Genomic DNA, 72,089 nt, shown 5'->3' with positions numbered 1-72,089 from the left:
TCCACTTTGTTCCCTAATCCTACCAAACCTTTTCCTGCCTCACAACCTTTGTTATACAGCAAGTGGGCTCTTCATGGCATTGTTAGCTCAACTAGTGTCTCCTCAGAGCACCTGACCTGTGACCACTGAGTACCCACAACCGCCACTAGGTATCCCTATCACCTCACTCTCTTCATTTCCTTAAAACATGTTCGATGGTAGGCAGTCACGCTGTGGATCTGCTTATTGAGTTTTCCACCTAAACTGCAGAGTAGTTCTACCCATTTTTCTATGAGTGTAATAATCATTTCTATAGCAGGCCATCAGTAAATTTCTAGAATTAACAAATGAATATGTGATTGAATAAGATTTGATAAAGGAATTGAATTGAGTGTGTAGTAGGGCATTAGAATGGGTGGGAGAGTGGGGATTCCCAGAAGGCAGCAAGCAGTCTGGCAGGGTCAGTTAGAAGTAGCTCAAGAGGCCGGCACTGTGGCTCACTAGGCTAATCCTCCACCTGTGGTGCCGGCACACAGGGTTCTAGTCCCGGTCGGGGCGCCGGATTCTGTCCCGGTTGCCCCTGTTCCAGGCCAGCTCTCTGCTGTGGCCCAGGAGTGCAGTGGAGGATGGCCCAGGTGCTTGGGCCCTGCACCCCATGGGAGACCAGGAGAAGTACCTGGCTCCTGGCTTTGGATCAGTGCGTTGCGCCAGCTGCAGCGCGCCAGCCGTAGCGCGCCGGCCACGGTGGCCATTGGAGGGTGAACCAATGGTAAAGGAAGACCTTTCTCTCTGTCTCTCTCTCTCACTGTCCACTCTGCCTGTCCAAAAAAAAAAAAAAAAAAAAAAAAAAAAAAAGTAGCTCAAGAAAGATCTTCTAGCCTTTCATACCCAAGACATTAATTAATATGAGAGACTTTCAAGAATTAAAATACAGAGCTAAATTCAGCAAGAACGTAAGCTGCGAACTGTGTACTTTGGGGTCTTAACTCTTCTAATATAACTAAAGCAAGATCCTAAAAAGCCCTTGGCCACACTTATACATTTTTAATTTTATTTTATTTGCAAGATGTGTCTAGGAAAGGACTTCATACATGAAAGCTAATTTTAGACAGATCATTCTGATAGCAGTGTCAAGGATGAATTCCTAGGTTTCAACTTGAGTAACCAGATAGGCAATCAATGCCATTCACTAAGATAGGATATAAAAAAGAGCTGTTCAATTGTGAGTGAAAAGATAAGAGTCCCGCTTTTAGATATGTGTCTCAAATTCATCCAGGAGGATAATTGTAGGTTTCCAATAGGCAAAGGAACATAAAAGTCTTACATTCTGAGCTGGAGGGAGAGGTGAGAGGTTGTGAAAGTATTAAATCTATTTACAGATACTCCACCTTTCCTCTTGCAGGATTGTACTCCCCTGCTCCCTTGCTGAAAGGTAAGGTCATGGCAGGAAAATGCTATAAACAGCAACGTGTGTCGCCTCTGCAAAGATGCTCTAAGAGATAGTGTGTAATTCACCAGTTCCTTTGGTGACCACAAAGAAACCTGACGCCCCAGCTAATCTGTGAAAAATGAGCCTTCACTGGGGTACACCTTTGAGATACTGGGGGTTTGCTCAATACTGAAGAAAAGCCAGGTGCCTCTTTGCTAATAAAGAAATCGTCAGTTGTCTGCTTATGCATGCTAATTAAAACAATAAAAGCAGGTGAGATCTCGGGGTGGTGTGTAAGAAGAGTACACAGAACAGAGGTCCCTGGAGCACCCTCATTGAAGCACACACGAAGTCTTCAAGGTTACCAGGTGGGCAGAGTTCAAGGGAACGTAAACGGAGAGCAGTGTCACAGAAGCAAAGGGAGAAAGAACTTTCAAGGAAAAAATAGAATTAAATGCAACTATTTAAATAAATTAAGAACTGAAAAAGTGAGACTTGAGTTTAAAAATGAGAATCATCAATGACCTTAATGAGAGATCATTTATCCAGAATGTTTGGAGACACAGTATGGTCAGTTTAGGATTGGCCAGGAGGAAGAGTGTACTTTTAAGAAGGTTGATTGTCTAGGAAAATTTAAAATAGTATATTTTCTATGAAGGAAGAATAACTAAAATAATAAAAATAGTTTGAATTGATCAGAATTTATATCAACTTTAATATATTAGGGGCTGGCAGTGTAGTGTAACCGGTTGAGCTGCCACCTACAGTGCTGGCATCCTATATTGGTATGAGTTTGTGTCCTGGCTGCCCCACTTCGTATTGGGCTTCCCGTGGTGGCCTGAGAGAGCAGCAGAGGATGGCCAGGTGCTCAGGCCCCTGCACACACATAGGAGACCTGGATGAAGCTCCTGGCTTCTGTCCGGCCCCAGCCTGGCTCAGCCCTGGCAATCACAGTCATTTAGGGAGTGAACCAGCAGATGGGGATATCTATCTCTCTCCTCTTGCTGTGACACATTCAAGTAAATAAATAAATCTTTAAAATATGCATATGTAAATGGACAATAACATTGTGTGTAATAATACTGTTGTCATATATTCAGTGCATCAAGCACTAGGAGAAATATCCATATAAAGAGAATACTAAAATGAAGACCAGTGCAAGTGACTTTAGAATAAACTGGAATTTTTACATATACTCTCCTGCTATATCTTTATATGTTACACACCAGAAGTATAGGAAACCTATTAAGACAAACAGACATGTTTATTATAACTAATCTGCATATTTATTACATTGCCTATATAGATATTATTGTATATACACATGCAAGTCGGAGGTAGATATCTGTTTACAAATCTATATTATCACTATATTGTTAATGAGAATGACAGTAATTTGGTGAAACACAGTTCATAAATTAAACTTCCACATATTTTCAGAATGTGCTTAACCTTTCACATAGGAAGTAGAAAATATGTGCTCAAACTTTTTCAGTTTTTTAGAGCTGTTGTGTTTATAGGTAAATTCAATTTAAATTTACCTATAGAAAAGTCATTGTAAATATTTTTATGAAAGTGAATTATCATTTAACTAAATTCAACAATACAGCCTCATTTAGTCAGTTAAAGGTGTTTTTAATAGCAAGTATTTGAAGTTATATATCAATTGCATTAGTTACCCTCAGTACCAAATGTTTAGGAGCACAGACCCTGAAGGAATGAATACATCCAAATAGAAAAGCAAAATTTAAACAGCTCTGACTCAATAATTGCTCGAGATTATAAATTAATAAAAATAAATGGGTGGGTAATATTCTAAGTCTCAAGAAATAGTTTGCTGTCTGATGCATATTAGACACCATCCTGAATATCAATGGTGTTTAGAAGCTGTTTGAGTTGCTTTTAAGCTTAAAATGTAAATTTATGCAGCAATTAGAGAATCATTTGTGCAGAAATGCGGCAAATTTGGGATAACATAAAATAGCTACAAGCTTTTAGACAGGGTGAGAACTTTACAGACTCATTAAAAGTGGTTGGATGAAGTGTGAGTTGTTTTGGACATTCTTAATGCTGATGGGATGAGAAACTATGATCTTTGCTAAGGATACTAGGATTACTCCTTTCATAATCAAATTCTCTTCTGGTTATAATTAAAATTTAGTTTTTCCAAACTGTAAGCCACAATGGACCATCCTAAAAATTAGGAGTTCATAAATCAAAGCTCTAAAAGAGGCATTTCATTGTTTTGTCTCTTTATATAGTTTCCTAAATACCACTCCAGTCCTAAAGATGTCAGACTCTTTTTTTTTTTATTTGACAGGTAGAGTTATAGACAGTGTGAGAGAGAGACAGAAAGAAAGGTCTTCCTTCCATTGGTTCACTCCCCAAAAGGCCGCTATGGCCAGTGCTGCGCCAATCTGGAGCTAGGAGCCAGGTGCTTCCTCCTGGTCTCCCATGGGGTGCAGGGACCCAAGCACTTGGGCCATCTTCCACTGCACTCCTGGGCCACAGCAGAGAGCTGGACTGGAAGAGGAGCAACCGAGACTAGAAGCCAGTGCCCATACAGGATGCTGGGGCCACAGGCGGAGGATTAGCCAAGTGAGCCATGGCACCAGCCCCCAGACTCTATTTGGATATGCCAACTAAGTGATAAAAATACACACCTTCCTATGAAGTCTAAATAATTGGATGTTATGAGATATCAGAAGGTTTTCTCTAGCAGTGACTGTGGTTTCACAAGGAGACCTTCAATACAGGAAAAGCAAGAAAGAAAAAAAACTCTGAAACAATCCTGCTTGAGTATGCTCTGTGGACCAGTGGAGGACTGCAGACTAATACAGTCTGGGGCGAGATCGTGACGTCGCTGAGTGCCAGCCTTCAGAGATCTCTACTGCAATGCGCTATCACTGAGACAGCTAAGTATCATATTTCTTTCAATCACTAATTTTTGTCTTTCTAAAGCCTTGGTCTTTCAATGGATTGAAGGGGGAAATACAGGTAGTTTGAGATGCACACAGTGCTGTCAACCTTCAACATTTCGGTAAATATTAGGCTAATTCTTCAATGACAAAAATATAATTGTTATACAGAGTATTACATGGTAATGAATAACAGATCATTTTCTAGCAATGGAAAAGTCTAAGTATTACTGCATTATTTTTAAGTGACCATGAAGACTTTATCAAAATAATTTCATTGATCAAATTCCAAGTTACTGGGTTACTGGACCCAACTTATTTTATCTCTCCCTATCTCTTTCTCTCTCTCAATATGCTAAAATCAAGCACTAGTTGCCCTTCTAATCGTTGGCTTCTCATGGATAGCCACAATTCGTAATTATTAAAAATTCCATTTAAAACACTTTTCACGTAACAAATCTAATAAAATCCCTGATTCTTCAGCTGAGCTTCTGCACTGCCTGGAATCTGTTCATTGTGCCAGGGCCATCTCTCTAAATAGCTAGTAGTCCCTGGAATTGCTTCCCATAATACAGTTGCTTAACTGGTATTTATTAACAAAATTGTGGAAATTTAGCTAAGGAGAAACATTCCAGAGAGAGAGAGAGAGAGGGCGAGAGATGCGTCATCAATCCCTTCCATGACACAAGAGACCCTGAAGGTATTGATTTCCTCAGAAAACGTCCACAGCAGAAGTAAAAGGCACTCATGTGACCTTAAGGCCTCTCGCCATCATAAAGAAAGGTAAATCTTGGCTACAACCTTGTATTTTTGACTTTATACTAATTTAATTGCCCAGTCATTAGTTTTTCCTTTATCCTGAAAAACTGACGTTGACTCTTAGGAAACACAGATCTCCAGGAATTTGTTAATCTCAAGATTTATGTAGCTGCTCTAACACGCATTTTCTCACACCAAGTAGGAATATTCTCCTATGCATAATCCTAACCTGAAGATTTAGTTCAGCAGGAGACTTCTACTCTTTATCACTCCAGCACAAAAAATGTTATGAAAGTGAGGGGAAGGAAAGTTGTACTACAATACAAGTATTTAAAATTCACTCTCATTAGACTGTAAATGCATGTGAATGAGGCTTCAGTTCTTAATTTTTAATGCAGTGAGATTAAAAGAGCCAAAAGTATTCAAATGCTTGCTACATTTCCCCAAAGACAAATTTTAGTTGTTTTCAAGTCTGTTGACTGATTCTCCTGGAAAACATACATTTTCAGAGGCATTTTCTTTCCCTAGTATAGACCTGTTTCTTCATTTGGCCCAAGGTATAATATTTCACCTCTCTAATTTTTGTTTTAACAATCTCAAGATAAACTGCCTCTGCGATAGCGAGATGACCAATGCAGACTCTCCCTTACGTTTACAATATGCACACACACACGCACACACACACGCACACACAAACATGTGCTAACATTCTAGAATGTCTTCCTGTCCTGGGGGTAAAACAGATTCTTCTAGAATACTGGAGTTTCCACAGCCTCCAACTTAACAGAATTCTATAGACATCTCTCCATTACATTTTCTTACAGTGTGCTGTATGTCATAAATATCTTCATATCATGTTTACCACTTTGGAATATTTATAAAAGTTGCATTTCTTATTTAATAAGCAACTTCTTTCACTGGCTAGAGAACTTATTTGAATGGTTTTGTTATTATCTTGTTTGCATAGAAAAATGGATTTGCTCTCCTAATACACTGTAGTACAGGTAATCTGAATGTCCCTCTGTTTAGTTTTTACAATTGCAATAACTCATTATGTACTTTTATTTAGGTTTTGAGGTAATCTCCCCAGATCCCAAATGCACCTAATTAAAAGATTTTAGGCTATCCTATATGGACCCCTAATTTTTGTCAGATCCAGAAGAGGAATGTTTGCTTCTAAATGTCCAGCAGGTATAAAATTTAACCTGATTCTTGTCTATTTCTACTGTTTCTTGATGTCTCAGGGCACTGACCCAGGAGCTTGGTCTTGACAGTCCTGTCTCTCTGAGAAATGCTCTTGCTGGCCCAAGTCCCTGCTTCAGCTGCAGGAACACCCAGGAGTTGAGCTTCAAAGTCACAACTCACTTTCATGCTCAGCTGTTTTTTCCCAAAGCACTTTACTGGCAAAATTAACAAGGGGCAATCTCTCTCTCTCTCTTCCTCCCTGTCCTGTTCTCCCTACCCCTCTCCCTATTTCTTTCCCTCTCTGCCCCTGTTCCTTTTAATCTCCAATCATTCTTTCTTCCCGAAGCAGCCCTGGACTTATGAACTGTTACTCTCATGTTCTGAGGCCTGGATTCTAGGAAAGACAACTCTTTACTTTCAGAAAATTTTCTATTTCAGTGAGTTCCCTGCATACCTTTACCAAAAAGCCCCCAGTGGATCCTTCCTTGTACATTCTGATGGATGACAGGGCTTAGAACCAGACTATAACCTCAAGGATGTCACTGCTATGCTACTAAGGGACCAACTTTGCAAGAAAAGCTCTTCTCAACAGGGGCAGATACAGAGGACAGCAAGAGGTGGTCTGCACTGGGGAGGGGAGGTCAGGAAATGCCATCTGCTCATCAGAAGGGATAAGAACATCTGTTATCTAGGAATCCCCATACAGGGGCATATTTGGAGAGAATTTCAAGGAGTAAGATGGAGAATAGAATGTGAGCATTCTGCAACTTGGTAGGATAAGCTGAACGGGCTACCAGGGCAGTCCTAGGGGTTAAAGAGAGCCAATCTGTCCACCGTTTCAGCCATTGCATGTCAACAGGACAGACCCTTAATGAGAATATGGTGAAGATGAATGGGGCCTAAGGGGAATATGAATGTGTGTTCACATACACACACACAATACATATAATTTGACGATGGAGTAATAAAAAATAATTCTTACACCTCAATGTTTATTGCAGCTCAATTCACAATAGCTAAGACATGGAATCTACCCAACCCAGATGTCCATCAACAGAAGACTGGATAAAGAAAGTATAGGATATGTACTCTATAGAATACTATACAGCAGTAAAAAATGAAATCTGGTCATTTGCAACAAAATGGAGGAATCTGGAAAACATCATGCTGAGTGAAATAAGCCAGTCCCAAAGGGACAAATATCATATGTTCTCCCTGATCTGTGACAATTAACTGAGAACCTAAAAGGAAACCTGTAGAAGTGAAATGGACACTATGAGAAACAATGACTTGATCAGCCCTTCTCCTGACTATTGAGGAATAACTTACTATTTTATTCCATATTTTCAAGAATTTTTAATAAAATTTATGAAAACACAAAATGACTTGTAATCCCTGGACAAATCCTCCATTCCTAGCACTTGTTCCACCCACACCCTTCTCTCTGACTCACATCAACAGCGCCAGCAGGATGTCAAATAAGATACACTTCCTCAACTGTAAACTAAAAGTAGAAGAGATGACATTCTAAGAGAAGCTGCATTGTTTTTAGCAATAATGATTTGGGAGAAGAATGGGGAATGAGGCTGGATTGCAGTCAGAGAAATGATCTCCCCCACCCAATGAATATGCAGCTTCAGGACAATCAAAGATCTTTTTAACAAAGTGTTGAATACAATTTCACCAGGGTCTGTGGAGTGTCAAGAATTGGGATGGATGCAGGTTTATTCCTAAAGCAGTCATAGGAAATGGGATGCCAATTATACCTTTCTCAAGGGTTGACTGTGTATGGCTATGAATGGATGAATGTGGATGAGGGATTGATATCTAAACAAAGAGTTTTCACGGGAAAAATAAAGAGAAGGGGAGGGTATGAAGTCAGAACCCTCCAGGGTCTGCTTCTGGGTCAAGACACTTACTCCTGTTTCACAAACAGGAACGTGAGAGTTGCATGTGTTTATTCATGAAGCAAAGCCTCACTCTCTCATGTGTAGAGTTGGATTCAAGAGTCCCAGTAAGGGGGCTGTCATTGTGACATACAAGTAAAGATACCATCCTCAATGCCAGCATCCCATAGAGGAGCTGGTTCAAGCCCTGGTTGCATCACTTCCGATCCAGCTCTCTACTATTGGCCTGAGAAAACAGTGGAAGATTGCCCAAATGCTTGGGCCACTGCCATCCACTTGGGAGATCTACATGAAGTTCTTGGCTTCTAGCTTCAGCCTGGTCCAGCCCTGACTATTGAGACCATATTGGGAATGAACCAGCAGATGCAATCTTTTAGCTCTCTCTGTCTCTCCTTCTCTGTTAACTCTTTCAAATAAAAATAAATAAATTTTTTAAAAAAGAAATCTCAATTTCATGGCTTCTGAAAAAGGAGTTTCCAAGGAGAATTCCAGACCATCTGACTACAAAGACTGTAGTCCCATCCCACATACCACTTACAAGGAAAAAGATTTTGTATTTGAAATCAAGGAGGTCAAAACTCTTTGGTATTCCCGTCACTGAACTGAGGTGAATAAAACTGATAGAGTTGGAGACTCAGAAACCACGGGTGATGTAAAAACAACTAGAGGGGTGTGAACTGAAAACCTTACTCCCAGATTCCCAATCATGAGAGAAACTTTCTAGAAAGTGGTGTGAAATTACTTCAATATTTGTCAAGGGCAGATCATCCATCTTGCTCTGTGCCTTAGAGTAAGAGCCCCTTTTATAAAAACAAAGCTAAAAGTATTAATAATGGCCCTGATTCTTTGCCTACAGAAACACAGAGGAATGGTACAATAAAAGGTAAAATTTCCTATAAAACTACTCTATATTAGATAATGATTTTTGTTTCTAACCTGTGCTGTTTGGCTTTTCCCAGGGAACACAAGATGAACACCTCTCCATACCCACTGAAGAGTTTTATATGGGTATATCTTTGTTTCTGAGAAAATACAGCTGTGCTCATTGAAGTCTCAGGTGTTTGGGATTGCCCTTTCATTTCCTATTTTGCTATGAAAATTCTGAACCAGCAAGGCCTGGAAGATTATTAACCAACATCAGTTCTGATATCCTCACGCTGTTGTAAGTGGTAGGGAAGAGGCCTGCACAGAATCCCTTCCAGGAGCATAAATGTAAATCATAAGGCAATGTGAAAATTTATGAGAGCATAGAATAAGATTGACCTATTCATCTCTACAGTGTGAAGAGCCTGCATAGGTAAGACAATTGAACAATCATTATGCAGTATAATATGGACGCTATAAAAAGAACATAGCAGGAATACATAACTAAAGAGAAAGAAAGAAATCTTACAATATGTTTTTGAGAAGAAATGTTTGAGTGGAGTTTTAATGAAAGCAGACAAGCAGACAAGAAGATATGAGTGTTCCAGACAGTGTCAAACATAAACATGAGCAACAGGGAACATTTAGGATACATCAGAAATAATCTAGCATTTTGGCATTTATTTTGAATACAGATGGAACTTGAAAGAACTGAGTTGGTAGATATCAGATGAGTCCAGATCCCAAGGAATCTTCAGTACCAAGGTAAGGAATTTGAAATGATCTGTTGAATAGGAGATATGATCAGATTTGCATTTAAGAAGGCATTTTTAGTAATGCTGTTGAGGATGATTTGGAAGGAAATTATGATATAAGGCAGTGGTAATGAGTATAATCCTATTGCAGCCTTTTTAAGTGAGAGATGATGAAAACCTGAATGAAATCATTAAATAGGGGAAATAAAAATGAGGCTAAGTTATTCACTGAATATGAGGTATAGAGAAAGTTTCTGGTTTAGGAAGCTGAAGATCAAACAATGCCATTTATGAAGCAGTAATACTTAATGTGTCTCATTGCCACAGCTTATGGAACACAAAGTTTTAAAAACAAGAAAGGGCTACAGGAGACAGGCCATGCAAACAGACAGTAAAATACACCCAGGTTGCATGAAAACTTGAGAATGATCAAGATGCAGTGTGTAATGGGGGGGGGCAATAAGTTTGCATTGAAGTTCAGATGCATGTTTACCTGAAGATGTGCAGGGGGCAGATGAAAGTGTATGCTTGCAGTTTCAAGACCATGACCATTTGGTGGAAGAAACAGAAATGGAAGACTTTATCATCACTTGTCAAGCCTTACAACTTAAGAATGTGCTACACAAAGAAACAGGGGAAGACAGCATCATGAAAGAATGTAAAGGCAGAAAACCTGCTGGTAAAAGAACAAAGGAAGTCTAAAACAAACACTACCAATACTTACGGGAAAGTGGAAGTACCAAGTCATTATTTATCAATAACAATCTTCAATATAAACGGCCTAAATTCTCCAATTGAACAATACAAATAGGTTGAATGGATTAAAAACAAGACCCATATATTTGCTCCCTACAAGAAACACACCTCACCAACAAAGACACACACAGACTGAAAGTGAAAGCATGGAAAGCAAAAATGAATAGCAGTATCCATCCTAATAGCAAACAAAATAGACTTGAATACATAATTTGTTTTGTTAAAAGAGACAAATAGGAGCATTATGTAATGATTAAAGGATTAAATCAAGAGGAAGATGTGTACATAAATATATAAATGGACCAATAACCAAATAAAGATTTACAGGAATAGACTACCCCAAAAAAGAAAACCCCAGGACCCAATGGCTTCACTGCCAAACTATAGCAAACCTTTAAAGAAGAACTAATCCCAATTCTTAATAAACTATTCAAAACAATTAAAAAGGAGGAAATCCTCCTAAATTCTTCCTAAAAAGCTAGCATCACCTTCACTCCAAATCCAGAAAAAGATACAACAAAGAAATAGAACTATAGATAAATACTTCTGATAAACATAGATGTAATAATCCTAAACTAAATACTAGCAAATAGAACCCAACTCATTAAAAAGATAATCCACACAGACCAAGTGAGATTCATCCCTAGGATGCAGGGATAATTCAATAAATTCTGATCAAAAATGTGTATATAACATTAACAAAGTGAAGAATAAAAACCATAAGATTACCTCAATAGGTTCACAGAAAGCACTTGGTAAAATACATCTTTCATGATAAAAACTTTAATTGAGTTAGAAGGAACATTCCTCAACACAATCAAGACAATATATGACAAATGCACATACAGCATAATATTGAATGGGGAAAATCCAAAAGCATTTCCACTAAGATCCCAAACCAGAGAAGGAGGCTCACTCTCACCATTACAACTCAATATAGTTCTAGGAATTTTAGCCAGAGCTATTAAGCAAGGAAAAGAAATCAAAGGAATACAAATGGGAAATGAGAAGGTCAACTTATCCTTGTTTGAGAAGTCATGATCCTATACAGAGGGGAATGAAGACTCCACTAAGAGATTATTGGAACTCATAAAGAAGTTTGATAAAGTTACAAGAAACAAAGTCAACACATAAAAACCAACAGCTGGGGCCAGCGCCATCATTGGCACCATGGCTCACTTGGTTAACCCTCCACCTGTGGTGCTGACATCCCATATGGGCACTGGGTTCTAGTCCCGGTTGCTCCTCTTCCAGTCCAGCTCTCTGCTGTAGCCCAAGAGGGCAGTGGAGGATGGCCCAAGTGTTTGGGCCCTGCACCCCATGGGAGACCAGGAAGAAGCACCTGGCTCTTGGCTTCAGATCAGCACAGCGCCAGCCGTAGCGGCCATTTGGGGAGTGAACCAAAGGAAGGAAGACCTTTCTCTCTCTCTCACTGTCTATAACTCCACCTGTCAAATTAAAAAAAAAAAAAGAAAAGAAAACCAACAACCTTTGTGTATGCAAATAAATGCCATGGCTGAGAAAGAATTTGTAATTTCAGTTTCACTCACAATAGCCACAAAAAAATCTTTAATACCCTGGGATAAATTTAATCAAGGATGTAAAGATCTCTACAATGAAAATTACAAAACAGGAAAGAAATAGAAGATGACACAAAAAATGGAAAAATCTTCCTGTTCATGGATTGGAAGAATTAATATCATCAAAATGTCCATACTACCCAAAGCAATTTGCAGATTCAATGTGAGCCCAATCAAAACACCAAGGACATCTTTCTCAGATCTAGAATAAACACAAGAGACCCCAAAAAGCTAAAGCAATCTTAATCAACAGAAACAAAGCTGAATGTGTCATAATACCAGAATTCATGACTTATTACAGAGCAGTTATATTCAAAACAGCCTGGTACTGTCACAAAAATAGACATGCAGATAAATGGGACAGAATAGAACCCCAGGAATCCATCTATGCATCTATAACCAACTAATATTTGACAAATGATCTAAGATCACCCCCTGGAGTAAGAACAGTCTCTTCAACAAATGGTGCTGGGAAAACTGGATCTGTGCTTCCAGATGTATGAAACAAGACTTCTACTTTACACCCTATAAAAAATCAACTCACAGTAGATAAGGGACCTAATATAAGACCTGAAACCATCAAATTACTACAGGAAAACATAAGGGAAACTCTGCAAGACATTGGACTAGGTGAAGACTTCTCGAGTAAGAACCCAGAAGCACAGCCAATAAAGAAAAAAATAGACAAGTATGATTACATCAAGCTTAGATCATGCACAGAGAAGGAAACATTCAACAAAAAGGCAACTGACAGAATGGGAGAAAACTATTTGAAAACTCAAGATACTCAACAATAAAACAGTCCAGTTAAGAACTGGGTTAAAGGTTTGAACAGACATTTTTCAAAGGATGGAATTCAAATGCCACCAGACACATGAACAGATGCACAGGATCACTCGCCATCAGGGAAATGTAAATAAAACTACCATGAGATTTCACCTGAGCCCAGTAAGAATGGCTACCATACAAAAATCCAAAAGTAAGGAATGCTGGTGAGGATGTAAGGGGGAAAGTTGCCCTAATACACTGTTGGTGAGACTGTAAACAAGTACAGTCATTATGGAAGACATTATTGAAATACCTCAGAAATCCAGAAACATACCTACCATATGACCCAGTCATCCCACTCCTGGGATTTTACCCAAAGGAAATGAAATCAGCATATGAAAGAGTTATATGCACCTCTATGTTTACTGCAGCTCAATTCACAATAGCTAAGATATGAAATCAACACAGATGTCCACCAGCTGATGACTAAAGAAATTGTTTTATATATACACAATGGAAAACTACTCCACCATAAAAATGAATGAAATCCTGTCTTTCACAAAAAAATGGATGCAACTGGAGACCATTATGCTTAGTGAAATAAGCCAGTCCCCAAAAGACAAGTATCATATGTTTTCCCTAATTCGCAGTAACTAATATATACAGTACCAAAAAAAGTAATGTATGTGAGTGAAATTGACATTTTGAGGTTTTTGTTTATAGCCCATGTCTATACTCCTGAGCAATAATGATTTTTCTACTTACTACTTGTTGAATTCTTTATTTGTAGAGGATTAATCTTGCAATTACAAAGTAAATTGAAAGTATGTCATTTTAAAAATTAAAAGAAAAATAAGAAATGTAGGAGGAGGGAGTATGGGATAGAGGGGAAGTGGTAGGGTGGGGAGTGTCATTATGTCCTTAAAACTGCATATATGAAATGTATGATATTTGTTTCCTTTATATAAATTTTAAAAATTGATGAAAGGAGAAAACATTTTGGAAGGACTTGATTACTCAACTGTAATTTTAAAAAGAATAAAGTCTCAGGAAGAATGATATAGAACAAATATTAAGAGTTACATTGATGTAGGGGCTGGCACAGTGGCACAGGTTAATCCTCCACCTACAATGCTGGCATCTCATATCGGCACAGGTTATAGTCCCAGCTGCTCCTTTTCCAATCCAGCTCTCTGCTATGGCCTGGGAAATCAGTAGAGGATGGCCCACGTGCTTGGGCCCCTGCACCTGCATGGGAGACCTGGAAGAAGCTCCTGGCTACTGGCTTCATATCAGCACAGCTCTGGCCATTGCAGCCAATTGGGGAGTGAACCAGCAGATGGAAGATATCTCTCCCTGTCTCTCACACTACCTCTCAAATAAATAAAGAAAATCTTTTAAAAATTAAAATAAAGATGTAAGTTGATGGGGTATCTTAGGAGAGCGAAACCAGCTCAGCTGCACAGAGTTGAAAGCAGTGAACTGAAAGAGATTATTTTAAGGACATTGTCAATGATAGAACAGAAGTAAGGGCATGGACTTCACTCAGACCGCTGCAAAACAGAATGTGCTCCGGAGCTGAGGGATCAGTCTGATTTTCTTACACTGTGTAGGGAGGAGGAATGACTTACAATGGGAAGAAAAAAGTTCTAGGAATAAGTGGATGTTTATTAGTCAATTCAATGTAACGAAGACTGAGAAACATCTTTCTCCAACGGAGAATCAATTATAGGGTGGGAATGGGTAGTTTGAAAAGAATGACAAGCACACAAGCCAGCTTCCATGTGAAGTGTGGTGCTGGCAATATGTGGGCAGTCAGAGGCTTTTTATTATAAATAGACAGAAAAGAGTATTGGTAATGGATAGAAGAAGTAGGAAATATGCCTGTATTCAAAGAGGATGATTCCATGTTTAATAGGCAGAAGAGGAATAGTAAAGTAAAAAATAGAGGAAAGTGCAGTTCTAAAATTCCACTACTACAAATTCAGATTTTGCAATCATTTAATGAGAATATTTGTATAGATTAAAAATAGAAGTGAAATCCTCTGTGGGTAAATTAAAATGTCAAAGATATGGTTAAGTGAATAGAAAGATGTTGGGAAACTACAAGCAGATTAGCATCATACACACCTAAAACAATGATAATCTCTTCTGAGGAGATTAATTGATGTGCTTTACTTATGACTCACAAACGAGGTTACGATTTTGGTAAACAGCACTTAGGTAGAAGGGGAATTTATAGGACAAAATATGAAAATGCTGAACCCTGTGAGATAGTGAGGACACTGAATGGCTTAAAGTATTACAGTGCACATGTTTGTGCCTCAATTGCAAAGATCTTTCTTCCATCTAGTACTTAACAAGTAACAATGGGTAGAACACAAAGTGTTCAGAATAGAAAAGGTCTGCAAGATATAGGGCCATGTAGCAGACAGTGAAACATCCCCAGGGCTAAAAGGGTTTAGTGGAAAATATTTAGCAAATAGTGAAGATACAAATGATCCCAAGAAACACTCCATTCTCAAAATGAACTTTAAGATATTGCACGTGTAGGGGGAACCAGTAGTGCTGTGGCTCTGCAGTGCTGGCATCCCATACGGGTGCAGTTAGTGTCACAGCTGCACCTCATCTGTTCCAGCTCTCTGCTATGGTCTGGGAAAGCAGAAGATGATCCAAGTCCCTGGGCTCCCGCACCCATATGGGAGACCCAGAAGAAGCTCCTGACTCCTGGCTTTGGATCAGCTCAGCTCTGGCCATTGAGGCTATTTAGGGAGTGAACCAACAGATGGAAGACTTTTGAATCTGTCTCACCCACTTTCTGTCTGTAATTCTACCTCTCAAATAATAAAAACCTTTTAAAAAACTGTCACATATAGGTACAAAGTTCTTTTGTCTGTTCTACTTAATATGACTGGTTTAATTCTGTAATTAATACACAGTTATTCTTAAGTGTTGAAAATTAACTGAAATGTGAACCCTGTTAAACATAAGAGTGGGAATAAGAGAGGGAAGAGATGTATAATTTGGGACATGCTCAAGCTGACTTGCCCCAAATGGTAGAGTTAAAAACATACCAGGGGATTCCAATTCAATCCCATCAAGGTGGCATGTACCAATGCCATCTCACTATTCCAAGTGATCAATTTCAGTTCACAATTGATCATAATGAAAGGACTAAGAGTCAAAGAGAGCACATAAACAAGTCTAGTACCTGCTAACACTAACCGATGGAATAAATAAAGGGGAGAGTGATCCAACATGGGAAGTGAGATACTCAGCAGACTCATAGAATGGCAGATGTCCTAAATAGCACTCTGGCCTCAGAATCAGCCCTAAAGGCATTCGGATCTGGCTGAAAAGCTCATGAGAGTACTTCAGGCATGGAAAGCCAAGACACTCTGGCAAAAGATCTCTGCGAGTGAGATCCCAGTGGAAAGAACAGGTCATCAAAGAAGGAGGTACCTTTCTCTGAAGGGAGGAGAGAACCTCCACTTTGACTATGACCTTGTCTAAACAAGATAAGAGTTGGAGAACTCAGAGGGCTTCCATAGCCTTGGAAACTCATGACTGGAGCATAGGGAGATTACTGATGCCATAGACAGGAGTGTCAATTGGTAAAGTCAACAACAGGAGTCACTGTGCACTTACTCCTCATGTAGGATCTCTATCCTTAATGTGCTGTACATTGAGATTTAATGCTATAACGAGTACTCAAACAATATATTTCACTTTGTGTTTCTATGGGGGTGCAAACTGTTGAAATCCTTACTTAATGCATACTAAACTGATCCTCTGTAAAAAAAAAAAAAAAGAAATTATCAATTCCCAACTTGACTCTCACTGGGATTAAACATGACAATAGGTCTGATCTGATTTCATCATCATTTAAAAAAAAATCATCTATTATTTTTCACTTTATGTTTCTGTGTGGGAGCAAACTGTTGAAATCCATACTTGATGTATACTAAGCTGATCTTCTGTATATTAAGATAATCAAAAATGAATCTTGATGTGAATGGAAGGGGAGAGGGAGTGGGAAAGGGGAGGGTTGTGGGTGGGAGGGACGGTATGGGGGGGAAGCCATTGTAATCCATAAGTCGTACTTTGGAAATTTATATGCATTAAATAAAAGTTTAAAAAAAATCAAAAAGGCAATATTAAATTAATGAAACTTGGTATTAACTTTTAATAAGTAAAATAAGCATTAACCATACTTTGGTTATACCATGCTTTGGTACCCTAAAGATATACTTGCTCAAAATACAAAGGCAATGCATATATTTAGTTTATTAATAACTGAAAGAGGGTTTAATGTTGTGGAACAGCAGGTTAAACCTCTACCTTTGAAGGTACATGTGGGCGAAATTTCAAGTTCCAGCTGCTCCACTTCCAATCCAGCTCCCTGATAATGCAGCTGGGAAAGTAACAGAAGGTGGACCACGTGCTTGGACTCTGTACCCCTATGGGAGACCCAGACGAAGCTCCTGCATCCTGGCTTCAGCCTGACCCAGCCTTGGCCATTACGGCCATTTGGAGAATGAACCAGCAAATGGAACATCCATCTATGTATGCATGTATCTCTCTCTCTTTCTCTGTCTTTTCTTCTTCTTCATCCCTCCCCTGCATAACTGCCTTTCAAACAAATAAATTAAAAAAATAACTGAAAGATACATTTTTTTTTCAGGTCACTGTATAACTCCTCTACACTTCTCCCTTTATTAATCATTTTTCTTTCATTAATATGATTATTAATTTGGTTCCTCTAAATTTCCTTCTGCCCTGATAGTCTACTTTTTCTCTCCTTAGTTACAGGTTTGGTAGGGGATTTTTTATTTATTATGACATTCTATTAATTAAGCTCAAGGCTGAAAACTTTTCTCTTATATTCCAATTTAGTTTTTGAATCTCCTGTAGATATTGTGTCTTAGATGACTCTGATATAATGACTTCCTATTTGCATTTTAAGAATCTGTTTGAATTTTGACTTTTAACATTGCATGCTTTTATCTCTACCTACATAATCAGTGCTTTCTTGTCACTATCATTTTTGAGCAGTGTTCTTTTTCCCATCTGCGCTGACATACATTTGACAATTAAATGCTGTATATATTTAAAGTACATGAAGACAGTTCTAAAAGTTCTTGGAAAATGGAATTAAAAGATAAATTAGTTTTGGTGCCAAAATATTTTGAAATCCATGCATTCAGTGAGGTGTCATAAATTCACCAGAAAGCATACCATGAAAAAAAGTGTATGGATTTCAAAACTTTTTGCACCAAATTCATCTTTTAATTCCATTTTTTTTTTTTGACAGGCAGAGTGAACAGTGAGAGAGAGAGACAGAGAGAAAGGTCTTCCTTTTGCCATTAGTTCACCCTCCAATGCATTGCAACATGATTACCACAATCAAGCTAATTAAAATATCCCTTGCCTTACAAAGCTTTTCTCTTATCTCTCTCTCTCTCTGTGTGTGTGCATGTGTGTGTGTGTGTGTGCACGTGTGTGTGATAAGAACACTTACGGCCAACCCTTTTGGAAAATTTCAAGTATACAACACAATATTATTAACTACACTTACGATGCTATACATTAGATCTCTAGAATGGATTCATCCCAAATAACTAAACTTGTACTATTTGACCTTCAACTCCACATATCATTCATTAAGCTTGGAAATTTCTCTTGAAATAACAATTAATGAAACCATCTCTTTAATATAACTAAACATACAATCATTCATCCTACATGTATAAATCTTTGGGTATTTATCTTTAACCTCAAGAAATGAATTACTATAAGAAATCAGAAATAGCATTAAGAGAAGAAGATTAAAGTAATAAGAATGGACTACAACTTTAAAAGTTGAGCAATGATTTTTTTGTGTGGTTAACTGTATTGATGTATCCATTATGCTGCTTTACTTCAAGGAAGTTTGAGGAAAAAGAACATCTGTGTAGCTCTGTGGACAATTAATAAAGTCTGATTTGTTATTTGTAATCAGGATCCTTGTTGGCTCTCAGGTCTATTTCAAGAGCTTATTCAATTCAGTAACCATGAGCGATGCTGGTAGAATATGTAATAAAGAAGGTCATATTCATGATGTACTATAGTTTCCTTCTTCTTAACAACATAAATTGGATTATCCTGAGCAATTAACTGCCTGCACAGAAGGAGGACAAGAATTCTATTGACAAGAAATTTAAAGATTATGAAAGTTAAAACCTGAAACGGTGGCATGTGTTACTTTTGGCTGTAATTTGCTCAGGTGCTTTTTTTAAAGTGTACTAGTCTTTTTTCTTTTTTTAAAGACTTATTTGATAAGCAGAGTTAGAGAGGTAGAGGCAGAGAGGGCGGGGAGAGAGAGGTCTTCCATCCACTGATTCGCCCCCCAGATGACCACACAACAGCCAGAACTGCACTGATCAGAACCAGGAGCCTGGTCTTCTTCCAGGTCTCCCTTGTGGGTGCAGGGGCCCAAGGACTTGGACCATCTTCTCCTGCTTTCCCAGGCCATAGCAGAGAGCTGGATTGCAGCAGTCAGGCCTTAAACTGGCACCCATATGGGATGCCCGCACTGCAGGAGGCAGCTTTATCTACTATGCCACAGAGCTGGACCCTCAGGTGTTTTTATTTTATGTTTTTGTTTTTGTTTTTACCATGCAAGGGCATCTAAAATACATTACAAAGGAAAGATTAATAAGTAGTGCAAAGAACAGGACTGTGAAACTACATGACAATAAGAACTAAGAATGCATGCCACCAGTATATATATATAATAATGAATATACTGAAAACACTTTTATTTTTTGATGTGCAGATTTTGTAATTTCAATATATTTCTAATAAGACTGGAAATAGATGTAATCACTAAATAAAAGAATTAAGAAGCTGGAATTAGAGATACATCTGTTTAATGAAAAATCACCACTTTAAACCATGCAAAATCTATAGATATTAACACTACTAGGATTTTGCTCTAATAGCAGAGATACAAAACAAAATTTGGGTTGCTATGAAATGCACCAGTCAGGGTAATTAGATTTTTTTTACTCCAGGATACATTTCATCTTGAAATCTCTCTGAATTTAGTATTTGAGCTTCTGCTGAATGTAAATTATGCTGCTAGTGTATCAATGTATTCTCATCACAACCAGCTCTATCTGAACCCAAACCTGCAAGGACTGGTGATGGTTTCAGACATTTTTCAAAAAAGCTTTGTTAAAATTGATGTGTCCTCTTTGGAGTACTTCAGTTTTCCTAGTGATGAAAACAACACTACTACAAGAACAATTTCAGTGGCTTCCTGGGTTACTTATCTCAACAGTTATAAATGCAAATATTCTTTCTAGACACAAGCTAAGTGTTCCCTTCTTATTTGTAAGCATCTTAATTTCCTCATCTAATAAATGTGGCTTAAGCTCTTCCACCTCTCAAAGTAAATTGCAAAGCCCTCAGAAGAGGAGTTATGGAGACCGCATGACTGCATACTAATAAAATGGAAAGCAGAGTTCATCAGTGCACACCAAAGCTCAACATGAATTCCTATTATGACCCAGAATTTTATTTCGGTTACCCAAATATTTGCTAACCTGATGATTACTATTTTAAGCAATAAAAATTGGTTATGATACTGTAAGACTAGTAAGTTTGGCAGCCGACGCCGCGGCTCACTAGGCTAATCCTCCGCCTTGCGGCGCCGGCACACTGGGTTCTAGTCCCGGTCAGGGCGCCGGATTCTGTCCCGGTTGCCCCTCTTCCAGGCCAGCTCTCTGCTGTGGCCCAGGAGTGCAGTGGAGGATGGCCCAAGTCCTTGGGCCCTGCACCCCATGGGAGACCAGGAGAAGTACCTGGCTCCTGCCATTGAATCAGCGCGATGCGCCAGCCACGGCGGCCATTGGAGGGTGAACCAAAGGCAAAGGAAGGCCTTTCTCTCTGTCTCTCTCTCTCACTGTCCACTCTGCCTGTCAAAAAAAAAAAAAAAAGTTTGGCAATTTGGGGTTATGCATTAATTAAATATATTTTTAAGATTTATTTATTTATTTGAAAGTCAGTGCTACAGAGAGAGATCAATCTTCTACCCACTGGTTCAGTCCACAAATGGCTGCAATGGCCATGGTCAGGCCAGGTCGAAACCAGGCACAAGGAGTTCACCAGGGTCTCCCACGTGGGTGCAGGGGCTCCCACACTTGCGCCATCTTCCACCACTTTTCCCAGTCCATTAGCAGGAGCTGGATCAGCACCGTGGGGCAGGTGAGACACAAACGACCCAGCTTTGCTCACTACGCCACTGCACCAGCCCCACTTCCAACACTTAAAATTGAGCATCATCTGTTCTAGAGAAACAAAAAGCATATTTAAAAATAAACAGGAACAAAATTAAAACAGAGAGTGCCAATTCCAACTAAGATCCTACAGGTTCTGCTGAGCCTTTCTTCGAGTGGCAGTCCTCAAGTCATCATTAAGAGAATCTTATTTGTAAAAGCGTCATCTTACACTGCAAAGATGTCTATTAAAGACTATGAGAATTAACGGTAAAACTACTACCCAAACAGTACTTTATACTTTGTGTGTCTGTGTGGGTGCAGTCTGTTGAAATCTTTACTTAGCATATACTAAGTTGATCTTTTGTATATAAAGAAAACTGAAAATGAATCTTGATGAAAAATTGGATGGGAGAGGGAGTGGGAGATGGGATGGTTGCAGGTAGGAGAGAGGTTATGGGGGGAAAAGCCTCTATAATCCAAAAGTTGTACTTTGGAAATTTACATTTATTAAATAAAAGCATGCTTCAAACCAGGATCACCTTAGAAATCTCACCCATCAAACTTTGATTACAGCCAAGAAACTTAGGAATAGGGGACCGGTCAATGGCAGAAATACAAAGTGTCCCTGAAAAGAATTAGTGCCAATGCAACATAGAAACAAAATGCAATGATAAAGAAGAAAACGTGCTGATATGAAACTCCTGGCTGAGGCCCAAGAATCAGAATAAATAAATTGACAATCAGGAGTTAACAGAACAGTGTGTGGAACCTTGTTGTTAGTTGTAGAGACCTCATGAACCTCAAAACCAAGAACATATTTATCTCAGGGAGCGAATATATATCAAAGGTCCCCTTATCTCCCGTAGGTTTTCTGACAAGTACATTCATTGTAAATGGGTTGCAGGCCACATTCCTCCCGGTGCCTGAGAGACACAACTACACACATGCATAAGCATGAATACCCATGTGCACTCATACATACACTATATATATTCTTTAGCAAATGACCAATCCAGCTTAAAATTAAGAAATGGAAGAATAGAATTTTTAATGAAATAACCTTAAACAAATTAAGTTGAACAACAAATATTACAGTACAATTTCTTAAAAAATGCTACCAAATGGCCGGCACCGCGGCTCACTAGGCTAATCCTCCGCCTAGCGGCGCCGGCACACTGGTTTTAGTCCTGGTCGGGGCGCCGGATTCTGTCCCGGTGGCCCCTCTTCCAGGCCAGCCCTCTGCTGTGGCCAGGGAGTGCAGTGGAGGATGGCCCAGGTGCTTGGGCCCTGCACCCCATGGGAGACCAGGAAAAGCACCTGGCTCCTGGCTCCTGCCATCGGATCAGCGCGGTGCGCCGGCCGCAAGCGCGCCAGCCGCGGCGGCCATTGGAGGGTGAACCAAAGGCAAAGGAAGACCTTTCTCTCTGTCTCTCTCTCTCACTGTCCACTCTGCCTGTCAAAAAAAAAAAAAAATGCTACCAAAAAATGGTCAAGCAATCACAAAAAAAGATAGTAATCAACTTAGTTTTTTTTTTTTACTTTTTACTTGAAAAGCAGACAGAAACAGAAATTTCCCATTCAGTGGTTCACTACCCCAAAAGCCTGCAGCACGGCAATAGCCAGGGTTGACGCAGGCTGAAACCAGCAGGCAGAAACTCAATACTAGTCTCCTCCATGGGTGACAGGGACCCAAGTACTTCAGTCACCCTCCACTGCCTCTCACCAGCAAGAAGTAGAAATGGAAACCAGTGTGGAGACCCTAACTCAGGCATTCCAATATGAAAAGCAGGCACTAAAAGCCTATTACACTACCAAATTCACTAACAAAGCAGGTATATTTAACAGCCAATTAACCAGGGTTAATTCTTACCTATTAATACTAACCTTGAATATAAAAGGATTAAATTCCCCAGCCAAAAGATTTAGGTTGACTGAGTGGGTTAAAAAATAAGACTCAAGTATTTGCTACCTATAAGAAAATCACTTCACAGATACGCATAGACTGAAACTGAAGTCCTGGAAAAAGATATACCAGGAAATTGGAAATCAAAAATGAGCAGGAGTAGCTATACTCATGTCAGATACAACATGACTTTACATTAAAAACTATAATAACAAAGAATGATATTATAAACAAAAGGGTCAATTCAACAAGATATAACAATCCTAAATATATATGCACTCAACATAAGACCACCCAGATATAGTTAGCAAACACTATCAGATCTGACTGGAGAAAGAGACTCCAGTACAATAATAGTGGGTGACGTCAACACTCCACTGTCATCAATGGAGAGAACATCCAAACAGAAAATCACAAAGAAACCTGAGAATAGTACCATACTATTGAGCAGGTGGATCTGACATTTAAAGAACATTTCACCCAACAGATACATTTTTTATTTGAGATTTATTTATTTGAAAGAGTTACAGATAGGGAAAGAGAGAGAGAGAGAGAGAGAGAGAGAGAGAGAGAGAGAATATCTACCATCTGTTTGTTCACTCCCCAGATGGCCACAACGGCCAGGGCTGGGTCAAGCAAAGCCAGGAGAGCCTAGAGCTTTTTTTGGGTCTCCCACAGGCGTGCCTGGAGCCCAAACACCTGGGCAATTTTTGTTGCTTTCCCAGGCCACTAGAAGTGAGCTAGATAGGAAGTAGAATAGTCGGGACTCAAATCAGTGTCCATATGGGATGCCAGCACCATATGTATTAGCTTTACCTACAACATTGGGCCCCACAATAGATCTTTTCTCAACAGTCATGAAACATTCTCTAGGACAGACCATATTTTAGGCCACAAATCAAGTCTCAGTAATTTCTTAAGATTCCATTTATTTATTTGAGGCAGAGTTACAGAGAGAGGTCTTTACTCCCCAAACGGCTGCACAGCTGGAGCTGGGCCCATCCAAAGCTAGGAGCTTCTTCCAGGTATCCCGCGTAGATGCATGGACCTAAGTATGTGGGTCATCTTCCACTGCTTTCCCAAGCCATAAGCAGAGAGCTAGTTTGAAAGTGGGGCAACTGGGGGGCTGGGGAGCCGGCACTGTGGCACAATGGGTTAATCCTCTACCTGCGGCGCTGGCATCCCATATGGGTGCCGGTTCTAGTCCCAGCTGCTCCTCTTCCAATCCAGCTCTTTGCTATGGCCTGGGAAAGCAGTATAATATGGCCCAGGTCCTTGGGTCCTTGCATCTGTGTGGGAGACCAGAAGAAGCTCCTGCCTCCTGACTTCAGATCAGCGCAGCTCCGGCCATTGTGGCCATTTGGGGAGTGAACCAGCAGATGAAGACTTTCCTCTCTATCTCTCCCTCTCATTGTTCGTAACTCTACCTCTCAAATAAATAAAATCTTTAATAAAAAAAAAAAAAGAAAGTGAATCAGCTGGGACATGAACTGGCACCCAAATGGGATGCCTGCACTGCAGGCAGAGGCTTAGTCTTAGTAAATTTAAAGACTGAAATCATACCATGTGTCTTCTCAGACCACAGTGGAATAAAACTGGAAATCAACAATAAGAAAAATGGAACAACCAAATACATGGAAATTAACATGCTACTGAATGAACAATGGTTCACTGAAGAAATTAAAAACAAAATCATTAAAAAAGGAAAAATAAAAACAATGAGAAACCATTGTGGACTCATTGGAATAATTATTATCAAAAAATAACAGGCTTTGGTGAGGACATGCATAAATTCTTCATTGTTGGTAGGAATCTATAATAATACATTAAGCACAGTGGTTTTAAAATATTAAAAATACAATTATCATAAGACTCAGGAATTTTATCTCTTGACACATAGCTAAAAGAAATGAAAGCAGAGTTGAACAGTTGAATATATTTGTACAAGCATTATTCTCTCAAGTGTCCATTGAAAAGTGAATAAACCAAATGTAGCCCATACAATGAAATAATGTTCAATCTTGAAAAAGGAAGGAAATTCTGACACATGCCACAACAGCACAGATGAACCTTGAGGACATTCTGCTAAATGCAAAAAGCCAGTCATGAAAGGACAAGCACTCGGCCAGCGCCGCGGCTCAATAGGCTAATCCTCCGCCTACAGCACCAGCACACCAGTTTCTAGTCCTGGTCAGGGCGCTGGATTCTGTCCCAGTTGCTCCTCTTCCTGTCCAGCTCTCTGCTGTGGCCTGGGAGTGCAGTGGAGGATGGCCCAAGTCCTTGGGCCCTGCACCCACATGGGAGACCAGGAGAGGCACCTGGCTCTGGATCAGCATGGTGCGCCGGCTGCAGTGGCCACTGGGGGGTGAACCAATGGAAAAGGAAAAGGAAGACCTTTCTCTCTGTGTGTGTCTCTCTCTCTCCTCCTCTTTCCACTCTGCCTGTCCCAAAAAAAAAAAAAAAAAAAAAAGGACAGGCACTATGTGATTCTACTTATGTGAGGTGATATAGTTAAATGCACAAGAACAGAAGTAGAATGGTGGTCTCCAGAACTGGGACCAAGGAGAAAAGGGTGGATTACTGTTTAATGAGTAAAGAATTTCAGTTTGTAAGATGAAAAGAGTTCTGGAGGCTGACGGGGTGAAAGTCGCACAAAACTGTGAATGTACATAATATCACTAATCTGTACACTTAAAAATGTTCAAGATGGCAAACTTCAGGACATGTGTAATTTATCACAACTCAAAACAAAGTGATGAGCCATAAAATGATGAAAAACTATGGATGATTTTTCAATGCATTTTGCTAAACGGAAAACAGCCAACTATATACACTGTCACCCCAACTATATGACATTGTAGAAAATTTTTGAAAGTATGAAGATGGTAAGAAGACCCATGATTTCCTGGAAATAGAGGGAATGACGATTAAGTAACTGAGTTGTAGAATATACTTCAGGCCATAAAACTATTTCTATGGTAGTGAATATATCACAGAAATTCTGTCCACTGAGATTTCTCTTCCCATTGTTTTAGGGACTTCTCCTGCGTGGGGTTTCAACAGAGAGGATGTCCACTGCCAGCCAGCGTCAGCTATCACAAAGATGTCTCTGTAAATTAGCCTTGAGTTTTTTTTCTTGCTTTTTCTTCTTCATCACCTTCTCCTCCTTTATCTCATCCTCCCCCTCCCTGCATTCTCCTCTTCATTTGAGTTTTAAAGTGACTTATTTTTCCTTGAAGTTTTATAATCTCTATAAAACTTAATATTCCTCAAAAACTTCATATTTACTAAATAAATTTTTATTCAAAATAACTCAGAGCTGGGAAACTAATGCATGAAAAAGAGTCCTGTTTTTGCTGAAGAAATCATAGAGATTAAAAGTCAGAGAGGGGCTGGAGCCATGGCTCACTTGGTTAATCCTCTGCCTACAGCACATGCATTCCATATGAGTGCCGGGTTCTAGTCCCGGTTGCTCCTCTTCCAGTCCAGCTTTCTGTTGTGGCCCAGGAGGGCAGTTGAGGATGGCCCAGGTGCTTGGGCCTTGCACCCGCATGGGAGACCAGAAGGAAGCACCTGGCTCCTGGCTTCAGATCAGTGCAGCACCAGCCGTGGCGGCCATTTGGAGAGTGAATCAATGGAAGAAAGACCTTTCTCTCTGTCAGTCTCTCTCACTGTCTGTAACTCTACCTGAAAAATAAATAAAAATAAATAAATAAATAAAAGTCAGAGAGGACTATGATCAACAAAAGGCAATGGGTGCAATAAATTATAAATGGTTAACCTCCATTCCATAGCTAAAATTCAACAAGCAACTTCTTGGAAATGTTTCTAATTTCTATGTATAACTCCCCATGCAATGAAAGATACAGGCTGAGGAAGAACCAGCAAAGCAGGTGAAGTGGGAGTGCCAGGAGCCTGAGCCACCCAGCAGCATGATTTACTCATTCCTTCTGACCTGCTCAGTCCCAGTCTTTAACACACTCTTTCCCTTTCACAGCAGAATGCGCTGTTAGCATTCAATTTTATGGTTGGGTAGAGCAGGTAATACTCAGTTCATAATGGGCAATTGGGGGTGCATCGTCTCGTTGTGTTTCAATAGCAAAGCAAGAGCTGCTTCTCTATGAGCAAAATGTACTGTCAGTGCCAGTGCCACGGCTCAATAGGCTAATCCTCCGCCTTGCGGCACCGGCACACCGGGTTCTAGTCCCGGTCGGGGCACCAGATTCTGTCCTGGTTGCCCCTCTTCCAGGCCAGCTCTCTGCTGTGGCCAGGGAGTGCAATGGAGGATGGCCCAAACTGCACCCCATGGGAGACCAGGATAAGTACCTGGCTCCTGCCTTCGGATCAGCATGGTGTGCCAGCCGCAGCGGCCATTGGAGGGTGAACCAACGGCAAAGGAAGACCTTTCTCTCTGTGTCTCTCTCTCACTGTCCACTCTGCCTGTCAAAAAAAAAAAAAAGTACTGTCAGAACATGCTATAGTCTTCCTACAAAGCCTCAGGAGTAGCAATTACTGTAATACTGAAGCTTGCTACCCAGTGTCTACTCAGACACTTGGAACTTGTGTGAAGTCATGCCCAGGGTTCAGGGTGGCCCATGATGTGGTCTGTATCTCATTTCTTGCTCTGAGACATTTGATAGCCAGCAGCGCAGTGAAATTCCCAGAAAACAGGCTCCAACCATTTAACAAATGTGATGTTATTATCTTTAAAATCCAGACGCTCATGTAGTATGTATTTCTTTGTGTATGTGTGTGTATGTTAAGTCATTCAAAACACATCAAAATATCTCTCACTTTGGAAGAGCATCTCAAAACCCTGTAGACCCTTGGAAATGTCCCATGTGCTACACTCCTGGATGTTCACAGACTATATCACAGAATCTGGCACAAAGTTCTTACTACAGCATCTAGGATGCTTGTTCTCTCCTGTTCATCAGATGGAACTGGAGTAATATTATACATATAATGACCTGTGTGATGTTCTGTTGGACGCAAAGGTCATCAAGACAGCACTTCACTGTGTTAGAGGGCACCAGGTAACTGGCACAGCTTCAAGTCAAGACAATAAAGGAGACTCTATGTGCTTGAGTAAGGAAAAATGCATCTGCTTTTCATTAGAGATAGATATGGAGTAAGGCATTTTAGGCTTAACACATTAGGCATCAAGGCCAATATTGATTGGCTTTAATAAAAACACACTTCTGGATCCACAGATACTGGCATTATCGCTTGACTAAGCCACTTGAAAACTACAGCCGTTCTCCACGACTCATGCCTTATGCACAGACCAAAAAGGCAACCTTACTGGAAATGTTATAGGATGCTCCAGCTCTGCATAATTCCATCCATCGGCTCCAAGATGTGGTGTTTATTTTGGCAGTTAGCAAAGACAGTTCCAGAAGCCCCCAGTGAGCAATTTATGGTATAACAGTCCCTCTTTCAAGGACTTAGGGGAACAATGTATTTTGCTGACACGAAGAACGTCTTTTCCCACCAACTATTTAGGCTTGGAGCACATCAGTAACCAAGAGGACGGTTGCACTGGATCCACCATGACCAGAATACTGTCTTAAGAATTCATCAATAGGGGCCAGTGTTGCAGCACAGCAAGTTAAAACTCAGGCTGTGATCTAGCATACCACATGGGTACTGGTTTAAGACCTGGCTGCTCCACTTCTGATCCAGCTCCCTGCTGATGAGCCTGGGAAAGCAGCAGAAGATGGCCCAAGTGCTTGGTCCCTGCACCCAAGTGGGAGACCCAGAAGAAACTCCAGATTCTTAGCTTTGGCCTGGCCGTTGCGACCATTTGGGGAGTGAACCAGCATGTAGAGAAGATTCATTCATATTCTCATATTCTCTCCGCCCCCCCACCTTCTCCTCCTCTCTAACTATGCTCTACAAATAAATTTTTAAAAAATCTTTTAAAAATTTGATCAGTAGCCTCATTGCTATAAATCTCCAGAATGGCGGGCCACGTTTACATTTTGAGTCTCAGAAGGGTTCAGCAAGAGTTTAGCAAGGGTTCAGAACCAGTTTCAAATGCTGCCGAGAATTTCCAAGTATTCCTTGTTCCCATGCACAACTGCCCTGGTAAATGACTTCAAATCACAAGGAGTGCTGCCCGTGGATTGATTTGTGACTTATACCTATAGCCGCATTCCAGAAGCCTTCAATCACTTGCTCACTCATTCTCCCTCCCTGTCTCTGGTTTCCCCTAACATTCACCAAGCAACATCCACACAATTTCAGTAAAATGAGAATCATAACATTTTGACTAACAAAGCTGCTTCCACTAAAAAAAAAAAAAAGCAATGAAAATACATGATCATCTTAATAAGCTTTTACAGATATGAATTAAAACATCTCAAATCAGAAATTCTAAAGCTCAAAAAGATATGGATTTTAAGTTACATATTAAATGAAATTTTGGTGAAATCATGCAATAAACTGAAGAAAACAGTGTAAAATTACCCCAGAAGTAAAGTCTTAACTACCAATGTACTCGTAAAAAAACAGATGTGGCTAAGTACAAAAGGGGACTTGAAGACATAAATCAAAACAGTCAAGGCCGGCACCGCAGCTCACTAGGCTAATCCTCCGCCTCGCGGCACCGGCACACTGGGTTCTAGTCCTGGTCGGGGCACTGGATTCTATCCCGGTTGCCCCTCTTCCAGGCCAGCTCTCTGCTGTGGCCAGGGAGTGCAGTGGAGGATGGCCCAAGTGCTTGGGCCCTGCACCCCATGGGAGACCAGGAGAAGCACCTGGCTCCTGCCATCGGATCAGCGTGGTGCGCTGGCCACACTGCGCCAGCCGCGGCAGCCATTGGAGGGTGAACCAACAGCAAAAAAGAAAAAGGAAGACCTTTCTGTCTGTCTCTAACTGTCCACTCTGCCTGTCAAAAAAAAGAATTAAAAAAATTTAAAAAAAAAAAAAAAAAAAACAGTCGAAAGAACACAAATGAAAAAATTTTTAAATAGTCAATGACAAAGTGATAATAAAGAAACTATGGCCGGCGCCGCGGCTCACTAGGCTAATCCTCCGCCTCGTGGCGCCGGCACACCGGGTTCTAGTCCTGGTCGGGGCACCGGATTCTGTCCTGGTTGCCCCTCTTCCAGGACAGCTTTCTGCTGTGGCCAGGGAGTGCAGTGGAGGATGGCCCAAGTGCTTGGGCCCTGCACCCCATGGGAGACCAGGAGAAGCACCTGGCTCCTGCCATCGGATCAGCGCAGTGCGCCGGCCGCAGCGCACCGGCCGCAGCAGCCATTGGAGGGTGAACCAACAGCAAAGGAAGACCTTTCTCTCTGTCTCTCTCTCTTACTATCCACTCTGCCTGTCAAAAAAAAAATAAAATAAATAAATAAATAAATAAATAAATGAAAGAAACTAAGCAAAGAAATCCAATATATGTTTATATGGAGTCCCTAATTTTAAATACGATTTTAAATGCAATCTAACATAGTTCTCTGGATTATGAGTGATGGCCTGGTCTGTATCTCAAAGGGGCTCATGAATACCTGGAAGTCACCATATTCAACAGTTTCTATCTGCTGGTGAGTCTTTGGGGATATCCGTGTTGCCTTGCTCTCATGTATTGCTTTAGGAATGCACACAGTGCAGTCTCACTGAAAGAGAATAGGTAAGATCTAGAAAACCCACACCTCTATTTACTTTTAGACCCAACATTCACACTTCTAGGAATCTACCTTGAAGATACACCTCCAATCACACAAAGCAAAAAAAAAAAAAAAAAAAACACATCATAAGGTTAATTCATAAAGCTATATTTTAATCATATTTTTAAAAATTCTCACCTATAAGAAACTTGTTGAATGTTCTATAATATACTCACAATATAAAGTTCAATACAGCCAGCCATAAAAAAGGATGGAGAAGGCCGGCGCTGTGGCTCACTTGGCTAATCTTCCGCCTGCGGCGCCGGCATCCCATATGGGCACTGGGTTCTAGTCTCGGTTGCTCCTCTTCCAGTCCAACTCTCTGCTGTGGCCCGGGAGGGCAGTGGAGGATGGCCCAAGTGCTTGGGTCCCTGCACCCGCATGGGAGACCAGGAGGAAGTACCTGGCTCCTGGCTTCAGATCAGCGCAGCACCAGCCACGGCGGCTATTAGGGGAGTGAACCAACGGAAGGAAGACCTTTCTCTCTGTCTGTCTCTCACTGTCTATAACTCTACCTGTCTAAGAAAAAAAAAGGATGGAGAAAATCTCTATAAACTGATGAAGAATGATTTCTAAAATGTATTATTAAAACACAAAGCAAATTTATTTCTGCTATCTGAGATATACCATGCAATTTTGCTAGATTTATTAAACCTACTGTGCAACCTGCCAGATTTTACCAGAATGTATTCACCATAAAGAAGTTATAGAAGGTTAAAGTGATGGATATGCTAATCATACCCTGAATCAGTACAATCATGAGCCAATCAAACACAACAATAATAAAGCCAAAAATGCAAGGTGCAAAATAGCAAAGATAGCACGCTTGTCTCTGTGTAGGTAAGAGGAGAGAGGAGAGAGAGTAATATTTGAATGTATTACTTCTGAAAATTGAAAAGCAGTAAGGATAAACCAGAAACTAAGAAAAAATGGAAAGCTATAGGAGACATGAGAGTGAGAAGGAATAAGGAGTAAAACTCTTCTCTGTGTATATATTTTTAATTTTTTAAAAAATTTTGAACTATGTGTATGTTTTATATTTTAAAACATGAAACTACAAAATGAAAAATTATAAAATTTAATATACACAAAGCAATAAAACATTGCACACTGAGAGGATAAAAGTATACAGAAAGAAATAGTTGAAATCATGAACTGCCAAGGCTATGGAAGCCTTGGCAGCTCATGACAAGAGCCTAGGGTGATTACTGATGCCATAAACAAGAGTGTCAATTTGTTAAGTCAACAACAGGAGTCACTGTGTACTTACTCCTCATGTAGGATCTTTGTCCTTAGTGTGCTGTACATTGAGATTTAATGCTATAACTAGTACTCAAGCAGTATTTTTCACTTTATGTTTCTGTGTGGGAGCAAACTGTTGAAATCTTTACTTAATGTATGCTAAACTGATCTTCTGTATATAAAGAGAAACGAAAATGAATCCTCATGTGAATGGAAGGGGAGAGGGAGCGGGAAAGGGGAGGGTTGCGGGTGGGAGGGAAGTTATGGGGGGGAAGCCATTGTAATCCATAAGCTGTACTTTGGAAATTTATATTCATTAAATAAAAGTTAAAAATTTAAAAAAAAACTGTAAAAAAAAGAAATAGTTGAAATCAACTAAGTTATAAAAAAAATCTGAAGCACTCTAATGGCACATAGAACATGTAGAAATGTCTTGAATTTATAGTTTTGGTGGCAGTACTATTTCTTTAACTGTGAAATTATTTTGTGAGTGCATTAGGATAAATAAAGTGAACCTTTCTGAAAAAGAAGGGGTGCTGGCAGATGTGGTCTCGGTGAGAGCCCTCCCCAGGATTTCACGTGGCGTTATTCTCATCGTATCCTCTCTGAACCCTCATCTCTTCACAAGGACACAAATCTTGTGCAAATCCCATCTCGTGACCTAATCAAGCCCTGATTTCCTCCCAGAGGTGCCACCTTCAAATACCATCCCGCTGAGAATCAGGATGACAACAGATGGCTCTGGGGGGCACAAATGCTTCAGTGCACTGGAGGCAATCCATTCACACTTGTTGCAATTGCCATGGCGAATTGTTTAGACTTCAACACAAATAACCGCAGGCAGTTGGTAGGGCTGTCATACATCAGAACGGATCTGCTGCTGGATCTCTGAGTCACCTCCTGTTTCAGTTGAACTCTATGCAGCAGCTGTGCAGACATGGATGACTCCCGTAGATACGTGTGGGTGGCTCGTGTTGTCTAGAATCTGGTGTGAGACTGGCCAAAGATCAAGGGCCATCCCCAAAGGGTCCCTTTACAACCCCCTACTGTTTTAAAGATTTATTTTATTTATTTGAAAATCAGAGTGATAGGGAGAGACTGAGAGAGAGAGAGGCAGAGAAAGACATCTTCCTCCTTCTGGTTCATTCCCCCAGATGACCACAATGGCCATTTCAATCAGACAAAAGCCAGGAACCGGCAACTTCCTGTGGGTCTCCCCGATGGGTGATAGGGGCCCATGCACTTGGACCATCTTCCCCTGTTTTTCAGCCTCATTATCAGGGAGCTATATCAGACGTAGAGCAGCGGGACACTAACTGGCACCCATACACAACGCCAATGTCATAGGCAGTGGCTTTACCCTGCATGTCACAACAGCTGCCCTACAACCTCCTACTCCTAAGCCATTGGTGCTAATGATTGACTGCAAGTGCTACAAACATAAGGCTTACATTTTGGTCTAATTGCTTTTCCTTGAGTTTTAGTTATGACCTATGGTAATCACCTCCCGAAAGACACCCCATGACTCCCACAGGACACAGGAGATAAGGGTGACTGCACTATGGGGCTGTCTGATGAAAGGTGCCCAACCACAGAAAGCTGTCCACTCCTCTCTGACACTGGCCCCCTTTCATTAAACTAAGCTGTGCTCCCTTGCCTGTATTTCGCCTAGAAAGTCAATCTTATTATTGGAAAACACATCTCTCCTCACTTCTGTTTCTTCAGTGACTGAAAATTACACTTAACACTCCCCCAGACACTATATATGTTATTTAAAAACCCTATTATATAATATTTACTGGAGAGTAGGATGCTTATGTCTGCAGTGTTTTATAATGTGAAAGACCATTATTCCAGATAGTATGTGTTTGCAGTGTTTAGCTGGCCTTTAGTGCAAATCATTTGAAGAAGCCCACAGGGAAGGCCCGGGCTAATTACTATAAATTACACTGTGTGAGCTAGGTTTTTGCTAGGCTTAAACCAATCGCCCTGATAGTTTGTACCTTCAGGAGGATCACTAACTTATTCAGCCCGCACAGTGTTATTCACTGATTTTATTATTCTCTAGAGCCAAACAGATAATAAAACATCAATAAACAAAGGCATTTTTCTACTTATCAGCTATAAATTATTTGAATTTTGATTCTTCACCATTAACTCAGACAAATAAAGAGTGCAAGCATGCTAATACTTGGATTTTTTGGAGTTAGGGATTTTTAAATGAATTTATTTGTCCAGTTAATTTGGCTCTTAGAAACTCTTCAATGTAACTCAACACTTGTACATAAGATTGGAGACTTCTGAAAAGAAATTTTCCTCGATGAATTGGAAAACCTTATGCTTTATTGAGTTATACTCGATATACAAAATACGGCACACATTTTGTGTGTACATTTTGGTGAGTTTGGACATAAACTTACTCCCTTCATCTCATTACCAAAATAGACAGGTTAAACATTTCCAGCACCTCCAAACACTTGCTTGTGTGTGCTTTGTTTTTCTGTGCATGTGTTAAGAACACAGCTGCAAAGTTATCTTCTTAACACGTTTTAAAGTGCGCCATACTAGACTGTTAACCACAGGTGCAATGCCAACCGATCTCGAGACCACAGCCTTCTTGTGCACAGAGGCAGCAGAGACAGACTTCCCCACTCCCTTAAGACTTCACATTTCTGATCAATTACACAAAGATCCACTTCATGGAACTCGAACTTTTATCCAGGTAATATCATTTTATCCTCTTTTCCTAACCACTTTTTGGCATTTTTAATTTTTTTCTACTTATATATGGGCCCATAATAGAGAAGTGCCACATAATACTCAAACTTCATTTTCATGGGCTTTGGTCAGGCTTCTGAATTAATTTGAAATGTATTATTTTACTGCCTAGAATAGCAGTACCCCAGGAAGTTTCCAAGATGATGGGAATGGTCTCTGACTATCCAATAACAATAACCACCAATGAAACATGGCTATTGAGTCCCTGTGATAAAACCAGTGTGAAAGCTTTAGTCAGTTAAATATAAATACCCATATGTGGCTACCATAGTAGACAGCACAAGTCCAGAACATAAAGTAACAAAACTTCCAGAGGCCACGATAGGAGTTCTAAAAGCCCAGCTCTATTGCAGACGAGCTGTTTGGCCTTAGCATGAAGATTGCCTGATCCAGAGGAGGCTAGCAGTGGGCCAGGCTAGGCTTCCTGGAAAATGTGATGGCTCAACCTCATGGCAGAGTGGCACCCAGCTTCCCCCTTTCCCTATTCCCTTTATTGATCTTGGGTGTCCATCAGGAAATGTGTATGACTATGAAGACACAGCATGCAATGAAAGCTCTGTCCTCCACAGGTGCTTCCACACATACACAGAGTCCTTAAAAAGCTCACAAAAATCCTTATCATGAAAAAACTATGCATAGCTTTCCAAAGTCATACACCAAAATAAAATTTATTTAATTCAGTTTTTTCCACACACTTTTTTAAAGTCCCCTTGTTTTATCTTCCTATGGATAGGGCAATGAAACAGTACTTGGTATTGCCTTACCAACAAGTAACGGAAAATTGATAAATGAAGTTTATGCTCTTCATAAAAATCACTTCTTCTACTTTATCAAGAAGAAAAAAGCATTCTAGGAGTCCATTATTATTTATTTATTTTTATTTGACAGAGTTAGTGAGAGAGACAGAGAAAAAGGTCCCCCCCTCCATTGGTTCACCCCCCAAAATGGCCGCCACGGCCAAAACCATGCTGATCCGAAGCCAGGAGCCAGGTGCCTCCCCACCTCCCAGTCTCCCATGCGGGTGCAGGGGCCCAAGCACCCGGGCCCACCCTCCCGGGCCACAGCAGAGACCTGGACTGGAAGAGACCAGAACCCGCGCCCATACGGGATGCAGGTGCCACAGGCAGAGGACCAACCAAGTGAGCCATGGCACTGGCCCCAGGGGTCCATTATTATCATAATTACATAGACTTTTCTACTGAATGTTCAGCTCAGTAGGAGTTTGGGGTTGGATTGGGTTGGGTTGTTTGGTATGTATTTTCTTCTTTAAGAACAGGATTATAAATTCTGACTACTGAAAGTCTTTGGGGGTTTGCTAACTTTAGGCAACTTTTCCTGAAAGCTGTCCTCACCTTAATTGTTGTGAAATGCTACCATTATCACCACATGTCCAAGCCAGCTGTTGTTGAGAGACCAGGCAGAGCTTGCAGGAACATGAAAAATGTAAAGCACAACGGAGATCCAGGGGGAAATGATCTGAGAAAGCAACTGTGCCTGACAAGCTGCAGCACTGTTACCAAGGGCATATTCATTTTATAGCTATTGGCATGTTACTTAGATCTTTTAAATCTGATACTTATGCACTGCAACAGTTTAGGGATGTTAAGCTTTTTTTTATATTTAAAAAATCTCCAAATGTTTGCATCATACCCAACATGCAATACTATGGTTATAGTTGGAAGTTTAATTTAATAAGTAAATAAGTTTAGCATAGTAATGTCAGGCACAAATTAAAAACATCCTCATTAGCCTTCTAAATTGTTGCTTTGTTAAACAGAATGGAAAACCTGGTCAACCTTACATGGCAATGCAAAGCCAATAGGAATTTCCAACTTTCACTTCTTTCCAGTCCAAGGTCGTTAGTTCTACCAACAAGCCCCCTTTAAAACACACAGCTATATAAACGGAAAGTGATAGACGGAAAACTTGAGGGACTAATCAGAGAACTACTGAAGCAGAACAATCGGGCTGGCAGCTGCCCATTTACAACCAGATTATTTTTCTCAGTAATTGTGTGCTTCAGATTTTTTAAAAATGGCTTTCTCAGAACAAGCTCGAGTTTGTACATCAATGTTTGTCACCTGATTCCTCTCACCTGTGACGTTATCCTCCCTGTCACTGCTGAATATCTTGAATGTACGGGACACTGCGGCTGACTTCTTCCCTCTCTGCCCCCGTCAGAGAAGGTCCTCCCATTCCTCAGCCATGTGTCTCTCTAGGTCCCCTCGCTCCTGCTCTAAGGGAACCATATCAACCCACTCACTCCCTAACCTACTTTTACAACTTTATCACACTCTCCATTCAAATACTTATCTCCTAAGGGCACTTAAGATGCTATACATTCTTAGGCATTGCTTCTCTTTATTGAAAATAACAAGACTAAATGCTATTTTCCTTAAAGTGCTTCTTTCTAAAGCCTAGGTCTGAGAGAAGATTAGGGCAAATCTTACTTAAAAAAACAGAACTGTGGTCATCCTTGAGTGTCATAGCAGACTTTCTGGATTTCTTGGCAAGACAGGAGTTTTAAGAACCCAGCTTTCCTATAGGAGAAAAGAAATTTCTTGTGCATGTTCTGACTTAAGGTACCAAGTACTAGACTTGATGATGAGATCACTTACGTAAGGTAGGAGAGTCCCAGAGAAAAGAAACATAGCAGCTTGGGAGTATTGTGGGAGGAATTGAGACCAAGCACAGAGTCATGGTTTGAGTGAATCTGAACCCCATTATTAGACCCATGAACTGACTCCACGTCCTTATCAGCCCCATCAAGGTCCACTCGTATTACTAATAAAACCCACCTTTTGAAGTTGTTTGCACATAAGATCACTGTCAAGATTACATGCTAAAGTAATTAAGAATAAAGCACTTGATACTATTCCTGGTGCCATGTAAGTACTTTGGCAATGTACACCAAATATTCTCACTTCCTAGGCCCAATTCCTGGAGAAGAGAGGTATGTAAGTAACTGCTTCCCTCTTAGACTCTGGGGACCTGCTCCAGGGGCTGCTCCCTCACCAGCCGTAGTCTGCAGGTGGCCAACTTTCAGAGCTATTTGAAGGAGGGACTGAGTTTAGCTCACTGTTGAGATGGTCTTGGCTCCAGGCATGGGTGGCACCTTGAGGGTTGCAGACACTGAAAGGAGAGTCCATGCAAAAGAGCTGAAATACGGAAAACTGACTCCGTGAGGGTCAAAATCTTTATGTGAAGCACTCGCGAGCCCAACCCTGCCTCAGAGTCTACAAAGCCAGCAGGGCTAAAGAGATGCAGTAGGAAAGATGACAAGCCAGGACTTGACCCTTCAGAGAGAGAAAATAGGTCACACGTTATGGCAGTCCAAGGTTGATGTAGAGAGAAAAGCAGAGTGTTCTGGGCTAGGGTTTTGTTGTGTATGTGGAATCAGCCAGGTAGGAACTGCAAGCCATCTTTTTGGGGAATACAAGCAGATCAAATTTAAAGACCTAGATATATTGTCAGTAGTTATTACCACCACCACCACCACCCCACACACACACAGGTCAGAATACTCTCTAAGATTATACTGAAGAAACACCCTGACTACCAAACATACCTATGACTTCCAGTCATCTGTTTTTCACTCTTAAATAACAGAAGACAATAAAATATGATCAAACATCTCAAGAAAGCATATAACATGTAAATGAGAAATCCAAACAAAACATAAAGAACATAACTGAAGGAAAAGGGGTATTATCTTCAAAAGGAAGAGCATTTAGTATTCTCAGAGAGAGAAGACACAATCATATATGCATGACACAGGATGGAGTAGTATTAAAGAAAGAAACAGAGAATAAGAAAAAGCTTTTACAATTTAAAATCCTCACAGCATATTTAAATCCAGACAAGAGGTTACTAAGGTAAAAATGATAAGCCTTCCAGAGGGAAAAGCAAAAAGTTGGAGGTAGAAGAACAGAGAGATTGCAAAATACTCCAAGGACTTCAGAAATATAAGAAATGGAATATATCAAGGGAGTTCTTTATTCAGGAAAAGAATTAGAAAATTTCATAGAACAGTTTCCAGATTGATTTCTTAGTCCAATGAATGAAACCACATCTATATGTTGTGAGTTTTCTATCTACAAGTCTATGGAAACAGATTTTTTTTAAAAATAATACATAGCAGATTCCAAGACAGTGGATTATGGTGCAAGGCTACGGATAAACAGTGAGGAAAAAAAGTGTAGGAAGTGCATTCTCAGGCAGAACTGAGAAAACTGCACTGGAAATTCTACAAGAGCAAAGCCATGTACCTATGTGGAGGGTGTAGACACGCAGCACAAACGTGAACTCAGTGCACAGCTGAAGCAGCTCAGAGCCAGAGCAGGTGGCAGCTTGGCAGCCCATGGGGATACAACCAGAGTGAGGGTGCAGCGTGAGTCCAGACTCGAGCCCTAAGGGATGGCCAGTGCTGGCAGTTGCTCCCTGACCCAGTGCAAGTGGAGAGTGCACATCTGTCTCGCTACAACTTCCCCACAGCAGCATCCACTGCCCGGGTGAGAAAGGACAAGTACCATTTCAGGTTTAGGCGGGAACTGCGGAAGACTTTGTGCATGCACACAGAAATGGGCTGATACCACCTTCTCAGCAGTAGTGGCAAGAGTAGCGGGGAGAGAGCAACATTCGGCACGTGGGTGTGCATGTGATACAGAGATTCTAGCAAAGGAAACCATCTGCAGTCCCCACTGATTCTGAGCCTGGCTGGGAGGTGGCTGGGCAACCACACAGGGTGTTGAGGGACTTGCAGCCTCCAAGGATAAAGATGAGATGCCTAGGCAGATCTGTCTTGGGGATCAGCTGCCTCTCTGCTGCCTGGACAGGCTGGCCTGGCAGAGAATCCTCTGCACCCAGAGACTGTGGGAACCTCGCATGCTGAAATAACTTGGGTGTTCTATGAGAAGGTGCAGGGTGTAGTTGAATCTCTGGGCAATCACTGGGTGCTCACAGCTCCTTGATGGGAACTGTGCTCACAGTGAGGACTGCACAGATCATTTGTGTGGTTCATAAGGTGGTGAGCAACACCCCGGAGACTAACACCTGGGCACTGAGATCTACCATGGCCAACTTGGGTGTTACCTTGAATACTCACCCCACCTGGAGCACTGGCCAGAGCTCCCTGGCCACAACCAACACATACTACTTGGTATTCAGTGAAAGGGCAGACATTCCACTAAGCCACAGAGGCACAGCTCAAAGATAAAAGCCATCAGAGGAAAAAACAAAGAGCAACTACACAAATGCCTAAAAACAAACGCAGAAATTCAATAAACAAGAATAAGAAAGACACTATGACCCCTCCAGAGCAACACAATAACATTTTGATATTAATATAAAGATGAAGAGATTGAGGAAATGCCGGAAATAGAATTCAAAAAAATAATCATAGAATTACTCAAAACCAATCAGAAGCAAATGCACAAACTAATAAAACCATATATAACATGAATGAAAATTTTTCTCATGAAATTGAGGTTTTAGAGAAATCAAAATGAAATATTAGAAATGAAGAATTCAAAAGATAAAAAAAAAAAATGTAACGGAAAGCCTTAACAGCAGACTTGACGAAGAAGAAAATATCCAAACTAGAAGACAAATCTTTGGAAACCTTACAGTCAGACAAAAAAAAAAAACCCAAGAATAAAATATAAAACTTAAAAAGAGCATTGGAGGGGCTGGTACTGTGGCATAGAGGGTAAACCTGCCACCTGTGGTGGCCAGCATACCTTATGGCTTCCGATTCAACTCTAAGCTGCTCCACTTCTGATCCAGCTCTCTACTATGGCCTGGGAAAGAGGTAGAATATGGCCTAAGTCCTTGGGCCCCTGTACCCATGTGGGAGACCTAGAAGAAGCTCCTTGCTCCTGGTTTCAAATAGTTCCAGCTCTGGCTGTTGTGACCACTTGGGGAGTGAACCAGTGGATGGAAGACATCTCTCTCTCTCTCTCTGTCTCTCTGTCTCTCTCTGTCTCTGTCTCTCTCTCTCCTCTCTCTCCTCTCTCCGCCTCTGCCTCTCAAACAAATAGATAAATCATTTAAAAAAAGAGCAATTGAAATTTAAAGGATACTATCAAATGACCCAAAATACGGTTCTTAGGAGTTGCTGAAGGTGTGGAAAGAGATAATACACTACAAAGTCTATTTAGTGAAACGATTATAGAAAACTTCCCCAATTTGGAGAAAGAAAGGGATGGCCAAATACAGGAGGCACACAGAACTCCAAGTAGAAATGATGAGAGCAGATCTTCACCATGATACATTGTAATCACACTCTCCACAGTAAAACATAAAGAAAGGATTCTAAAATGTACATGAGAGAAAAACCAGATTACTTTCAGAGGATCTCCAATTAGACTCACAGAGGACTTCTCATCAGAAACACTACAGGCTGGGAGAGAATGACAAGATATAATCCAAGTCTTAAGAAAAAAAGCAGTCAACCCAGAACACTGCACCCTGCAGAGCCTTCATTTATGAATGAAGGTGAAATAAAAGACCTTCCATAACAAACAAAAATTGAAAAAATTTGTCACCACTCATCTAGCTATAAGATGCTTAAGGATGTATATACACATGAACACAGAAAGATAGCCATCATTATGAAAGAACGTGAAGGCAGAAAATTCCCCAGCAAAAGTCCAATAGAAACCCAAAGTAAACAAAAGCCATATTTATGGAAAAAAGCCAGGTCAAATTTACTTATCAATAGTCACAGTGAATATAAATGGCCTTACCCTCCAGTTAAAAGATGCAGAGAAGCTGAACTGATTAAAAAACAAGACCCATCTATTTGCTGCCTACAAAAAACACGTCACCAGCAAAGATACACACAGACTAAGAGCAAAAGGATAGAAAAAATAATTCCATGCTAACAGAAAGTACAAAAGGGCAGGTGTTGCCGTCCTAATATCAGACAAAATAGACTTTAACATAAAAACTGTTAAAAAAGACAAAGAAGGGCACTGTGTAATGATTAAGGGATCAGTTCAATAGGAAGATGTGACTATAATACATGTATATGAACCCAATTACAGTGTGCCTAGCTATTTAAAGAACTGTTAATGGATCTAAAAGGAGACGTGGACTTCAATACAGTAATGGTGGACATCAGCATTGCATTTTCATCAATGGACAGCTCAACTAGACAGAAAATCAACAAAGAAACAACAGAGTTAACAGACATTATGGAACAAATGGATCCAACTGAGATATACAGAGCATTCTACCCCACAGTTGCAGAATAAACTTTCTTCTCATCAGTGCATGGAACTTTCACTAGGATATATCATGTGCTAGAACATAAAGCAAGTATCAGCAAATTCAAAAAATCGAAATTATACAGCTTCTCTGACCACAGTGGAAGGAAGCTTGTTTCAAAAATTCAAAAATCTTTAGATAATATGCAAACACATAGAGATCAAGCAACATGTTCCTGAATGAACACTGGGTGATAGAAAAAAATCAAAAGAGAATTCAAAAAATTTCTGGAAACAAATGATGATGACAATACATCACATCAAAACTTATGGTATGCAGTGAAATCAGTGTTAAGAGGGAAATTTATAGCAATTGGTGCCTACTTTAAGAAATTGGGGGCCAGTGTCGTGGCTCACTTGGCTAACCCTCTGCCTGTGGCACCAGCACCCCAGGTTCTAGTCCCAGTTAGGGTGCTGAATTCTGTCCTGGTTGCTCCTCTTCCAGTCCAGCTCTCTGCTGTGGCCTGGGAAGGCAGTGAAGGATGGCCCAAGTCCTTGGGCCTTGCATCTGCATGGGAGACCAGGAGGAAGCATCTGCTCCTGGCTTCAGATCAACACAGCGCACCGGCTGTAGTGGCCATTTGGTGGGTGAATCAATGGAAAAGGAAGACCTTTCTCTCTGTCTCTCTCTCTCACTGTTTAACTCTGCCTGTCAAAAAGGAAGGAAGGAAGGAAGGAAGGAAGGAAGGAAGGCAGGAAGGCAGGCAGGCAGGCAGGCATTGGGAAGGTACCAAATAGATAAGCTATTAATGTATCTCAAGGACTGAGGAAAACAACAAATTAAGCCACAAAATTAGGAGGAAAAAATGATTAAAATTAGAGAAAAAATAAACAGAACTGAAAAAAAATCAGTGAAATGAAGAGCTGGTTTGTTGAAAAAAAGAAACAAAACTGACACACCATTGCCCCAACCAATCCCCCAAAAAGAGAGAAAAGACCTAAATCAATAAAATCAGAGATGAAAAAGAAAACTTATCAAAAGATAACAGAGAAATAAAAAGAATAATCAGGCATTCTATAAAGAGATGTATGCCAACACATTGGGAAATCTAGAAGAAATTGATAGATTCAAGACAAATACAATCCACCAAAACTGAGTCATGAAGACACAGAAAACCTAAACAGACCAATAACCAAGACAGAATCAAATTAGTCATAACGACCCTCACAACAGAAGAAAAGCCCAGGACTGGATGGCTTCACACTGAATTTTAGCAGTCATTTAAAGAAGAGTTAATTCCAATTCTTCTCAAGCTATTCAAAACAACTGAAAGGGGGAGGGGGGAATCCTCCCAATAAGCTTCTAAAAGTCTACATTACCTTAATTCCTAAGTCTGAAAAATATAAAATAGAAGAAGAGAACTATAGACCAATATCCCTGATGAACACAAATGCAAAAATCCACAACAAAATATCAGCTAATTGAATCCAACAACACATCAGAAAGATCATTCACCTGGACCAAGTGGGATTTATCCCTGGTGTGCAGGGATGGTTCAACATTCACAAATCAATAAATGTGACATAAGATTTAAAAACTGAAGAACAAAAACCATATGGTTATCTCAATAGATTCAGAGAAAGCATTTAATAAAATACAACATCCTTTCATGATGAAGACATTAAGCAAATGATTATAGAAGGAACATTCTTAAACATAATAAAGGCAATTTATGACAAACCCATGGTCAGAATCCTATTAAATTGGGAAAAGTAGAAAGAATTCCCCCTAAGATTGGAACCAGAGAAGGATGCCCACTCTCGCCATTGCTATTTAATATAATCCTGAAAGTTTTAGCCAGAGCCATTAGGCAAGAAAAAGAAATCAAAGGTATAATAACAGGAAAGGAGGAAATTAAATTATCCCTATTTGCATATGACATGATTCTATAGATAAGGGATCCAAAAGACTCCACTGAGAGACTATTGGAACTCATAAAACAGTTCTGTGAAGTGGTAGGATATAAAATCAATATGGAAAAAACAAATAGCCTTTGTATACACAGACAATGCCATAGTTGAGAAAGAACTTTTAAAAAATATTTATTTATTTACTTCAGAGGCAGAGTAACAAAGAGAGAGAAAGGGAGAGACAGAGAGAAAGGTGTTCCATCCACTGGTTCACTCCCCAAATGGCCAGGAGCCAGAAACCAGGAGTCAGGAGTTTCTTCTGGGTCTCCCACACAAGTGCAGGGGTCCAAGGACTTGGGCCATCTTCTCCTGCCTTCCTGGGCCATAGCAGAGAGTTGGATCAGTAGAGGAGCATCCTAGATATGAAACAGCACCCATATGTGATGTTGGTGCCACAGACAGAAGCTTAGTGCCCTACACCACAGCACTGGCCCCAAGAAAAAACTTTTAAGTTTAGTCACATTCACAATAGCTCCAAAAAGTATTAAACAGCTTGGATAAATTTAACCAAGGATGTCTCTATGATGAAAATTAGAAGACATTAAAAAATGGAAAAACCATCTATGTTCATGGATCGGAAGAGTCAACATCATCAAAATTTTCATAGTACCAAAAGCAATTTACAGAATCAATGTGATCCCTATCAAAATACCAATGAAATTCTTCATATGGAAACAACAGAGACACCAAAGGTAAAACAATCTTACACAAGAAAAACAAGGTCGGAGGCATCACAATACCTGACTTCAAGACACACTACAGGGCAATTATCATTTAAAAAGCCAAGTACAGGCACAAAAACAGACTTGTAGACCAATGGAACAGAATAGAAACTCCAGAAATCAATACACACATATTCAACCAATTTACTTATCTTTGACATGGGAGCTAAAATTAATCCCTGAAGCAAGGACAGTCTCTTCAACAAATGGAGCTGGGTAAACTCAATATTCATGTGCAGAAGTATGAAACTAGACCCATACTTTATACCTTACACAAAAATTTACTCAAAATGGATCAAAATCTATATCTATGACCCCATACCATCAAATTAGTAGAGAACCTTGGGGAAACTCTGCAATACATTGGCATAAGCAATGACTTATTGGAAAATACCTCAGAAGCACAGGAAATCAAAGCCAAAATTAACAAATAGGATTACATCAAGCTGAGAGTCTTCTGCATTGCAAAAGAAACACTCAGCAAAGTGAAGAGGCAACAGGCAGAATGGGAGAAAATAGTTGTAAACTATGTAGCTGATAAGGTTAACATCCAGAATCTGCAAACAGCTCAAGAAACTCAATGACCAAAAAAAAAAAAAAAAAAAAACCACACCCAGTTAAGAAACTGGCAAATGACTTGAACAGGCAATTTTCTTTTTTTTAAGATTTTTGTTTATTTGACAGGTAGAGTTACAGACAGTGAGAGAGAGAGAGACAGAGAGAAAGGTCTTCCTTCCGTTGGTTCACTCCCCAAATGGCCGCCACGGCCAGAGCTACGCCGATCCAAAGCCAGGAGCCAGGAGCCAGGAGCTTCTTTCCTAGTCTCCCATGCGGGTGCAGGGACCCAAGCACTTGGGCCATCCTCCACTGCCTTCCAGGCCACAGCAAAGAGCTGGAGTGGAAGAGGAGCAACCAGGACTAGAACCTGGCACCAATATGGGATGCCGGTGCTGCATGCGGAGTATTAACCTAGTGCACCACTGTGCCAGCCCCTTGATTAGGCAATTTTCAAGAGAAGAAATTAAAATGTCCAACAGAAACTTGAGAAAATGTTCAGGATCAGTAGCCATCAAGGAAATGCAAATCAAAGCCATGGTAAGATTGCTTCTCAGCCTTTTGACTAAGATCAAGTGTAGTATCTGTTCTTATAGGTTTAAAACCATGGTGAGGTTTCACCTCACTCTAGTTAGAATGGCTCTCATACAACAATTGACAAATGCTAGCAAGGACTTGAAGAAAAAAGTACCCTGGCCCAATGTTGGTTGGAATATAAACAGGTGCAGCCACAGTGGAAGACAGTATGGAGATACCTCAAAAATCTAAATATAGATACCCTATGTCCCAGCCATCCCACTCCTGGAAATACACCCAAACCAAAAGAGATCAGCATATGAGTTATCTGTACCCCCTATGTTCATTGCAGCACAATTCCCAATAGTTAATATATAGATTCAAACCATATGTCTAGCAACTGTTGACTGGATAAAGAAATTATGGTATATATACACTGTGGAGAACTACTCAGCTGTAAAAAGAAAATGAGGGGCTGGTGCTAGAGAGCTAGAGAGCTTCAGCTTGCAGTGCTGGAATCCCATATGTGTGCCAGTTCAATCCCAGCTGCTCTACTTCCGATCCAGCTCTGGGATATGATCTGGGAAAGCAGTGATGATGGCCCAAGTCTTGGGCCCCTGCACTTGCACGGTAAACCCAGAGGAAGCTCCTGGCTCATGGCTTCGGATCAGACTCCCTGTGGCCATTGTGGCCATTTGGGGAGTGAACCTGCAGGTAGAAGACCTTTCTCTTTGTCTCTCCCTCTCACTGTTTTCTCTGCCTTTCAAATAAAGAAATAAATCTTTTTTAATTGCAACAACATGTACACAACTAGAAACCATTAACTTACTGAAATAATCCAGTCACAAAAAGATAGATATCATATGTTTTCCCTGATCTGAGGTAACTACTAGAGTACCTGAAATGTAATGTGCTGGAGTGAAATGGACATTCTGAAATTCAATGATTGTTTACAGCCCTTGTCTCTTCCACTGAGGAAGAGTGGGTCTTTTTCTCTTCATACTATTTATTGAACGTTAAACTATTTTACTTAGTGTAAGGTTAAGTATATGATCATTAGGTAAACTTAAAATAGATCTTTGTAAAAATTAAGAGTAGGAATGTGAATGGGAAGAGAAGGGAAGGTTGGAGTGTGGACAGGAGGGAGTTTAGGGGGCAAAGTGTCACTATGTCCCTAAATCTGCATATATGAAAAATATGAAACTTGTGTAACTTAAATAATTTTATTAAAAATCATATATAGGGGCTGGTACCATGGTGTATTTTGTAAAGCCACTGCCTGTGGTTGGCATCCCATATGGGTGCTGGTTCAAGTCCCGGCTGCTCCTCTTCTGATCCAGCTCTGTTATTGCCTAGGACTAATGCAACAGAAAATGGCCAAAGTGCTTTGGCCCTTGCACCCGCATGGGTGACCTGGAAGAAGCTCCTGGCTCTCAGCTTTGAACGGCCCAGCTCTGGCCATTGCGGCCATTCTGGAATTGAACTAGTGGATGGAAGACCTTTCGCTCTGTCTCTCCCTCTCTCTGTCTGTAACTCTGCCTCTCAAACAAATAAATAAACCTTTTAAAAATCATCTGTAAAGTACCAAGAATTAGTATGTCTCCAAATGCAACATCAGAACCAAGAACACAAGGAAGCATAATATTATGATGAAAATTCTACACCAAATAAATAGTCAGCAAGCAAAAACACTTTCATACTTGCATGGCCTTTCCAAAATTTATCTCCCAAACACCTTTCCTGAGAATTCTATTGATGATGTATTTCTCCAGGATCAGAACACAACCAAGAAAGAAGAGATGGGTTGCAGCAAGAGATAAGAAAATACCTCAATGGATTTCCCAAAAGAAAAGAGAAGGGAGAGCCCCAAACTGAGAGGTACAAACTAAGGATGCCTGGTTTGATGGTTCCAGAATTGTAACTCAAGAAAGATCTGAGGAGGGCTTTAGCACACTTGGCTGAAATTCATATCTTGACTTGGCGTCCCTCAACATGTCCTAATGACATTTCTCCTCTCTCCTTTATATCCTGCTGCTTGGGGATGGGCAGATGATGACTCTCCCTTCTCCTTCACAGAAGTCTGCTTTGGCTACAGTTAATGAGTTGGAGGTAGGCCAATGGAGGGTTGAAGCAGTGGACTTTCACACTCCTGGAATTCTAGCACATGGCCTGCTTTCTAACTAGGTCATATATCCTGATTTTTCAAAGCTTTATGTTTTTAAGGACCGTTTCACATCCATATTCACTGATTTCCTCTAAAGGAGTCCTCTTAACTCACCCAGGAGACCAGGTCAGGCTACGATTCAGAGGTTCCTGCAGCCTGTTTTCTTGGGTCCTTCCTTTGACAACCACGGTACTGTCCTCTTTTGTAACTAGATTTGTCTTCGCTGCATATTTTTCAAAATTAACCATTATACTATTTAAGGATATGTGCATATTTGAAAATAGTACAAAGAGAAAAAGTAGAGGGGAATGTAATTACACAAGGACATGAAAGAGTTCCTGAGACATGGGCAGTGATCCAGGTCTTATCCCGGATGTGCAGGATGTGAAGTCTTACTACTTACATTGCTGATTCATTGAAAACTGCATGCAGTGTGATACACTTCAAAAACAAACAGCAATTGGCAGCAATAAAGAAGAAAAAAAGAAAATGAAAGAAGGAAGGGGAAATGGAAGAAAGAACTAATGACAGCATGACATTATCATTCATTCTTTCTTGTTCAGTTACCCACTTGATGCTGTATTATTGACAAACATACTCTCAATGTCTGTACAGTTTCCTTTCTCTACAAATATTAATATTCCATTGACCTAACATTCTTCAGCCTGTTGGAAATTTTACCATATTATATTTCAGTTCTGTGATTGAAATTTATACCAACCTGACTGCATACAGAGTAAAGGCATCCTTTAACATTTTAGTGGAGAGCATACTACATAATTTTGCCTTACAGTTTTATGTTTTAAAATATGTGAATATATTGAAAGACTGTACTTGAGTTTCTATATGCATGAATTTAAAATATCTGCACACTTAATTTTAAAATATGTTTACTGGAGTTTTACACACTTGTTTCTGAGACAAGAGCCAAGTTTGCCACTGCATGTCCTAGAGGCCCATAGTTTATCTTTTTATATAATTTATCTGTATCAAAAATAGTTGAAAACTATATAGTGAGACCCAAGTTTTATGCAGAACATTAAAACATTTATCCTAGGTATTCCTAAAAAAGTTTTAATGACTAAGTTGTATTAAACATTTTAAGCATAAATACCTATTGAAATGAACAATTAGCAGTTCCACATAAAGTTCTGCAAGCAGTTTGTTTTGTCTCACATGAGATCAGCAAACTTGCTATCATCATTATCTAATATTAACTAGCAGAGCGTATAGGCCAGAGTCTAACAATCCAAAAATAAACTGAAAAGGATAGGATATTTTCTCTCAAATTTAAAAACTGAGGCTCAGAGACAACAAGTCATCTGTGCAGCTCATAAGAAAAATCCATAGAGAACATGGGTTCTAATCAGGTGGGTTGGTTTTAAAGCCTATGCACTTTCCAGGGTAAGCAGAGGCAGCGGCAGGAAGAAGTGATTTAGGCACCAATATGACCAGGGTAAGGAACCACAGTCAGGAGCTCAGATAGCAACGAGTGCTACGCCTGCAAAAATGGGCACAAAAAACAAAACAAAACAAAATGACCTTGAGAAGTAAAAAGGTAGAAAAGCAATTTTAAAACATGTCACAACTAGACTCCTGGCTTCTGGTCCAGCGGGGCAAGGGGTTTGGGTGCTGCCAATCTAACAGTTGTGCAGTAGAGCAGATCCAGGAATACACATCTCTTCTTGGATCTGTGACAGAGGTGAGGACAAAGGGCAGCTCTCTGCCCCCAAAACTGGAGAGATGAGCAGGTTGATAAAGGGAGTCATAGCTTACAAAGCAGAGGTGCCCAAGCAGTAGTCACCCAGCAAGCATTACTGGGTGGATGAAGGTGTCCACTGTACCAGGAAAAAACTCCAGAGGCTCAACACAGACCAGTCTGAGGCTTAAAACCACCAGTGGCAGCCATGTGAGGGCATAACCCTTTTGTATATTTTACCTCTAGAGGTAAAACAGGCACTCTGCATAGATATCTTAGGAAAAAATCCCCTTGTGCTCACAGCTATGTAAGGGACCCATTGCAACATGTGCGAGAGCTCTCCACTCTTCTTAGCAATGTTGTCCTCGGAATAAGCTGTTTAACCAGACTCTAACTTGCTGGGGTCTTAGAAAAATCGAGCTGATGTTGGGAAGAGAAACATCCAACTCCAGCAGCTCTGGCCTTCCACAAAGAAAGGGGGAGATACCCAGTCCCAGCCTGTTCTAGCCAGTCTATGTCACTGTAGGGCCAGGGGGCGTGAGAAGAACTTGTGAGGCTCACCATCCAGAGGCGCAGTCATGGAACTATGGGACACTTCACCTGCTTTCACCAATTTACATGTTACCAACACCATCCGTACGGCAGTTTCTTCTATCTGCTCCATCATGTCTGGCTATTGAGAAAAAAATTACCAGCATGTCAAAGGACCAGAAAAACACAGTTAGAAGACAGGTAGCAAATATCAGACCCAGTCACGGCAGGGATGCAGACCAGGGCTTTAAAATCACTACACCTATATCCTGAGGGATCTAATGGATAAAGCAGACAACATGCCAGCATAGACGGAGAGTATAAGTAGGGAGATGAAAATCTCAAAAAAAGAATAAGAAATGACTGCAAGACATCAAAAACTCTGTAACAGAAATGATGAATGCCTTTGGTGGGCATATTAATAGACTGGAAACTGCTAAGGAAAGAATTAAGGACCTTGAATCAGACTCTCAAAGCTTGAGGAATATCAGCAGAGGTAACAAAAACTGAAAGGCAATGAAAACAAGCAAAACAGAAAAAAAAAATTATCAAAGACTATGCCAGGACTGTTGGACAATCACAAAGGAATAACATGATAATGTGTACAATGTGAGTAACAAAAAGAGTAGGGAAAAAGAAAAGAATAGAAGAAACATGAAAAACAAAAATGAGAATCTTCCTGAAACAGTAACAGAAATATACCACAGATCCATGAAACTCAGAGAATACCAGGAAGGATAAATGCCAAAAACATCTGCACTCATGCATATCATTTTCAAACTATAGAAATCCAAACATATAGGAAAAATTCTGAAATAATGTAGCAGGAAACACACCTCATCTGCCGACAAACAAAAATAAGAATTACATTTGTCAACAACCAAGCAAAAAAGGAGAGAGCAATCTGAAATATTTAAAGCGTTGAGACAAGAGAGAAATAAATACGCCACCTACCTTGAGTTCAAAACTATGTGAAACCATTCTCCATAAACAAAGGAGAAATGAAGACTTTCTCAGATTAAAAAAAAATGAAGGTATTTGGGCCAATAAACTTGCCTTGCAAAAAATATTAAAATAAGTTATTTAGAGAAAAGGAAAATAACATAGATAATAAACTTGAGTCTGCTTAAAAAGAGCGTCAGAAAGAAATAAGCAAAGTAAAATAAAAACTTTCATCTCTATTTTCTTTAAAAAATCCAAAAGATAACAATTTGACCACCAAACAAATGCAATAATAAATGTGCCTATGTTTGCTTAAGTGACATGAATAACCCAAAAATGATACAAGGGAAGGAGAGGATGGAGAAATTAGGATTCTTTTGTTATTATATGCTACATACAATTCCTGTGAAGTAGTATAGTGTTATTTGAAAGTATACTTGTGGCCGGCACTGCGGCTCAATAGGCCTATCCTCTGCCTGCGCAGCGCGGGCACACCAGGTTCTACTCCCGGTCGGGGCATCAGATTCTGTCCCGGTTGCTCCTCTTCCAGTCCAGCTCTCTGCTGTGGCCCGGGAGTGCAGTGGAGGATGGCCCAAGTGCTTGGGCCCTGCATCTGCATTGGAGACCAGGAAAAGCACCTGGCCCCCGGCTTCGGATAAGCGCGGTGCACCCACCACAGCGGCCATTGGAGAGTGAACCAATGGAAAAGGAAGACCTTTCTCTCTGTCTCTCTCTCACTGTCTAACTCTGCCTGTCCAAAAAAAAAAAAAAAAAAAAGTATACTTGTATTAATTGTAAATGTATTTTGAAAAATCAGGGGAAATAACTCAAAAGTTAAAAAAGTATAATATTCTAGGGGAAAAGAGAAAATGAAATCATATAAAATGTTAATTAAACCATGAGAGGATTTGAGTGTCTGTCCTAGCACCTAAGACATCTGCAACCCTCATCAGAGTACCTGATTTTGCTTCCTGGCTTTGGCTCCTGGTTCCAGCTTCCTTGCCAGTGCAGATCTTGGAAAACAGCATCAATGACTCACGCAGCTGCACTTTTTTTTTTTTTTTTTCCTTTTTGACAGGCAGAGTTAGACAGTGAGAGAGAGAGAGAGACAGAGAAAAAGGTCTTCCTTCCATTGGTTCACCCCCCAAATGGCCGTTATGGCCGGCGCACTGCACCGATCCAAAGCCAGGAGCCAGGTGCTTCCTCCTGGTCTCCCATGCAGGTGCAGGGCCCAGGCACTTGGGCCATCCTCCATTGCACTCCCAGGCCACAGCGGAGAGCTGGGGGACAGAACTGGCACCCCAACCGGGACTTGAACCCATGGTGCTGGCTCCGCAGGCGGAGGATTAACCTAGTGAGCCACGGCGCCGGCCACGCAGCTGCATTCTCACCACCCAGATGGGAGGCCTGGATTGTGTCCCCAGCTCCAGGTTTCAGCCTTGGCCAGCACAGCCACAGCAGGCATTTTCACTGATAGGAGATCGATCCATCAATCGATCTCTCTCTCTGTCTCTCTCTCTCTCTCTCTGAATCCCTCCTACTCTTCCTCCATCCCTCTCAAATAAATAAGTTTTTGAGCAAAATAGAAAAATGAGAATCAGAAAAATAGTGAAAGACAAAAACAAAGATCAAGGGCAACAGAAAACAGTAAACAAATATAGTAGATATTAATACAAGTAAATCAATAATTAAATTGAACATCAGTGGCTTAATGCATCAAATAAAAGACATTTGTCAGTAGATCAAAAAGTAAGATTCAATTATGTGCCATGTACAATAAACACACTTCAAATATAAAGGCAAGTACAGATTAAAATGAATGAACAGAGAAAAATAAACCACATTAATAGTCATCAGAAGGAACTGAGAGCAATTATGTTAACTTCAGACACAGCATATCTCAAAGAAAAGTTATCAAGGATAAAGGAGTATATTACATGTTAAAGAAGGAGAGAATTCTCCAAAAAGACTTAAGAATCTTTAATGTGTATGCACCTACAATACAGCATCAACTATAAGGCAAAACTGATAGAACCGCAGGAGAAACAGATGGATCTGGTTGGAAACATCAGCCCTATCCTGTCAGAAATGGAAGGATCACACCATCAATCACCTGCATGTAACTGGAACGTGTGAACGGCTTCCTCCAACAACAGCAGAATATACATTCTTCTCAACTCACCTGAAATATTCACCAAGACAGACCACATCCCGGGCCATAACACACACCTGTCACACAATGCCTGCGCTGAGGAATTAATCTCAAGACATGTGGAGACTAAACAATACATGTCTGAATACCACATGGGCCAAAGAAGAAATTTCAAAAGAAACTAAAAATTGGGGCTGGTACTGTGGCATATGAGCACCCTTATGGGCACCAGTTCATGTCCCAGTTGTTCCTCTTCCAATCCAGCACCCTGCTAACGGCCCGGGAAAACAATGGAAGACAGCCCAAGTGAATGGGCCCTGCACCGCACTGGAGACCTGAAAGAAGCTCCTGGCTCCAGATCAGCCCAGCTCCAGCCGTTGCAGCCATTTGGGGAGTGAGCCAACGGAGGGAAGACCTTTGTCTTCTGCTTCAATCTCTCTCGGTCTGTAATTCTACTTCTCAAATAAATAAATAAAATCTTAAAAAAAATTATGTTGAGATTATGAAAATGGAAATACAATGTATCAAAACCTTTGGAGTGCAGTAAAGCCATGGTATAAGGTACATTTATAATACTAAATGCATGCAATCCAAAGTAAATATCTGAAATCAGTAAACTATGATTCCAAATTAGGAATTTAGAAGAAGCCGCATAAATTAAATCTACAGTCAGCAGAAGAAATGACAAAAACTAGAAGAGAAATCACTGAAACTGAGAACTGGAAACCAATGGAGAATGTCAATATAAACAAAAGCTGATTCTTTACAGAGATCAATAAATTTGACAAGTCACTACCCAGGCTAACTAAGAACAAAAGAAAGAGAGGATATGAATTAAGGATATCAAATATTCAAGAGGAGACGTCACTACAGAGTCCCTAATAGTACATCATCATAATTCTCACACTGTAAATAACTTTATGCCCACAAATTTGATATCTTAAGTGAAATATATTTATTGAGAGACCTAACGTGCTAAAACTCACACAAGAAGAAATAATCTGAGTAGGTCTGTAACTGCCAAATAAGTAGAATAAAAAATTAATAACCTTCCAAAGTAAAAGGCACCAGTACCAGATGGGCTCGTGGGTGAATTCCAACCAACATTTCAGGAATAAATTATACATATTCTCTACAATCCTTTTCAGAAAATAAAAGTAGGGGAATATTCCCTAACTTATTCTCCAAAGACAGCATTGTCCCAGTAAGAAAACCACAAAAGTTATTGTAAGAAAACTACAGACTAACATCTGTCATATACATTGATACCAAAATCCTCAATAAAATCATAATAAATTGAATCAATGAAATCCCCAATCAAAATCAAAAAAATATTTTTGTGATATTGACAAACCAATACCGAAGTTATATGCAGAGTGAAAAGACCCAGAAGAGTCAGAACAATGTTGAAAGAGAAGAAAAATGTTGGAAGTCTGACGATACTCAAAATCAAGACTCCCTATAAAGCCATAGTAACCACAAAAATGTGGTGTTTCTGTGTAGGTGCAAACTGTTGAAATATTTACTTAATATATGATAAATTGATCTTCTGTATATACAGATAATTGAAAATGAATCTTGATGTGAATGGAAGGGGAGAGGGAGCGGGGGGGGTTGCTGGTGGGAGGGAAGTTATGGGGGGGAAGCCATTGTAATCCATAAGCTGTACTTTGGAAATTTATATTCATTAAATAAAAGTTAAAAAAAAACAAGTAGGCAAATAAATGGAGGAAAGCCTTCAGAGGTATAGGCAAGCTGTCTTTGAAAAGGGAACAAAAACAACAGAATGAAACAAAGACAATCATTTAAGCAAATGGTGCTAACTGTATATCCACATTTAAAACAATGAATACAAGTATAGACCTCACGTCTTTCACAAAAATCAGCTCCAAACTAATCAAACTAATCATTTACCTAACTGCAAAAGGAAAAACTTTAAAACTCCTGGAATATAAGAGAAAATCTGTATGGCCTTAGAAATGGTATAAGTGTAGATATAATACCAAAGACATGACCTAAGAAAGAAAGAATTTATAAGTGGAATTTACCTGAGAAAGATTAGGGAAGGAACCAAAGAGAAGCCAAAGACAAGGAGAAAACACTTGCAAAAACACACATCTGATAAAGGACTCTTTTCCAACTTAATAAGAAAATGAACAAATGAGCAAGCTGATTAAGGAATGGACTCACGATGCATCAAAAAAATACAGATGTCAAATAATTCTATAAAAAGATGTTCTACACCATATACCATTAGGAAAATACAAATGAAAATAACCATGAGGTACTACTGCACTTATTAGAACACTGCTGTTACCAAATATTGTGGAAGATGGTAAGCAGTGGAAACCCTTATTCAGTGCTGGTGGGAATGAAAAATGCTGTAACCCTTTGGAAGACAACTCAGCAGTCACTTACAAGACTACTGCACTCTTACCATAGAACCTCCAAATTGTTCTCATGGCTTTTAGCCAAAGGATTTGAAAACTTAGGTCCACACAAAAACCTACACACAGATATTGCTGGATTTTAACAAGATTTGGCTTCCAATCTCCTGTGGATGATGAATCCCCAAAGTCATAAATTAATGGAAATAATTAATCATTTAAATAAAAGAAATGTGTTACGCAAAACATGACAGCTGGTTGTCCCTTGCTGTACTCTGGGTCCTGGGTTCTGTTAGATATTCTATTTTGATCAAACTCCAGCCCCTCCATTTTTCCCCTTCCACTTCCCTTCACAAGCAACCATTGAATGGTAGACTTTTTGATCTCAAATTTGACTCTGTTTGCTTTAGGCTGCCATTTGCTTCTCGTCTGTGTTTTCTACTGCTTCTACTTTGTATTTCCAACTGCAGTTGGTTCAAATCTCTACAGGGATTCCAGCTGAGTCATTTGGGGCTTACGCTTCCCCACCTTTCTCAGCAAGCTCAGTGCTGCTGGATCTTTGAAAGCCTTTCTAAGCCTTGTCTTTAGTTCACTCACATTTCTGCCAATTGACTAGTTTGTATATCAGTGACAGGTGTGTGGAGCACAGCCACTCTAGGCCTGTCTCTGTATGATAAAATACCTCTTTTTTGGACAGTGTGATACAATGTCTAGAAAAAAAATAAGTCTGATAGCAGAAGTTGATAAATGCTTTCATCTCGAACTATCCTTAAGTTCCTTAAAACAGTTCTCTGTGATCTCACAAAATTCCCTCTATCCAGGGTGAAACAGACTACAAAGAGGGGTCAGGCAGTCACTTTCCACAAAAGGCTTTGTTTCTGAAAAAGGGAGATACATGTCAGCCTAATCTCTTTGTCTTGGACATCCAGGAAATCTGAGTCACAGCACCACATATCTGTGGTTCTGTGATGAATGCACGTGGGTTCACAGTAACCAGTGGCAGAATATAGAGCCTCTAACTCAAATGACTGGAGCAACAATTTCAAGACTCCCCGAGACCCATCAGTAATGAAATTAGAGCACTGTTGCAGTGGTTGAGGTAATTTATATAAAGCAGCTAACACACTATATAGGTTTTTATAAGCTTTCCATAAATTTCACAATTTTAACATTATATTCATGTATAACAAATACTTACATGAAAGTTTAATTATGAAAAACAATTTTATATTTTCAGAATAAAGACAATAGGGGCTAACCCAAGAAAACTTATACAAAGTGAGGGATCTGAGGCAGTATTACTAACATGCAAAAGATTTAGTGCTGAAGTGAAATGGTTCTGTTGGGGGCTTCAGACAAAAAGATGTATTCATTTCATTTCTTAAGTAAAAATTCTGACATTTTATTCACTGACCAAAACTTTTTAACTTCGCCAGCACTCTCGTTAAGGAGTGAAGTCCACAAGTCCTACTGCCTGGGTTCAAACCCACTTTTATCTGACACTGGCCATGGAGACTGTAGATAAATGTCCTAATCCTTCTGTGCCTGGGAATGCACATGGCTGCTGGGGTGCACAGAGCACATATGTACACATATTTCTGAATATATATATATTCTCTATCCATCCCCACCCACATAGGGAAAGTCGTGTGTTCTGTTACTATCACAATTCCATCCCAGTACCACAGGGTTCATTCTAGCCTGCACTCTTTCATGTTTGTAATGCTCTCCGACAATGAGAAGCTGTCACCCTGTCATCTGCAGACCTCCACACAAACAAGTTGTAGAGGCTAGCAAGTGGACATGTTGCTCAACAAACCCTGATCTGGTCACACCTGTGCACCAGTGCCCTCCTTGAATCAATGTGGTAGTCCCTAGCATCTTTTTCCATTATCACTCCCTTGTGACACTCACATAAGCTACATTCCACTTCCCCCAGAAAAAGAACGTTAAAAGATCTGCCAAAAAGTTAATCTCAAGACGTTTACACTGGTAGCTTTCCAACATTGATCAACTTACTTAATTTCGGAGACTGAAGAATTTTTTTGAATGTATACCTCAGTGGCAACAATAGCTCCCTCATAGATCGGTCAAGATTTAAATAAGATATATTCTATCCACCATGCTTAGGATACTGTGAGCAAAGCACAAAAGTTAGTTATTAGAATTGTCTGTCTTCTGGGTCAGCTCTTACTCTAGGCAAGACACCTAATCAGTTGCTACAGAGTTCCATGTTCTAATAATGTATCACTATCTTCCTGTATTCATTTACCAATACATAAGAGTTTGCTTTCTCTAAAAGGGTGATAATGACATCTATCATGCAAAGGAGCTGTGTCTATTATATATTAAGTGACATATAAAATACACCCAGAAATGATAACAATCATTGTCATTTTTATATCAGACTGTCGTTTTTTTTTTAATTTATTTAATGAGCATAAATTTCCAAAGTACAGCTTATGGACCACAATAGCCTCCTCCCCCCCACCCCCCGTCAGACTGTCATTTTCTTAATTCTTCACATTTGCTTATTCCTTTTCTTTTTGAATCCTCTTCTTCATTATATGGTTAACTTAAGTTACCGTATAATGTACCATATCCCCAGGGTGTCTTTGGTCATTCCATTTGAACTTTAGTATGTTCCCTCATATTCTTTTCTCTTACACTCTTACCTCTAGCAGGTGTACGTTGCCTTAATGAATGTGACTGCATCTGTACAGATTTTGTATCAGAAGCATCTGTTTCAGCAGACCTATAATAATCTTCGCAGATTAGCTGATAGCATTCACCATTTTTGTAGCCATCACAGCTGATATGTAGTTTCATGAGATAAATCCAGCAGTGCGTGCAGTTCCAGAGAAGAGCTTGCTTCTGCTAATGAAGCTGTGTGCGTGTTCTGTATACACGGGGTGATGCACTTAGAATTCTTCGAGCTTTATTATGGCACTATTTTGTGAACTGGGGATGCTATATCCTCCTCTAAGGAGTTTGTTGCTGACTGAATCAAAACATACATGCAAAGATCTTAATAAATACAAGATAAACAGGTTCCCCAGCTTTGCCTTTGACCCTCTCAATTAATTTCTATTTTTCCTTGAGGTATTCTCATATAACTAAGCCTATTTGTCTGTTTTAGGTAGTTTACTACTTCTCATCTGCATGATCTCATTCTTCTTTTTTTTTTATCTAAAATGACATTTTGAGATCTAATTTTTAGAAGTGGAAAAGTCCCTAAATAAATAAAATCATCATGTTTATTCAAAGGGACTGCTTTCATTTTTTAGAAAGGTAATTGCCAAATGATATATCTAGTCATAAACAATAATTTAAGAATAAATTGAGCATATCTTTATTGACGCGTCTTTATCAGCCTGATGATAGTCAAATTTTCTAGTTTAGCATAACACTTCTAACAGTTAACAGAAGTGAAACTGAGCAAATTTCTTATTGCCTTGTACTTTATCTTCTTCATCTATAAGATGGGAACAAATAATATCTTTTTTATTTTTATGATAATTCAAGTTGACTTTCGCAAAGTATTTCAAATGGTGCATGGCCCAGACTTAACATTGTTTGTTTTAGCAATTTTTTTAAAAACTACAAACTTTTTCATGATTAGCACATTGAAATGATATGCTAGAATATTCTATAGTCATTGAAATATCAAAACTGAATCCACAGTTATAATGACAGAGATACATGTTGGATGTTCTGACCCAGAGTTGAAATAAAATACGCTGATGTACCACAGACGACCAAAATGAGCAGCTTGCTCGTTCTCTCCACAGGGCTCAGTCATATGGCTGTTGGGATTCAGAGGGGTCAACACAGCGCTAAGAACCACACCTTCATGAGAACATGGTCATAGATGAAATCCTAAACTTTGAATCCAAAGTCATTTCAGTCAAATCTATGAAAATACATCAAAGAAGTCTAAAAGTCTGCACTTGCTGTACAGTCAAAGGACATCTACTTTGAGTCCTCTCATCTTTTCAATTGTTTGTCTTGGGATTTTGTAGTGGTTCAAGTATAAACACTAAGAAGTGAATATAACACTTATCTACCTCACCATTCACACTAATGATTGTGGTTTGACAATCTAAGATGAAAGATTTCTTCTAAGTACAAATAGTTATTACTACAGGATGTGTTTTCAAAGAGAACAGTATACAATTTTAGGGCCGTAAACAAGTTTCAATCACTACTATCTTCATACAAGTGTTTATGTTCCAAAGGTATCTTGACCACAAAAAACTAATTTTAAAAAATACATCAAGGCCACTTGTGTTCACTATGTCTGGAGTACTTCTGAAACTTTAGATGCAGTGCTTATCAAAATTGTTTGTCTCATAGAAGAGGATGACATTTCTAGACCACCAGATATACACTTAGGAATGGCCTGGCAGGCACCTATAAATAAAGGCGGGAAGCAGCTGGGACAGAATTGAATTCCTCTGGATAACTGGCATAGGCGTCAGCAGGGAAAAGCAAGCACTGTGCCCAGATTAATGTTTTCCCATGTATACCGCACATTTTCACAGAAGAAAGATAAATAATGTCCGAAGACATTTAGAATTTCATGACTCTGCTTTGAAACTACTTGGGCCGATTTTTCAAAACCTCAGTTAAAGGAGTCAAGATATCCTACTTCTTTATAATCAATCCCAGGCTCATGTTTTAGAAACGGCATGCTTCAATAAGTATAATAGAATATATACTAAATGGTTCAAGGAGGAAAGTCTCAGTACACATATTTATAAAATGGCTGTCTTTGAGCTACTTACAAAGCACTGTTCAGGTTTAGCAGGGGGAAACATTCCACTGCCTTCTATAGGAGATCTCTTCCTATAAAGGGAAATAATGTGTAAATTCAAAAAGTGTTTTGGGAAGTGGTAAACCATGTGTCAGTTAACCACAATTGTCTATAAAGTGGCATTTTTGACATTCATCTTTATAGAATCAGCCATAGAGTTAAATATCATCATGAAATCAATCTTTGCTGCTGCCATATTGGTGAAAAGATTAATTTAATCTCTACACAGATATCAAGAAACCTGGTACATTTCAGGTATCTCTCAACTGTGAGATCGCATAGTATTTGCTTGTCTATGAGTGACTTATTTCAGTTATTTTAATGACCTGCAGGCGCACCCACATTGTTACAGATGGCAGGATTTTCTTATTTTTTTAAGTCTTAATAACGTTTGCATTATATGAATGTACTACATTTTCTTTGTCCACTCACCTGTTAATGCACAGATTTTTTCCATATATATAATAATAATGAACGTGAGAGTGCAAATTTTTAAGAACTGCTGTACCATTTTCCACAGAACTCACATTTTATATCCCTATCAATAGTGTACCAGGATTCCAAATTTTCCACATCCTCACCCACACTTATTATCTATTCTTTTATTGATAACGCTGTCTTATAAAGAATGAGATGATGCCCCTAGGTGGGTTTGATTTACATTTCCCTGATGTTGAGTGAAGTTGACCATCTTTTCATGTACCTGTTGGTCGTTTGTATGCCTTTGGAGAAGTGCCCATCAAATCCATCGCCAACATTTTAAATAGGTAGTGTGATTTTTGCTGATGAGTTGTAGAATTTTCTTACATATTTTGGATATTACCCTCTAATTATATGCACAGCTTACATATACAGTTTATAAATATTCTCTCCTAGTCCATAGGTTGACCTTTCATTTTATGCATGATTGCCGTCAGCTCTGCAGAGTTTTTAGTTTAATGTGGTTCTCTTTCTCCAGTTTTGCTTGTGTTACCTGGAATTCTGATATCATATTCAAGAAATAATGAAAGATTAATGTTAAGAAGTTTTGCCCTTATGTTTTCTTCTCAGAGTTTTACATTTCCAGGTCCTACAGTAGGGTCTTTAGTGGTAGAAGCAGAGGATAGGTTAAGGGTGATGGGGGCTAGAAGTGAGCAGAGGCGAGCTGGTTAATGAGCACAATGCTTCAGTTACACCCAGTGGACAACAACTGCCCATATCCGACCAGTGGGGAGCAGGGAATTGTTTCCTCATCGCCAACATGAATTAGTTCTAGAGCTGAACTGCACAACACTGTGCCTAGAGTCAGCAGTCTACCACACATCTAAAAATGTTAAGAAGGTAGGTGTCATGTTGCATGTTCTTACAAAAAAAATAAAATCAAAGAGACACAAGGAAAACTTTGAGAAATGATGGACATTTCTATCATTTTGAGTACGGTGAGGGTTTCATGGGTGGATGCAGGTGTTCAAACTCATCAAATTGCATATATTAAGTACACGTTTTTGGTGTATCAATTATATCTTAATAAAGCTGTTTCTAAAAAAAAATGGAGGCAGACATTTGGTACAGCAGTTAGGAGGCTGCTTCAGATCTTCACATCTCTTATCAGAGTGCCCAGATCTGGGTCCCAGCTGCACTCTAAATTACAGCTTCCCGAGCCCTGGACACAGCAGGGGATGGCACAATTACCTGGCTCCCTGCCACTCAAATGGCCCTGGCACAGCCCTGACACTTTGGGCACTTAGAGAATGAACAGGAAAAAAAGCTCTCCCCTCCCTCCCTCCGATTTCAAGTGAATAAATACTTAAAGAAATGTGGGGCTGGCACCGTGGCTCACTTGGTTAATCCTCCACCTGTGGCACTGGCATCCCATTGGGCGCTGGGTTCTAGTCCAGGTTGCTCCTCTTCCAGGCCAGCTGGAGGATGGCCCACATGCTTGGGCCCCTCCACCCACATGGTAGACCAGGAGGAAGCACCTGGCTCCTAGCTTCGGATCAGCGCAGCTCTGGCCGTAGCGGCCATTTGGGGGGTGAACCAATGGAAAGAAGACCTTCTCTCTCTCTCTCACTGTCTAACTCTAAATGTCAAAAAATAAAAATAAAAAAAAGTAAAAAGAAATGTAGTAGGAAAACAGGCAATATATTCCATCAAGAAATAATTCCTACTTGATGGAACCCACACCAGTTTTGTTTTTTTTTTTTTTTAATATTTTTTAAGTATTCTGCTTGGTCCTTGGAACTAGCCAAAAATAAGAACTAAATTTAGTGCCCATTTCTGTTGTCTGAGAAGCTAATTTATAAGGCACATTGATCATTAAGTTTAAAAGAAGAATATAGCTACAACATTGTACTAAGAACAAAGATTTTTTAACACAAGTATAAAGTTATGATATACAACCAAGAAATACTGCTTTTAGTGTTTTTTTTCCCCACTGTTTCCTAAGATGTGGGATATTGAACACAACATAAACTCTGAATCACTCCCATTCACTTATTCAGTAAATGACTATTGAGTTGCAAATTATTCTTCTTAATGAATCCCTATGCAGAGACTGATGACAGAGCCCCAGTGTGTGCCCAGCCTGGCAACAGTCTCTTTATATGATGGCCAATCATTTGAAAGCAGCCAGGTAAGGGCTCCCTAATTTGTTCAGTGCCTGTGGTTCAAAAGAGATCAGTGCTAGTGCTAAGTTCTTTCAGGTACAAGTACTGTATATGGTGATTCAAGGGAAAATACCTAAATTAAGTTCCAGAATTAAGAGGCAGGAGAAACCATTCTCGTAATTATCTCTTTCTTCTGTTTTAATCATCATGTGAAAATTCAGCAATTGAAGATCCATCAATGGCCAAGACTTAACTATTAGCTATTAATTTCACAGGTCATTTAAAAACAGTTAACCATGCATATTAAGCCAGACTAAGCCAGGCTATTTTAGAATTCTTACAAGTTTGGAGAACAAGCACTAAGAATTATTGTGTCTTTATCTAAATTACTGAAAATTTTTTATGTAAGAGTTTCTACGAATTCAGGGTTTAAAACTAACTCATTATCTATTTCAGGCATGGAAAGCCAAGACACTCTGGCAAAAAGATCTCTGTGAGTGAGATCCCAGTGGAAAGAACAGGTCTTCAAAGAGGGAGGTGCCTTTCTCTGAAGGGAGGAGAGAACCTCCACTTTGACTATGACCGTGTCTAAACAAGATAAGAGTCGGAGAACTCAAGGGGCTTCCATAGCCTTGGAAACTCATGACTGGTGCATAGGGAGATTACTGATGCCATAAACAGGAGTGTCAATTTGTAAAGTCAACAACAGGAGTCACTGTGCACTTACTCCTCATGTAGGATCTCTGTCCTTAATGTGCTGTACACTGAGGCTTAATGCTATAACGAGTACTCAAACAGTATATTTCACTTTGTGTTTCTATGGGGGTGCAAATGATTGAAATCTTTACTTAATGTACACTAAACTGATCTTCTGTAAAGAAAAAAAAAAAAAGAAATTATCAATTCCCAACGTGACTCTCACTGGGATTAAACATGACAATAGGTCTGATCTGATTTCATCATCATTTAAAAAAAATCATCTATTATTTTTCACTTTATGTTTCTGTGTGGGAGCAAACTGTTGAAATACTTACTTAAGGTATACTAAGCTGATCTTCTGTATATTAAGATAATCGAAAATGAATCTTGATGTGAATGGAAGGGGAGAGGGAGTGGGAAAGGGGAGGGTTGTGGGTGGGAGGGACGGTATTGGGGGGGAAGCCATTGTAACCCATGAGTCGTACTTTGGAAATTTATATTCATTAAATAAAAGATTAAAAAAAAAAAGAAATCTAGATTAAAAAAAAAAACTAACTCATTATGGTTTACAGGTTCTATATAGACTTGTGGTAAATATTTTCATTTTTAAAAGAATTGTAACCTGATAGACAGTTGCAGCTGCCACTGTCCAGAGCCTTAAAATTGTCGTGGTTGGTTTTGTGCTGGGCTGGCATCTGGCTTGGGTTTCTTGTCTTCTCATCACAGGGCAGAGGGAGGGAGTGGGGGTAACCTATCCCTGTGATAATGGCATTATTCCATTCACAGGGCAGAGGATTATGTCGTCAGCATATCTCAAAGGTCTCCCCCCACAGTACCATCACAATGGCAACATGAGCTTTGCAGAGGAACAAGTCTCTAAACTCATACCCTTGTCTCTCTGGATTTAAGAGCCAGACGGCATCCTAACCAGAGTCTCTGGAAAGTCTAGGGGAACTTCAGAACAGAAAAGGCAGAGGAGGAGAGTCTCAAATTCTGTTTATAAATTTACTCAGATATTTGACCATGGAGCTCTATGGGTAGATGGTCTCAATTCACAGTAGCACAGTTAAGGATTAAAGAGCTGAACTTTGATTTTAGCTGCCTGTCAAGACAAAAATTTTCCCAACCATGTTAACTGCTCATTAAAACAAGACTTTGCAGAGGAATGAAAGAAAATTCTGGGCCTCAACATCACAGTAACCATCTTTAGGATATAATTAAGGAAATACCCAATCTCAAGAAAAAACACACTAGAGACCTACTCTGAGATGAACCAGATAATGTAATTATCAGCAAGAATTTAAAACTGTTTTTTATAACTAAGATTAATGATACAAAGGAAAATATGGCCTTAGTGAATAAAAATATGGAAAATCTGAATGTATAAACACACAAAAAGAAAGCACATGGAAATATGAGGGGACTTCAAAAAGTTTATGGAAGAGATATTTTATTAAAAATTACGCATGGGTGCCGGAGTTGTGGCATAGTGGATAAAGCCACTGCCTGCAGTGCTAGCATCCCGTATAGGCACTGGTTCGAATCCCGGCTGCCCCACTTCCAATCAAACTCTCTGCTAATGTGCCTGGGAAAGCAGTGAAAGATGTCTCAAGTTCCTGGGCCTCTGCACCCCCGGGGAAGACCCAATAGAAGCTTCAGGCTGCTGGCTTTGTATTGGCTTAGCTCCAGCCATTGCGGGCATTTGGGGAGTGAACCAGCAGGTGGAAGGCTTTCTTTCTTTCTCTCTCTCTCTCTCTCTCTCTCTCTCTCTCTCCCTCTCCCTCTGCCTCTGCCTCACCATAACTCTGCCTTTCAAATAAATAAATAAATAATTTTTAAAAATTATTCATGGATTCCAACAAACTTTTGCACCAAAATAAATCTATTTTTAATTCTATTTTTATGCAAATTTTTGAAGTACCTTCATACTAGAACTGAAAGCTGAAGACTGAAATAAAAAGGTCAAGAGGGGATGAAAAGGAATAGTTAAACCAATCAATAGGAGCACCTTCGTAAAAGAAGGTGCCAGTGTTGGGGCATAATGGGTTAAGCAATCACCAGTTCATGTTCTGGCTGCTCCATCTGCAATCTAGCTCCCTGTTAATGCTCCCACATGGGCGCCAGTTCTAGTCCTGGCTGCTCCTCTTCCTATCCAGCTCTCTGCTATGGCCTGGGATAGCAGTGGAAGATGGCCCAAGTCCTTGAGCCCTTGCACCCACATGAGATACCCAGAAGAAGCTCCTGGCTCCTGGCTTCAGAACAGCATAGCTCCAGCCATTGCGGCCATCTGGGGAGAGAACAAGAGGATGGAAGACCTCTCTCTGTCTCTACCTCTCTCTGTAATTCTGTCTTTCAAATAAATAAAACAAATCTTAAAAAAAAAAAGAATGGAAAAAAAAATGTAAAATACTGTCAAACAAAATTGGCAAATTTATTTATCCCCTATACTGTGGTGAGTTTGCTTCATTCCACATGCTGACAGTTTGACAAACTTATCATCTACCAAGTTTACTCCAAAATGTATCTTTTGTTCTAAATTAGGTAGTAGTGTAAATTATTAATGGGATTTTGGTATCTTATTCAGATTACAAAATGATCAACTGTGATCTAAGTTCCTATATTTCCATTATACTTAAAACTTATTTGATTTGGTACATTTCTCAGCAAAATTCCTTAATGAATTTCTTTTTCTTAAAGCTTTTATTTAATGAATGCATTTTTTGTAGGTACAACTTCAGGAATATAGTGGTTCTTTCCCACATGCCTGCCTCCCACCCTGACTCCCGTCCCACCTCCTACTCCCTCTCCCATCTCCTTCTTCATTATGGTTCATTTTTAGTTTAACTTAATAAACAGAGGACCAACTCTATGCTAAGTACAGATTTCAACAGTTTGCACCCCCACATACACAACATATAAAGTATAGTTTGAGAGCAAGTTTTGTAGTTAATTCTCATAGTACAACTCATTAAGGGCAGAGGTCCTACATGGAGAGTAGGTGCACAGTGACTTCTGTTGTTCATCTAACAATTAACACTCATTTATGATGTCAATGATCACCCACGGCTTTTGCTATGAGCTCTCAAGGCTATCAGCATTTGGATAAGCAAAGTGGAAGTTCTCTCCCCTTTCAGAGAAAACTATATCCTTCTTTGATGGTCCTTTCTTTCCACTGGGGTCTCACAGAGATCCTTCATGTAGGATATTTTTGCCACAGAGTCTTGGCTTTCCATGCCTGAAATGCTCTCACAGGCCTTTCAGCCAGACCAGGAAGTCTTAAGGGTTGATTCTGAGATCAGAGTGTTATTTACAGTGAATGCCATTCTAGGACTCTGCTGTGTGGACTGCTTCCCATATTGGAATTCCTTCCTTTATAATTATGTCTATTATTATTACCAAGCACTTGATGTTATTTGATCTCTTTCACACTTAATCCTATCTATATGTTGACTTTAACACTTATTATGATCACTTTAACAATTAAGATGGCATTTTTACCACCAATTTTAATGAGATTGGAGTCTCATGACAAGTTTTTAAGCTGTACCCCTAGAAGTAAGTCCATAGGACTGTATGCAGAACTATACAGTTAATCATATGTATATAAAGTCAATTGAAAAGATACCAGTAAAAATAAGAGGGGGAATAAGAGAGGGAGGAGGTAGTTTATAACAATGACTTCTTTATGAAACAAAAAGTGACAGTTTTTAGAATTTAAAGAGCAGTGGCATTTACCCCTGAGCTGTTTTGTTTCTGAACATGAGGATTCCTGGTGAAAATCAGCTTGATGAGGATTGAATCAGGGTAAATGTGTGGTTTTAATGAGATTTCCATGTAGCAGCCAAGGGAATAATGTTCCTTTCTTCAAAAAAAAAAATTATTTTGAAGGTAAAATTGTCCTTTCATTGGTCATTGTTTTTTAGCATGATAATCTAGGCAATTTATTTAATATCTGCATGGACTAATGATCTAATAGTTACTGGAAGTTTTCCATCCTTCTTTGTGCTCTCTAGCAATTTAAAAAACAGCATCCACTTGAGAAGTGCACTTTAAAATCCACACTCTCTCATCCACAGGGCATGGAGGTCCCAATAAGTAAATTCCTGTTCCTCCAATTCCCCATGTCCTGTATTCAGCAATGGCCAGTCACATCTGATTTCTAAGCTGCATCTGATTTCTAAAACGTTTTTATTTCAATCTTTGCTGAATATCAAAGGCCTGGGTTTACTTTGTGGCCATGTAGCCCTTGTAGTGTGGATGGGTGCTTCCATCAGTGGAGTGTTCTCCTTATTTCATTTTTTCTTTGAATCATTTTATAATAATAAAGGACCCTGTTACCTTCTAATCTTTAAACTGATGTTCACCTTAGAGACCCAGGCTTATAATGGCTATTCCCCAAGTCCTACAGAAATAAAACTACTTTTATTTCTGCAGCTTTAAGAGAACATTTTCTTGTGATAGAACCAAGAAAGCAGCAAAATCTAAAAGCACTTTTATCTTGTTTAATTTTTGTAGAGCTTTATTCTACTTGACAGGCTAATTATCTGCTTCCCTTTATTTTTGACCAAATGAAAACAAAGAATCAAGATTACTGATTTGAAAATAGTAATTTTACATCACATTCTAACTCACAGTAACCCTAATGAATTCTTGTTATTGAATTGATAGATGATCAATTTTTTGAGTCAGAGAATCAGTTCAAAAATACTTCTTCTACTTGCAATTGCTTTCTTAAATCTCCATTATAATCATCTAGACTCTTTTTTCCTCCCTTCTCCCAGGGAAAAATGAGTCTTTGTGCACACAGGAGCACATACCCACACAAACCCACACACACATAAAATAGCATGCTTTATGCTAATAAAAAAACGTTTGCATCTTGAAGGCTTGTGACAATGATGGGGACTACATTCAACATCACCACCCCAGCCAGCCTTTCTGATGCATTTTCCTAATGCCATCAGCTGTGCATTCCCAAAGCCTAGATGTCTCATGATACCGACAAAGTGAGCTGGAGCAGAAGGAAACTAGAAAAGCTCTAACAGCGGTGGCGCTTTATACACCATGAGCACTTTAGGATTAAAGATGTAGTTTGATCTCGGTGTGAGGCCAATGATAATAACTAGCCCTATTCAAGGGAAGCTTCAAGAATTCTATAATTGAAAGTTGCCCAATTGTGCATGGACTAACCTAACTTTTGAGTAGCACAATTCATCTTAGTATTTCAGTTAAATAACAAAGTTTCAGCAAGTGCCTTTGCTTCGTGTAATATCAACTTTGATGCCCAGAATGTGGTTCTGTCTTTGCAAATGATGGTACATGTAAATAGCATTCTGGCAGATTCTGATTACAAAATCAGGCGGGCAGAAAAATTCATTGATAGCTAAAAGCACAGCAAATGTCACAATTCTCGATCTTCAGCAAAACAATAATCATTTCACCTACAGCTAAATTATCCATCGTCCTGACATATATTTTTACAAGTTAATTTTTATGATTCTTTTGCTTTTTTTAACCAGAGCAATATTGTCAGCTATCTTCATTTATGTTGCATGTTCTGATTATTGATATCATGCCTGTTAAACTAATGACACTGAAAGAAGCTCACAAAATGAGAATACAACTTCTTTAATTGCATACTGTGTATGAATAATATGCAAATCCCCAGCCATGATCCATGGGTATGTGCATTATAAAAATCTCTTTCACTCTTGAAAGATAACCCAGAGGGAAAAATAACAATCAGGGTCTTTTTCTATTGTTTCTCTCAGTGGGATTCCGCCTTGGATCTGCTTATCTTTGAACTATTTGACACAACATAAATCCAGACTCTAGAATCATTTAAGCACAACTTGCAAATCTCCGTGAAGTGGAAGCTAACAGGAGCAAGCATCTCCGTACGGCAGACTAAGTGCTTGCAACTCTAGCATCCCCTGAGTGAGGGTTTGAGTCCTGACTGTTCTGCTTCCAATTCCGCTTCTTGCTTTTATACCTGGGAAGGCAGCATAAGGTGGGCCAAATACTCAGGCCAAATACTGCCACCTACATGGGAGATCCAGATGGATTTCCTGACTCCTGGCTTCAGTATGGCCTAGCCCTGCTACTGCAGGAATTTGGGGAGTGCACCAGCAGATGGGAAGATCTCTGTCTCTCCCTCCTAGTCACTGTGCCTTTTGAACAAATAATTTTTTTAAAAAAAAGGAAGTTAACAAAAATAAATATTTATGATATCATTTAATGTCTTTTCTTCAATTATTTAAGATTACTCTGAATATATTGTTTGATAGACTAATATTTTAAATATATGTATGTATATATGTATCCCAGATTTTTTTTAATTTGATATTTTTTAACTCACTGGGCTATGCCAACTTAAATCTACAGGCTATTTTCCAACACTGTCACATGGATGTTCTTGAGAAAAGTCTCTTATTGGTATTCAAATGGAACGTGCAGGCTGGAGCCTTGGCAGGGTTGTTCTCGTGCCCATCTGTCAATGTTACTGTGCCCATTTGCCTTGTGATATGCCAGGATGAAGCAGAGACAGAGGCCAGCACCAGTCTGAACGAGGGGTCCAGCCTCCAGGGCATGCAATCAGACTTACTCTTCCCTGCAGAGCGATTCTTACAGAAAGCAAATCTCTGAGAACTGTTAGCTTGTTTTTTAAAGAGTCTTCCAAACTGCTGTTTTCAAAAAGAAAAAAAAATGTAAGTAATAAAATTTTGCTACGACTGTTATTTTGGTGAGGTTCATATCACATAATCACTGTTACTACTCCTAGAATGCAATGTACAATAATTTTTTATACACTGTTATCATCAGAAACTGTGACCAAGAACAACTTGGGTGAATAATTGGGTCATGAGGATGAGTTGGGTCTGAAAAAACTGTTAGCCCTGCGGCTTAACATAAAGATGAAAGGACCTCACCAGAGCAAGCAAACTCTAAAACCTAAGTACAGGCATGGAGACAAACTGGGAAGCCACAGGTGAATGCAGGGACCCTTCTCAGAGCAGGGAAATAACAAGCTCAAGAAGCCTAAGTGAGTGTTGACAAAAATACATTTCCATTTTGGTGAATTAAATGTGCAGTATTATAGAACCTGAGATTAGTACCGCCATCAAGACAAGTACTCCTCAAGTTAATCAATTCAAACCTTATAAAATTCCAGAAAACTTCCTGCTTCAAACTCTGATGATGAAACTGACATAAAGACTCGATGACCTGGAGAAAGACTGTCTTCCTTTTCATGCCTTACCCATTCTACACAATGGACTGGGTGTATGAAGAGGGGAAACAAAACATCCTCTGTTTCTTACCAGTATTGTTAGTACTTGTAAGGCCGATCCAAGTGGCATTAGATAGTAAAACATCTTTCCAAGGGAGCTGGATCTAAGGATTCAGGAAACAAGAGTTCTCGGCTTGAAAAGTCAAAATGACCATTCCACAAAGTAAACCTGTGTCTGTTCTTACCTCCCACCATTTTTCATTCCTAAGTATGCACACAAACACTAAAATCTCCCCTTGAATTTACACAAACTTATTATAAGGATTGGTTATTCTCAGCTTGGAGAAACAGAAGTCAAGGGTTTTTCTCTATTGGCCTCTTCCCCTTATATGCAATGGCAGGTTCTAATTCCTCCTCCACATGGCAGTAGAGGGGTAAGCTTGTGATTATAAAGTAAATTCAATGTATGTCCTCAATTGTTAAATCAAAAACAGGAGTCACTGTGCACCTACTCCCCATGTAGGATCTCTGTCCTTAATGTGTTGTACTATGCGAATTAATGGTAAAGCTACTATTCAAACAGTACTCTATACTTTATGTATCTGTGTTGGGTGTAAACTGTTGAAATCCTTACTTGGTATATACTAAGTTGATCTTCTGTATATAAAAACAATTGAAAAAGAATCTTGATGAAGAATGGGATGGGAGAGGGAGTGGGAGATGGGATGGTTGTGGGTGGGAGGGAGGTTATGGGGGGAAAAGCCGCTATAACTCAAAAGTTGTACTTTGGAAATTTATATTTATTAAATAAAAGTTGAAAAAATAAACAAGAAAGGAAGGAGGAGAGAGGGTAAGAGCAAGGAAAGAAGGGAAATGGAGTGGGAAGTATCATTATGCTCTTAAAACTATGTACAAAATACATGAAATTTGTTCCCTTTATAAATAAATCTAAAAAGCAGCTGATTTGAATGTGAAGTCCCAAAGACTCACCAAATAGAACTAAATCTCAATATGTTTGGTTTCCTTTATAGTCATGTTTTATGCCATAGATTTTAAAATGTTATTCAGAGAAAGCTTCAGAATGTGTCCTAGATGTTTCTGGTAGCTCACAGCATTTAGGAGAATGCCAAGGGCAGCTGAGACCCATAAAAATT

General features: G+C 39.7%; 1 pseudogene; it reads left to right on the top strand.

Moving 5' to 3' along the window:
* The first annotated feature begins 45,761 nt into the window (after positions 1-45,761).
* Positions 45,762-45,872, top strand: LOC127483642 (U2 spliceosomal RNA; annotated as a pseudogene).
* The last annotated feature ends 26,217 nt before the right edge of the window (positions 45,873-72,089 follow it).

Source organism: Oryctolagus cuniculus, chromosome 13 (assembly GCF_964237555.1).
Source record: "Oryctolagus cuniculus chromosome 13, mOryCun1.1, whole genome shotgun sequence".
NCBI lineage: Eukaryota > Metazoa > Chordata > Mammalia > Lagomorpha > Leporidae > Oryctolagus > Oryctolagus cuniculus.
Note: the sequence above shows the minus strand (reverse complement) of the source record. Positions and strands in the feature narration are given on the sequence as shown.